This window comes from Dysidea avara, chromosome 1 (assembly GCF_963678975.1).
Source record: "Dysidea avara chromosome 1, odDysAvar1.4, whole genome shotgun sequence".
NCBI lineage: Eukaryota > Metazoa > Porifera > Demospongiae > Dictyoceratida > Dysideidae > Dysidea > Dysidea avara.
In genome coordinates, this window is record NC_089272.1 from 40,875,069 (window position 1) to 40,947,157 (window position 72,089).

Here is a 72,089-nt window from a genome sequence, read left to right on the forward strand (position 1 = left end):
TGTAGCTGATACACAAAAATACAATAGACTAGCTAGTTACCTGTTTATCCGTGTGACTGCAGGAAAGCCATACTTTGGCTTCAGTTTACTTCAACCGAGTGTCTTGTTGGTAGCTAGCTACAGTAAGTGCCTAAGCATGTACCTGTTATCAAAAAAGAAACGTACAATGGCATGCATGCAGCTGCACACTAGCCCTTGCAGAATAAATAATTATGTATAGCTATTAAAGCCATTCATACATGTCTATATATCCTCTCCCTTTCCACATGCCATCTCTGATGCGTAGTTGAGAGCATCCAGTACTATTTGATTATTGTTGTGCAGACCTCAAAAAGAGCCAGTATGATGCACAAAATGGGGTACAATTACTACTGTCAATTACAAAACAAAGAAAAAAACATCTTATGGTAATTATACAATATTTACTATAAAAAAACTATACACTTTGATAAATTAATAAACAGTTACTAGTCCAGCTAGCTAGGCTGTGCTTGAATTGGTAAATCTCTGTAAAATCAATCACATGTTGGGGTACGAAATTCCAAATGATAATTGCAAAGGAAATCAGGTTAAAAATCTTTTGTCATGGCCTCTGGTGTGATGAATGTAATAGCATTATAGCAAGAGTAAATAATTATTTACTCTTGTTTATAAGAATAAGGAAATCATCTGCATTAATATCAATTTGGTGAGATGTAATATTAATGACACTGTTCATTCATGCACCTGGCTAAGGTAGCACTTCAGTGATGTTGATATTTAGAATAGTTGTTAGATACAAACTGTGCGTGAACATTTTTGATGGCATCAATGTCTCTTTATGTGTGGAATAACCACACTGTTCATGGCTGAGTATTCTAAAATCAGAGCTTTGTAACAGTTACTTTTGATTTGGAGAGGACACTTGCTCAAGTTACATTGCAAGAAGCATTTGGTATTGTTGGCCTTTTAGTAATTCGTTTACTGTCTCTAACCAGATAAGTTTTAAGTTACACCTAAATACTTAACATGTAACCTCCTTTATAGTTTTACTTTGCAGTGTATATTGAGCTTAATTGGGTGGTGATTCTAAGACATTCACATTTTTGTTATTAGTTGAACGACAGTTTCCAGTCAGCTGCCCATTACTCCAAAGTATTTAAGGTGCTGTGTAATCTGTGACAGTCATCTTGTGAGCAGATAATATCACATTATCTGCATACAGTTTTATCTTGGATGTAACTCTGTTAGGCAGGTCAGTAAGGAAGCAAAGGAACAGTAGAGGAGAAAGGACTGTCCCTAAGGAACACCAGATGATACCCCAGTCCAATCACTTTGTTGACCATCAACTATTATATATGCACTGAGGTAATATCCATGCAATTTAATATGTGACTGGATTTTGGAAAAACGATCCAAATCGCACATTAGAAGTTTCGAGATAAACGGTTTTAAAGAATTGAAGCCAGCATAACTCTCCAAGGATAGCAAGCACGCATATGAAATTTACACAAAAGATGCATCAATCTGTTACCTTTCAAGCCACTTCCAGTACTTGTAGCTGCTTGTACAGTTTCCCGCCAAATAAGATAGAAAATCTGAGCAGTTGGACGAGCGAAGTAGTATCACGAGTGCTCACAAAGGGGTGGAGGCTGGGGGGTGGCAGGGAGGGCAAGAGATAGACCTCAAAATGGAGGCAGACCATGATTGGAGTCCAGACACGAGATTACAGGGCTGTGCTGGCTCCTTAGTGGCTGATATGTAGCAAAATGAACGGAGAACACGTCTGGCCAACATTATAAGGCTGTCCACCAGTAAACCACTGATTCTTGCCAAGCCAGGTCCTTCACAAGGCCTGAAACCGCCATTTGAGCACTCCACACCACCCAGACAAGACATGTGTAAAAACCAGCCTTGTGTAGTTTGAGTAGTGCTGAGGGTCAAAACTTGTAGTACGATAGTGTAGCTATCCACTAGTGGTGTTAGTTTGATTTTGCCTGATGTGCGATTTAGATCGGTTCTGTAAAATCTGGTCACATATAATCTCCACAAACGCCATAATGATGATGGAGCTTGTGAAATAAATGGTGATGGGACACTTTGTCAAATGCTTTTGAAAAATTATCAAACTGCTCTATATTTTTCAAGTGTTCAGCAAATTTGTTAACAGTTAATATACATATTGGGACTTTAGCAACACAAAAGCCATGTCGTTGGTCACATAGATGTTATGGTGAACAAAATAATACATGTGAATAAACTAATGCATGTTTTCCAGAATTTTTGAACAAATGCAAGTCAAGGAAATGGGTCTGTGACTGTTAGGGATAGCATGGTTGCCCTTCTTAGAAATGGGTACAATTTACATCCTTTATGGTAAGGAGCAATGGTCTAACAATTTTTTTGGAAAATAAGAGTAAGTGAGAGGAAAAGAAGTTCACTGGATTTCTTTAAAAATAGTGCTGGGATTTTGTCAGGTCCAGGTAACCATAATTGTGAGTTTCTAAGGATTTTAATAGTTCAACAACACCATTAGTGCCAATCTGAATAGGTCTGGTATCAGTGGCTCACTTATCGGTAGGGGTGTTTCTGTTGAGAATGGTGTAACACTGAAGTGTAATAATTTTTAAGGATCTCTAGACTGTCGTCGTAGACAACTCCATCTACTTTCAAAGGTGTTATACCACAATGATCCTTTCTTTGGCTCTTTACAGTTTCATTGTAACGGAACTTTTCTCATCAATTCAGTAGTCCTCCTGAATGTAGTATGGCTTTCCGGCATTCAGCTCCTTGAACTAAGCTATCTGCAACAGACACAAAAATCTTTAATAGCTAACCAGTAAAAACTAGAACATATTTGTAGGCCCATAGCTAGCTACAAGCACATTGAACCGTTGAGGGGTGAAGCTAGCAAGCTACCTCACATTGTTGTACATCTTTTCAGTTCTGTTACTTCGTCTTCTTCTCTTCAGACTTGCCATCTCTGGCTTGGCCTTTAACATTTTATCACAAGACACTTGCTTGAATCCGACTGAAGCCAGAGTATGGGTTTCCGAAAAGCACTGTAGTTGTGCAGCCTGATACTTGCGTGTCAGCTACAAATACCGAGTCGATATTTTGGTGTGCTTTTTCTGATACCGAATCATTTTTTTTTTGCATATCTCAAAAAAAACAAAAAACAGAAGTTGATTTTATGCATGTTATAAAAAACCCGAGTAGATTTTTTTCGAATCAACCCATCAAGAGGTATAATTTTGAAACAAACGGCACACTAAGCGAATGGGTTGGTTTTTGCAGAAAATCGACCTATCAAAATAGAGATAATTTTGAAACAAATGGCACACCATACATGCTACTGTCCGTATCTCAGAAATGTCCGTAACTAAGAATAACATGTTAGTATGCTACTTAAATACAAGTAATGTTGTTATTGCTATTGCTATCAGTTAGTGGTATGCAGTTTAATGGGCAGAGGGGGAAGGCACTACAGAGCATTCATGGTCACTACCCTGGGCTGTAAAAATCCATTATCACCTAGCAACCAAGTGGTAGTTATTATTAGTATAAACAAGCCACCAAACAGGTAAACAGTAACCTTTAGGCTCCCTCCTTGTGCTTTCATCTAAACCAAACTTCATTATGGTCAATAAACTACAAGCCACATGACTAATTTGGCTGTCTGGACAATAATGAATGACTTTTCTAGATATTCACTGGTCACAAGTATGATAAAACAACTAGGGTTGCCAATGCTCAAACAACGAAGAAATGAAGCAAGTGATAATGATGTACAAGATACTGAACAATTCTGTACTTATAGACCATAACCTAGAATACAACACTAACCATGCTTGGGGGCACCCGTTACATTGCCAACCAGAATTAATGCTTACCATGATTCCTGTTTTCTTTCAACTCTCATGTTATGGAACAATCTGCTGGCGGAGGTTGTTACTTGTAGTAACTTAGAACATTTTAGAAAGAGTTGTAACTGTTATTTTTATAACTGACTATATTATTTTTTTATCAAATATGTACATTTTTCCTCTTATAGAGGTTGTACATTAATCAAATATAATATATAATAATGGAGGCGCCCGGACAATGGAGGTGCCCGGATAATAGAGGTCCAGATAAGAGAGGTTCCACTGTACTGCTGTGTCAAATGTAGGTGTATCATATCAAAAAGTTGCAAAAAAATCCTGGTCACCTGGTCAATTTTGGGAAATTGGTAGGACCAGAAACATTTGCACGGCCTTAAAGGTGCATTCATAGCACCCTGAAATAGGGTGCTGTAGTAATTACTCCTTTTGAGGTATATTAAAAAAAAACAAAAAAAAAACTGTGTTACAGTGGTAATTTATCATGAGAGGTGTATTCACAACACTAGGACACAAGGTGCTAAAAAACTAAAAGGGATGTTGTAACACATACTTTTAGGGAGTTACAGAATATGAAACACCCTTTAGGTGTAGCTGTAACACATTTCGTTATCAAGGAGTACAGTCACAACGCCCATTTGTTTTTCTGGTTGACTAGGGGTGTTGCAAGTGCTCCCAAATTTCAAGTGTTGACAAAATTAGTGTTATTCACGTAGGTTCCTCTGAAAAAAAAAACATATTTTGTTACTATCTATAGAGGAATCATAATGAAACATATTACTAGGGCCATCTTCAAGACAAAATGTTAATGATGAAGTGATGAGGGCATGAAGTACACCTTAGCTATGTTTGGGACCCACTTGACATGGTCACTATAAAGAAGTGGTCTTATTAATGAGGTCATGAAGTACGCCTTAGGCCACTTCAACTAAATCTGATGTCTCTCGGGCCAAACTCAGCAAAGTACAGGGTCAGTAGATCAATAACTTCGTATAGCTAAGCTACATTATAATTGCTGTTCCACTTATCAGTAACCAGCTATATGGAGAATATTGACTTTGTGATGAGATTAAAATGTAACTTGCTACCCTCTTGTGGTGTTATCTCTACTTGCAAGGTAATCACATGTTGAATGTATTTTGTACTAAAAGATACAGTATGCAGAGTCGGTTAGGCCTGTGAAAAAATTGTTGAAGTGGCCTTAGCTATGATATGGACCTACCCAACATAGTCACTATAATGAGGTAATCTTACTAATGAGGTCATGAAATATAGTACACCTTAGCTATGTTTGGAACAAGGTAACATGGTCACTATACAATGATGGTAGCAAGTATTATCACATAGAACAAGGTAACTAGTGAGCAGTGACCATCCATTATCAAAGTACAATTCAAAGCACAAATACTATACTGCTTTGCACACATTCCTGAAAAAAAGAAAAAGAAAAGCAAACCAATTTATTCATGGGTAAAAACTTACTAAGTATTGGTACACGAAATAAGGACTGGACTACGTTAATCGAATGAATTAATCGAACACCATTTGCTAGCCTCTAGAGTTCTATGTCCCAGTATTAAAGGCACTTATTACTTTAAATAATCATTTACAAATACAGTGACTATTAATTTATTAGACTACAAAGAGTGCTAGGATATAGTCAACACTATAGGAAGGAACTAGACAACTGCTAGTTGTGAAGTTTAATACTTAATACAGGGGCACACCTGACATGGGGTTCCACCATTGGGCTCTGCAAAAGCACTTGGTATAATTGGTATGATAAGCACATGCTCAGCAAGTGGTTATTATCTGATGTCAGTAAAAGCTAGTACTTGTGGCATAAAACTACTTCCCACATCAGACCAGCACCACTGGCCTCCACCTTTCTGAGTGCTAGTTCTCAAGCTGAGTGTGTGCATTTATTGAAAGACTAGCAAAATGATCAGGTATGTAACATGACTACTTGCTATGTGGGACAGCTACATTACTTTATTTACTTATGCACCTATCAATGTCAAGCCCCACCTACCCCAGGTCAGGCAGAGGTGGGGATTGTCGGGGATTTGCAAATGCGAGAATGCAAATTCCCCACCCCTGGGGACAACTTTGAGTTACGAATCCCCTACTAATTATCCCAGGAATCACAACAGTATGGAAAAGTATGGATATTCGTGCCCCTACCCTGGGGACGAGCTTGGGTGACAAGTCCCACCTGTTGCCCAACCTGGTAGGTCGGGTGTGACATTGATAGGTGCATATTACAAAACTGTAATTTATATTTTAACTAATAGTGCCATACCGTCAAACAGTTGCAGGTCATCATCATCAGGTATACAGTGGCCAGCACTGAAGGTCTGACTACAACATGTGCTGCAGCGGAGCCTTTGGAATGGATTATAAACAGGAACTACGTAGATACACTCGTCATTGTAAACACTTCGCCCATACTCTGCATTCACAGTACTGTTAACCAAGCAGACTAAAATCGGTAGAATTTCATACCACCCGTGTGTCAGAATTCTGGTCAATACGCTACATCACGTGGCACAACCCCAATCCTATGTCGCATACCATCTCCGCTTATTTCTGCTTTTTGTATTTTTTTCTACGCAAGTCAAAAGTCCAAAAATAATCATATATAGCTATTCGCTCGCGACGAGTGTTGCAGTGTCTGGCTACGCGAATGGCGGGGTAGCCCCGCCACTCTGCATCCGCCAATTCTAGCAGGTGAGTAGTAATTGAGGTAGAAATAAGAAAGTCGACACACTCTTGAGAAGCTGTGAAAGGAAGACTTACATGTACAGGTGTCCATTATGGAGAAGAGTTGTAGTAAGAAATCTGATGGGGTCACTTTACCTCAGTCTGGACTGGTCCAATCTTTCAACGACCAGAATAGTCCAGTACAACAGACACCATCAGGTTAGTGGAGTGACTTGTAACATACACTAGCTACACACCAATATCATCACAGGTGAACTGGTAGAGGGAGAAGTGTCAACTAGTAAGGTGTTCCAACTCTTCTATGCTAAACTGGTGAAAACTTTACCAATGGATGATGCTGTATTTATTGCAGAATTGTTCTCAGCCAACCTTCTTCCTGGTGATGTTAAAGATTTTGTGGAGTCAAAGCCATCACGAGCAATTAAAGCATCATATTTCTTGGATCACATGATCAAGCTATCAGTGATGACTGGTGCTGGTAGAAGTTTTGATGATCTCATTAAAGTGATGGAGAATAGTGAGTATGATAGTGTGAAGGAGTTGGCCGAACTGATTAGATGTAGACTGAGGAAACGACCAGCAAATAGTCAGACTGGTTAGTTGATGTAATAGTGTTGTAGTTAGGTGTGTACATATGAAGTTATGACCTTTAGGTATTCATACAACTACTAACAAGCATCCTACTATGGAGTACAGCTTAGCAAGTATTAGCAGGTTACAAGCTAGTTATGAGGCACTATTGCGCAGTGACTGGCCACACTATTATGTTCGACTGGCTCTGGTGAAAGGAGAAAGGGTGACAAGAGCAGATAAGAACTTGGAAGAGATAACAAGACTTACTTTACGTGGACAAGTTGATGAAATATTGTTGAAGAAGGAGCGACTTGGTGGGCTGAAGGACATCTTCCACTACCAGAACAAACCTTGTCCTCGACTGATACTAATAATGGGAGGCCCAGGTGAGTACTACAAAGTATTAGTAGTGATGTGATATGAGTTGTGCAGGTATAGGCAAAACAACCCTTGCCAATGAGATCTGTGTGAAGTGGGCTAAGAGGGATGGGTTTTTAGCTGATGACTTCGATATTGTGATCCTGATACCATTAAGGTCAGTCCAGCAAAGGTCAATTGAAGAAATGATGATAGAGCACATTGGAGAGGAGATGTACAAGCAAGTGAATAAGTCAGCAGGTAGCAGATGTCTAGTGATTCTGGAGGGATTGGATGAGATGGCAATTGAACGTCGAGAGAGTGATCCATTTTTAGTACGTGTAATGAAGAAGCCATGTACATTGATGGAAAAAGCCACAATAATGATCACATCAAGACCACATGCTTGTGGGAAGCTTAACGCAGACAGGAGAGTTGAAGTGGTAGGATTTGGTGAAAAGGAAATCCAAGCATTTGTAGAGGAGAAATTGTCTAACGATTTGAAAATTACTAAAGTGTTTTTACAGCATTTGAAGGAGTACCCCCATATAGAGAGTTTGTCATATGTGCCTATGAATTTAGTGATGATAGTTGATATATTTGAGTGCAGTGAAAAGAAGCTTCCATCCACCATTACACAGCTGTACCGACTGTTCATTGTGATGACACTAGAGAGACAAATTACGAAGGAGAATGAGAGGAAGCAAGTGTGTTCAACTGAAGCAGTAGCTAATAGTGCTGAGGAGAAATTGTGTAAAGTGTTAAAAGGTCTCCCTAAAAAAGCAGTGACAACATTATTGTTATTGTGTAGGTTAGCTTTTCGTGGCTTCTTGGACTGCTACTCAGATAAGAAAGACTGGAGGAAGTTGAAGGATCCAAAGATCATCTTTACTGTAGAAGACCTGAAGGAGTGTGGTATAAAGGTGACAGCTGAGTGGGACGGGTATGGCCTTTTGAAAGTTACACATACTCACCAGTTGCCCAAGGACACGATCACATACAATTTTTTGCACTTAACCATCCAGGAGTTTTTGTGTGCTGTTTATATTTCAATATTAACACAAGAAGAACAGCAACATCTACTGAGTAAATACTTCAGGTACTATCCTAATGTTTTCATATTTTTGTGTGGACTAACAGGATTAGTGTCCAGTGAAATGTTCCAGTTTGTGTTCTCCAAGTTGTCAGGACTAGATAGTGATGTTGTAACAGCGGTGAAGTGTTTATATGAGAGTCAACGAAGTAGTCCACCTCAACCAGTTACACCCATCATGTTGGTGATAAGAGACAGTTTACTTCCTTATGATATTTTCTGTATTTCTCATGTGATGTCATGTTATCCAGTTTCAAAGTTGGACATGTTGGGATGTCATATTGGAGATGAAGGAGCTGAATTGTTAGTAAAGCATTACCCCAACAAGAATATTACGGGTGAGCTACTGGAAGTGTTAAACCTTGGGGACAACGATCTCACTATTGATGGGCTGGTACACATAACAAAGATTGTGAAGACAAGTAAGCCCCACTATTAGCTGTTGATACACTGAGTGACCATTGTGTGTTAATGAGTTGACCACACCTCACTGAGTTGTATGAGTTTGTCATGTTTGCTGTAATCATTGCAGGTAGTGCCTCATTAAGAGAGTTAGATATTAGTTATAATTGTATCGGTGATGATGGGATGTCATTGATATCAAGTGAATTGTGTTACAATAACGTCTTGACTGAACTGTGGGTAGGAAAGTGTGGACTAACAGCAAAAGGTAATGTAGACTTGCAGTACTTGTATGGTTTCCTATCATAATTGCAGAGTACCTTAGTGCGAGATAAGGAATCTGGTTCTATTCGATCCCATATATAAACTAGACACATCAAAAAATTGAAATATTTAAGGTTAGGAATAGGGGTCATTACAAAAACCCAGGAAACAAGAGAGTAAGGATGGTGGTTATACCAAGTAAACCCACAAATCCCTATTTAGACTCTACTGGCTTTGACACTAGCGAACAAGTTAAAATTTGACCAGATTTTACAAAACCGATTCAAATCGCACATGAGGCAAAATCAAACTAACACCTCCAGTGGATAGCTACACTATTGTACTAGTAGTTTTGATACTCAGCACCACTCAAACTACTCAAGGCTGGTTTCAACAGACGTCTTTTCTGGGGGTGTGTAGAGCTCGAATGGCGGTTTTAGGCCTTGTGAAGGACCTGGCTTGGCAAGAATCAGTGGTATACTGGTGGACAGCCTGACAATGTTGGCCAGGCGTTTTTCTATAGATTTTGCTACATATCAGCCACTAAGGAGCCAGCACAGCCCTGTAATCTTGTCTCTGGACTCCAGTCATGGTCTGTCTCCATTTTGAGGTCTAACCCCTACCCACCCTGCCACCCCCGTCCCCCACCCCTTTGTGAGCACTCGTGATACTACTTCACTCGTCCAACAGCTCAGATTTTCTATCTTATTTGGCGGGAAACTCTACAAGCAGCTACAAGTACTGGAAATAGTCTGAAAAGTAACAGATTGATGCATCTTTAATGTAAATTTCATACACGTGCTTGCTATCCCTGGAGAGTTATGCTGGCTTGAATTCTTTAAAACCATTTATCTCGAAACTTCTAATGTGCAATTTGGATCGTTTTTCCAAAATCCAGTCACAAATAGAGATTTGTGGGTTTACCACCATGCTTATACCAGCAATCCCTTCTTGTTTCATGAGTTTTTTCAGCAATCCCTAGCTATTCCTAATCTAATCTTACGAATCTCAATTTTTAATATGTCTAGTTTATCTACTTAAAAAAATCAATTTATGGATTAACTTGTTAGGTGCCTAACTTATATAGCAGTTTTCTATAGTATTGAAAACATACACAAGCTTGATCCTACGTATATGATTTGATATGAATGTTTTATGGACTAGCTATTAACTGTGCCAGAATCAGTGTCACTGCAAGTAATAAACTAGTGGAACTAGTATTTTCTTAGAGGCTTTCTTCTCACACAAGCATGATGCGTTTTCAGTAGCCTTGGTAGCTAATATAATGTATGCACACAAGTCAGATAGCTGCAAGTTGTTTATTGTTGCTCTAAGAGGAAGAAGCTACACGGAAACCATGGGATATCAGTAAGTTTTGTAAATGTGGGTAAACAATTATTTGGTAGCCACAAATTGATTTAATTTTATTGCTGCAATAAACACTCCACCAAACTTTGTGTGAAAAGGAAATGGCTTAGCTATAGAATCAAATTCATAGCAATGAATAAACAGGGGTGTAGCCAGCCAATATTTGATGGTTGGGCATGACATCAACTTAACTACACACACAAGAAACACGCTCACTTTCACGTGAGACATTATCAAAGAAAAACATGGAAAGTGTATGCACACAAGGCCTACAGCTACCTGTGCTATAGTGTAAACAAACGCTGCTTGCATGCATGCAAACATTTATGCTATTCTATTAAACTTGTAGGGCAGGCATTAACGATTGTCGTAGCCGAGCATCATGTGACATCAAACTGCTGAACCTACAAGAACAAACAATGTAAACAGTTCATCACATATTTACTACTGCAGTATAGCTTACAGCCCAACCACCACAGCGATATGTAATGCTTTTTCAAGTAAACGCCACATGGCCCCAAATGAGGGCCGGGGCACTAATTTATGAACTATAATGAGTCTTATCACAAATATTAGCATGCCAAGAATGCTTCGTCCCAGACGTATAGCAGCCAATGTATGGCATTTTGTATGATTTTAGTGTAAACCACAACTCAGTTAATCAGTACAAATTGTGTACATGACACTTTGTAATGACTTGACCTTTTCTCCATTTACATATGCCATTGTTGTTATCTAGAAGAGTATGTTTTCCCATTTTCTTTCATCAGCAATAAGTTAGGCTATATGGTACTTTCCTTATCAAAAAAATACACTTGACAAGTCCACTGAAACGGAATATTTTGCTGCCAGCACGATCCACACTGAATCCTACTGACGATCATCACTCACTGTGACTTAAAGATACAGTACCGTGACTATAGTGCACCACCACGCTTCGACTCCATTTTAAATTTCGAATTTAAACTGCGCCAAGGATCGTAGCACGTGTGTCTACATGAAGTGTAATTATAGGGACTTCCCAAGGGATTTTCCACGTAATGGATCACGTGATACACCATCTATCTCGATCCCTTCTCTGTTCGAAGTCATGGTTCAACAAATGAGGTACACGTTTACGCTTTACAGTATTAAACTTTAAAGTAGGGTTGTTTTGTGTGCTGCTGTGAATCCTCGTGTGAATCTTAAGCTACTTGTGATGGTTGGGCAAAAGTTTGTGGTGGTTGAGCAAGAAACTGTGATGGTTGGGCAAATGCCCTCCCATGCCCACCCTTCGCTACGCCCCTGTGAATAAGCTTGTAGATATCAATGCTATCATTTATCTGCACCCCATACTCAGTGTGTTGGGTGCCTAAACGGTGTGTACTTAGATGGCTTCCCATATAGCCTGGTTAACAATCTATGACTGGTTAGTGATCTGTGGAATACAGGTTTATTAATAGGTTGTGGACATTTGGAAGGACTCAGTGAGTATGGCTATATAGTTTTAATGTGAAAAAGTAGATAATTTTGCTGTAGACCTGTGAAACAAGATTATGAATATGAAGATTAACAAAACAGCAAATTCCAGTTTTGTCACCAATACACGTACTGATTTCATTCATTTGATACTCACAAGTGGACCTATAGTCCACCAGAGGGTCGAAGGATGCTTTCCAAGGTAGATTTTTGGTGTGCATTCTATTAGAGTTTTTGTAAAAAACACCTGGGCGATCCCTATTATGGACCCACAATTGTGGTTCATGGTAAATGTATGCCTGCAACAGAAGTGGAAACCTGTACATAAATGATGTCAGCTCTAATTAATGCTAGCTCTTATTTTAATAAAATATTTGGCCGGCATTATTGACATAGATTGTCAGTGGCAATAAGTTAGCCACAAATTTTTATTGACACTGACCAGTGGTAAAAAGAGGCCACGGATTTCTGTTGACATCAACTAGTGGCAATAAGAATTCACAAATTTCTTTGACTCCATAAGAAGCCACACCGATATTATCAGGAGGACATGTGAGTTTGTTATGTACATTGTGTTCATCTTCTAGTGTACTGAAATGTCTTTATTGCAAGAAAGTGAGGATGGTGAAGTGGAAGAAGCAGAACACTACAATGTAATACAGCAAGTGGTGTTAACACTGGCAATAACATGATGGACCAGGTTCAGTTACAAATTGGAAAGAAATTTAATCTGTTTGATGAACTAGACACACTGAAGGCAGCCAATCATCCTATGCATGTATTTGACAGTCAGAGTATGACGACTAGATCAGAAAGCAGTTACAAGGTAAAAAACCCCTGGAGCCAATTGATTAAAAAATGGCAATATGCTTACTAAGCTTACAATATCCTGACAGAAAATTACAATGTCTTATTGCCAGGCGGTGTGAACCGCAACATAACCAACGAGGAAAAGAAAACCAGTCACAGAACACAGGATTATCAGTTCCTGAACCAAGAGAAAATGCCTCAAAACATATTTTCCTGGAACTGCTGCTAGTTGGCTAAGCTAAAGGAAAATTAGAATGAAGTGGCTAAGCCATTTGATAGCTGAGAGGTACGTTACATTGAGTTCTGATGAAGATAAAATGATATCTCAAAGAAGACCACAAGATGCCAGTTGACTATGACATCCTGAAAGTTCATCGGACTTGTTGAATGACAGGTCAATAAATGCAGGACTTGCACTATTCAAAGTGATGTTTCATGCTGTTTTGGGGTTACAGGATGTAGTCAGAGCCCAGACATGTAGCTTTTTCAAAGATGAGGATTATAGTGCAATGGTAAACTTGTGCAAATCTTGAGGACCACTGGGTTTGTGTGACTAAATATCTGCGCAAATCACATGAAAATATGAAGTATGCGTACAGGCAATGTTTGCCACAATTCAAAAGAAGTTATTGCTGTGTTAGCAAAGTCAACATTTTCCTCACCAGTGTAGCCAAGGGTGGTCCTGGGTAGGCACATGCCCACCCAAATTTCCCTTAAAAGAGTGGCACCCACTCGCTATTGCTATCACAAACAAGAACAGAGTAATGCATACCTTGGCAGCACCATATTTGCGTTGTAAATCAGTAGCTTATATTGAGAAATAAGTTCAATAATTATGTCACATAAGCTGATTAGTTTTGATGGTTTCTAATTAATGCACATCATCGTGTGATCCAAATTTAGGCGGGGAAAAGGAAACACGAGGAAGGAGAGGATCTGGTTTATTTTTTCACATCCAGAATACTTACAGCACAGTTTTTGGCTGTTGATGAGGTCATGTACAGGGCCGGAGGAGGGAAAATTGAGTTGGTCAGGCCATTGTATATGTTGAAGTTGCTACTATATACATGGTGCTGCCAATGAGAGGAGTTGCTGCACACTCTGTGAAGTGCGAAGCACGAGCCTTCTAGGGGTCTTGGGGGCATGCCCCCACAGGAAATTTTTTAAATTAGACACTCAGATATGCTATTTTAGTGATATTTCACTGTTAGCTAGCAATATAAATCTCAAGCCTGTAGCTATCTGTTCTTCAGACTTTCTATACTACATTATATGTATAGGTAATTGTAGACCTGACACAGCATGAAACTTGCTAGGCTCATGCAGTGTACAGTTAGTTATAGTGATTAGAAGTTCAAGGGAGGTGCACCCCCAGGAGCTACAGAATTTTTGCAATTAAAGGCTTGAAAATGCCTTAATATTAATGCTAAATTTTAAAGTATAATTAGCAACTTGCAACTTTCCACCAAATTTCACAGGGAACCAATGCATGCAACCGCTTTATAGAACATCCTATAAATAATGTATTTACGAGTAGACAGCTAGCTGGATACAGTGAATAGTTACACAGCTACAAAAATGCAGTATACTATACTGGTTTGTATGCAATATAAGTGAACGGATCATCACGTAAATATACTGGTGGACAGTCACGAGATCAATCACTATTTGAAAATGGTGTGATGTGGAGCGAGATTGAGTTTGCTCAGTCTTTTGACAGGATGAGTGGGTTGTTGAAGAGGAGTGATTTCTACTCAAGATCTCATCCAGATGGCTGCCATGTAGTGTATGGGTGTATAGCTTTTTACTGCGGAATGAGGCGCCTAGTTTGTGACTGCCAGCTCTAGTCTCGTGTAGCCAGACCTTTCTTTTTGTGTGGGCATTTAAATTTTTCCAAATGCCCACACAAAAAAAAGTAGCGGTCTGGCTACGTGAGACTATGCCAGCCTTTTGCCAAGTAAAAGAAGCCAAGCCAAGAAATTCTAATATTGTTTATGACGATTGATGAATGTGATATAAGTGTGCTAGTTTAGAATCAAAGAAGGCACCTGCCGTACACGTGATAAATTAATGCAACTGTCAGCACACGTGATACGTAGAATCCACAATCATTTCTGTACAAAATGATACGAATGCTATGCTGTACTGTGAGGTAATTGGAAGTACTGTATGTGTAGTTTTGTGCTTTAGTTAGGCTGAGAAACTATAGGTAACTGCTTGTGCCATTCATTTTCAATAACATCTGAAATGTGTGTGTAAATATGATCGTCCAGAGATTGCATGAAAGTAATATAGTTCGAGCTGGTCAGCTAGTTGGTCCAGCTCCAGATTATTGGTCCGGCTCAGGCCTGACCAACCGGACCGTCTCCTCCGGCCTTGATGTAACCTAAAGTCACGGTGATAAATGAAATTATATTCTGTAGTGTTAGACAAGTCGGTTGAATATCAGAGGAGGGTGGAAGCAGTTAAAGTGCCATTAAAATGAACTATGTAAAACCTATTGGTTTCTGGATGAAGTAAAATGTGTGGACGATGTAGCAAAGTGTGGCATCATTGCTTGGTTTAGACCATAAATACCTTGCTAGTGCTAGTATTGCTATGCACGAAATATTGTTCCATCAGTTGTGCCTAGAAAACTAAGCGCTTTTACAGTACAAAATACATCATTAATCCTAACATGAAGCACAACCAAATTGTCTAGCAATCATCAGTGATCGCCACCAGTCGCTAGTTTTGTATTGGAGGTTCATGTGATTAAACTATGCAATTGAGGTAATATTTTCAAGTAGCACCTAGAGCACGTCTGCCCTCCTCTGGTTGGATATTGAGTGGTGACTGAATCAAGCCATACGACTATATCTCAGGAGTCAGGCTGGAGCATAACAGTTGTGTACAATACAGTTGAGCTAAAAGAAAAAGACAAGGAGGTGTAATAAGTAGTTTTCAGTTTTAGCTTCTATATCATCCATACAGTAGCAAAAGATCAGTGAAATTAGCTACAGGAACAGCAGCGTAGTGTATTATTAGCTAGCTGCATACGTTTATGCAATTTTGAAACAAATTTTAAACCAAGAGTCCACTTTGTATTTTGTGCTAATTAGTAGAGGTGGACCGATACCACTTTTTACTGATAATTCCAATACAAACATTTGTACTGAAATTATCTGCTGATGCCGATTCTGATACCAATATTAAGCATTGAAAGCCTAGACAAGTTTATTATAGAAATTTCACTGTTGTGATACATAGCTAGCTATTAAAATATGAAGTGTATATTTAGCTGGTCACCGGTCACGGTACAAATATTTATTTAGCTGGTCATTTGTTGTATAAACATTAGGAAGTGTCACCTATAACTTGAGTATCAAACACACTAGTTATATGAAGGTAAGTTTTTTGGGTGAGTAAGAGGCAAGCTAGGGTTGGAGCAAGCGAAGCGAGCATTCCGGGGAAGCCGGGCCAATCCTAGCTCGCCTCAAAATCACCCAAAAACTTACCTTCATACAGACAGTGAAAGTCATCATTATGTTTAACAGGCAAATGTCAGGTTAGCGTTAGGATTAGGGTTGGGTTCAGCTTTGGTTTCTTCTTCACTGGTATGGGTTAGATCATATAGTATTTATATTTGTAACATTTAAATAGTACAAAAACAAGAGGAGTAGCCAGCAAGCACTGGTGGTACAGTGGTAGAATGTGGGTACAGTGGTAGAATGTGGGTACAGTGGTAGAATGTGGGTACTGCAAACCTGGCCGTGTGGGTTTGAGCCTTGGTCACATCACACTTTTTTCTTTGTTTCTTATATATACATTTTTGTGTCACGATTTTTTTCTAAGTTTTTTTTAAATAGTGCCAATGACTGGCTAAATATCAACAGCAATTAAAATATCACAGTAATTGTGGAGAAGTGATGATCTCATCAAGTTTCAAAATATTCATTGTATAAACAGCTAAACATGATAAATATCATTGTGGATTACTATTTTCTTGATTTGAGGTAGTTTTCTTTCAAGCTTATTAATTAGGTAATTAATTGTGTGGGCGGCTGATAATTCTACAAAGTTTTTTACAGCCTTGCAGCCAAACCTTTTCATGAAAAAGCAAGCCAGGTAGTCATAAACTTATTTCTTTGAGGAACAACTGCACTGTCAAAGATTGACGTGCTCTAATATATTAGAATACACATGGAGCAATTGTAGCAATACTTGGAAAGAATAAAAAAGCTTTGTTTTCACTACTTTGTTAGCCCAACTAAGTTATTTGCTACTGGAAACTTAGCTAGAGATGGTTTAATAAAAGTTGTGAGTGTTTACTGGTGGTATCTGTACCTTTGTACGTATTACCAATACCAGATACCACTGGCATCAACATCAAAACCAATACTGGTATCGATATCGGTCCACCTTTACTAATTAGTTGCTTGGGAAACATTGTGTGGCTAGGAGTATAATGGTTTTGATAAGCCACATAAGTTGTGGATTGCCTCGTAAAAAAATCTCATAAAAATGCTAGCTACCTAGCTAGCTATACTGAACCAGCCCAGTGTGGCACCCCTTCATCCACACCTATTTTTACCCTTGTTAGAATATAACTTATGCACAAAGTTCTGGGACTGCTTCTAGCAAATTAAATCCATTTTTAGCCGGACAGCCTCTTTTACACTGTTAGCTTTCCTGTTAATCATCAGCACTACCGTACGACCACAACCACAAACCATCACTGCTGGCTTGGCTACTGGTACTTGGATCTCAGCCAGCCAGCTATGGCCCTGGCATCTTTGTTCCCCAACTAGTAATGATATAACTTTTACCATCCAGTTTACTGCCGGATGACGAAGCTTCTAGACCTGTTCTAGCTCCATGAGAGTCAACCATGGTGAAATCACGGAAATCACGAAATCAAAGTTGAAATCACAATTGAAATCATGAAATCACTAACGAAATCATTGATTTCAGAGAAATCACTGTGATTTTGAAATCTTGTACACCCTTCGAGAAGTAGCGGACCCCCACAAAATATTTTATTCTTGCTGTCTGCTGAACACTGGGGATGCTATGATGCAGTGTTTCAGGTGTGTAGGGTTTCATTGCAGGACAGCATATCAACTGAAGATTGGTACTGTGCATCATGTAGTCAGTCCAGTGTCAACAAAAATTTGTGGCTTCTTATTACAACACTTGGTGTCAATAGAAATTCATGGCTTCTTATTGCCACTGATAGTTGGTGTCAATAGCCATTGCAAAAAAAAACTTCTATACTGAACAAGAAAACAAGCAATGATGCTACACAACGCGTGTCCAGGTATCATGTCATACCCAGGTTGGTTAAGTTGTGTAGCAGTACTGAATCATACATGCATGCACAACACACAGCTAACTATTCTTTATATAGATATCAACACATTATGGTAATAATAGTCGTAAATATATCATGTCTTCTTGACCTTGTTGTTGAGAGTTCTTTTGGCGACATTGTAAACTGCTGTGTGTGTTTTTGTGTTGCTGTTAATATTGATCATATTCTTTGCAATAATTGTTTCCAGTCTCCAGTAGTGAACCTGCTACAACTGGTGGGATACTTAACCAGAGGTGGTACAGTGGTAGAGATTTCTTTCAGATAACGGTACCAGAAAAAGTTAGCCAGCTGGAGGGTGTATCCATTTGTTCTCCTGACGCTGCTAGAGACACCAAAACTCCCAGGCCAGGTCCTGCCCTACAGATGATTACAATTGGTACAAATTGGTGATCACGTGGTCTACCTGTTAACAGAAATGTCTTTACAATACTTAGGATCTGGAAACAACCATGAAGGTACTCATAGTGTTACAATTAATCACCCTATTATAACGTCAGACCCTTACAATAGAGAAACAAGTAGTAAATGGGACCAGTGGATTGCGCACTTTGATAGTGTTGCCCAGATCAATGGATAGGATGACCCAACCTGTCTCTTATGGCTACAAGTTAAGATTGATGTGTAAGGCACAGACAGCTTGGGGATGCCTCAGTCAAGAGGCCAAGTCAACATATGCGAACATCAGAAGTGCATTATGTCAACGTTTTGAGCCAAGTAGCAAGAGGGATTTGTACGAGGTGGAATTCCAGGCTAGAAAACGACAAGAGAAGGAGTCTTGGGGTGGATCTAGCTGATGATCTCTGAACAATGGCCAACTGTGCATTTCCTGATCTGGAAGGAAAGGCTGGAGAACAGCTATCCCTAGACTGCTTCCTGGGACTGATAGAGACACCCGCAATTGCGTGGGCTGTCCATCAAAGGCATCCCAAGAATTCGGATGAGGCTGTGATGTACACACGGGATACAGAAACACATTTTATCACTGATGTCAGGAACAATTAACTCAATAGCAGCAGCCATGACTACAAAAAGTGACCACCATGTAGCAGGGGGAAAGTCTTACTACTGTAGCTGCAGCCCAGGCAAAACAAGAAAGTATGGTGGAGATGATGAAGTCCCTCACAATACAAATGGACCAGATGGAAAACACTCTTTCTCAACTGAGATCTTCTCTACCTAAGCAGGATCAGCCAGTTGGGAACCACAATCAAGGACCAATCATTTGCAGGAAGTGTGGCAAGGAAGGTCATTTTGCAAATGGTTGTGCTGCCACCTATGGTCAACGTAAGTAGGGAAACTAGAAGCCCCCAGTGCCAAGGGTCAGGCACATGGGGGCGACCACTACCAACAGACCCAACTACCGAAAAATGAACTCCCATGTTAATAGCTATGACTAAGAGTGTAATAGTGGGGGGAGCCCTCCCCCATTATTATGACTCAAATAATCAAGTTGCAAACAATATGTCACATAATTGTAATAATGATACTATTGATTTGTTGGCAGTAAATCCTGCCAAAGCATATCATGTGATTGGGACTGTCAGGGGTAACCGTGAAGTTCATGTTAGATACTGGGGCATCAGGAAGTCTACTTAGTGGGGACACATGGGAACAGGTATCTAAGGGTACTAATATAAAGGCTAAAGCCCTTGAAACATGGACATGCCTGTAGTTGACTGGTGTTGAAGGTAGCCCTATTGTAATTCATGGTGTTGCTTCAATAGACATTACACTAGCAGGTGAGATATTCAGCGCAGATAATTTAGTGGCCAGTGGGTTGAGTACTTAAGCCATCCTGGGATTAGACTTTTTACAGAGAATCAAGTGCATGATCAATACAGAGCAGAGAGTTCTACACAAAGCAGGAAAAGCCTTACCACTGCTTGAGGGCACTAATCAGCAACATCGTCCACTTGTGTCTACTGTAAGAACCCAAGAGACCGTTACGATTCCACCATTTAGTGAACTAGAAATACAGGTAGCCACCCCTGATACTATCAATAACTCTATTGATTGGTTACTAGAGGCTCTACCTTACAAGGACACTATCACAGTTGTTACAGCTGTAGTAACACCTCATAATGGTGGCCACAGTACTATAGTCCCAATGAGAATAGCCAATATATCAGGGGAGGCTGTCACTATAATAAGGTTTCCAAAATAGGTCAGGTTACTCACAAAGACGATTCCATTAGGATTGTGAATGTGTCACAGAGTTTAGATGCCCCAACTTTAGTTTCAATACCAGAAACTTCCCCCATACAAGCAAGAACTCTTGTGGAAGATGGTAACTGACAGTGGAGACATGCTTACCAACGTACAAAAGCAAAAATTGTACAGCACTCTACTGGCATTTGCAGATGTGCTCACAGCAGGAGATGATGACTTGGGCCGCTGTGATGTGCTCCTCCATACAATCCCCACAGGGACAGCTCAGCCAGTTCGCCAACCACCAAGAAGGGAACCACTTTGTCATAGAGATACAGTGCGCAAATTGCTTGATGAAATGCTATCCAAGGATGAATTCACCCATCCAAGAGTCTATGGGCTTCACCAGTAGTGTTTGTCTAAAAGAAAGTTGGATCTGTGCGGTTCTGCATAGACTACCGCAAGTTAAACACAATCACACAATGAAATCCCTATCCTTTACCTTGCATAGATGACACGCTGGATACTAGGGCTGAGCGATACTGCCATTTTAGTATCACGGTTGATACTGAAGCCACTATTCACGATACTGAATAGTTCACGATACTTATGAATAAGTCAATCATAGCTGCTGCTACATACTGTTGCTCAGCATTCCTGCTGGAAGCCCTTATGGGTGATAGCAAACTAGCCACTATCATTCTTGTTTACAGTAACAGTTATTGTAACACATGCTTTGAGGTTATCTTGTGGTGTTCACACCTCTCTGCAGGGGAAACCAGGTTGGTGGACTTTATCACTTACAAGGATTCTTAGCCTAGTACTGCATAACAAATGGATTTTTAACGACGGTAATGTGCAGGCATGGTATCAGGATAGTTAATAACAAAATATCACGATATTGATACTTTCAAAATATCGCGATATATTGCTAAAACGGTAGTATCGCTCAGCCCTACTGGATACTCTGAGTGGCTTAAAGTGGTTTAGCAGACTAGACTTTCTCTTTCTGCATACTGGCAAGTTGAGATTTTTTTTATTTTATTTATTAATACTTTACAGCACAAGTGCTGAAGGTCTGTAGGACACCTGGTCCTACAGCCTGCTCAAAGACTTTAGCTACATAAGGTGTGTTTGAAAAGTTGGAGAAGGAGAAAAAAATCCATGACTGGACCTAGGTAGCCTCGAACCTGCAGCCATCCGATTTACGCTCAAACGCTTACAGGAGTCTACCAGGTGGTCAGGATGTTTTCTCCTTGTTATTTTCATGTAATTATATCAATAGGAAAGATGGATCCAAGACACAGAGAAAAAACTGCCATTTCCACTTATGAAGGATTTTTCGAATGTAAGGTAATGCTCTTCCGCCTTTGCAATGCACCAGCCACATTCCAACAACTGATGGACCTAGTCCTTGCAGGTATTCAGTGGTCAAAGTGCCTGGTTTATTTGGACAATATCATAATACTAGGTAGATCATTTGAAGATCACCTCCAACATCTTGTACTGGTCTCGCAGCAACTGCGGGAAGCCAATTTGCATTTTAACCAGCAAAATATGTGATGAAGTTTGTATTTAGGACATGTGATGTCCAGACAAGGTATTGCCACAGATCCAGTTAAAACCAACAAAGTCTCTGGGTGACCAACACCCACCAGAGTAAAGGAAGTGCAGCAGTTCTTAGGATTGGCTTCTTATTACTGCCGTTTTGTTTGTAATTTTGCCACATTAGCCTAACCACTGTATAAGGTAACAGAATGAGGACGAGCATTCCAATGGACCAAAGAATGCGTAGAAGCTTTTACAGTGTTAAAACATCGTCTAACAACTGCTCCTATCCTTTCCTATCGTGACTAAAATAAACAATTTATTTTGGATGCAGATGCCAATCAAGAGAGCATTGGGGCTGTGCTATCTCAGAGACATGAGGACCATGAAGTAGTTATTATTTATGCTGGTTGCTCCCTGTCTAAGAGCAAGCGAACTATTGTGTCACGAGAAAGGAACTACTTTCAGCTGTGACCTTCATACATCACTTTCAACCCTATTTGCTAGGCAACCAGTTTCTACTCCGCACTGACCATGGTCCCATTGATGTGGCTGCAAAATTTTAAGAAACCTGAAGGCCAGCTAGCCAGGTGGGTAGACAATATTATTGTAGGAGTGAAATAGTACATCATCCAGGCAAGTGACATACCAATGCATATGCTATGTCAAACCACCCTTGTGTTCAATGCCAATGGCCAGAGTCACAGTTTACCACTTGTGAGCCTGATATGCAGGTAGCAACAACAGTTCTAGTACCTAAAAGAGAATAGTCCTCTACTGAATTAGGCACAGTACAGCTACAAGATGAAATCATTGGTCCTGCATTACAAGTGAAGGAAAGTGGAGTTAAATTATCTGCTGTTGAACTAAAACAATACCCCACAAAAGTCACATTGCTTGCACAGCAATGGGAGCAGCTTGTTGTCTAACATGGAGTGCTCTATGGAAAATTTTAGAATCCACAGGGGAGCCAGTTACACTTACAGTTGGTAGTTCCTACCAAGCAGTAGAGTTTAACTCTGCATAAGATACATGAAGGAAGGATGGCAGGACACTTGAGTAAGAATAACACTTTTAAGAAACTTCAGGAGCAGTTCTGCTGGCCAAAAAAAAAAGAATGCAAAAATTGTCAAAGAATGGTACCAAAATTGTCAAAGAATGGTACCAAAATTGTCCACACTGTGCAGCTAGGAAAGAACTAAACCAGAGACTAAGAGCTCCACTACAGAATGTAGAGAGAGGTTATCCAATGCAGATGATTGCTGCAGACATTGTCGATTCCCTGCTAAGAAGTAATGTTGGAAACAAATATATTCTAGTTGTGTCTGACTATTTCGCACAATGAGTAGATGCTCATGGAATTCCAAATCAGGAAGCCAAAGTTGTTGTGAACAAACTCATTGGTGATACTTTATGTCACTTTGCAGTACCTGAACAACTGCATACTGATATAGGGTCACAATTTGAGTCTGCATGCTTAGTGAAACTCATATAGGGTCACAATTTGAGTCTGCATGCTTAGTGAAAGAAGTCGGTAAACTGCTAGACATCAAGAAAACCCATACAGCAGCCTATCATCCACAGGGTGTTGCCCTGGTGGAGAGACATCACAGAACCATAATTGCTATGCTGGCTACAATGACTGATGAATACGGAGAAGACTGGGAAACCTATCTTGCAAAGATATGCTTTATGTATAACCCTCTCACCGCCACAATCGCCACATGGCAGTTTCCAATTATAAATGCCTGTAGCATCACATTCTAAACGCTCTGTAACTTCAGTCGAGCGTTTTAGTAGACCCTGTGCTTATTCTGTAGTGGGCATGCCCTTACGTGACGGGAACAGGGATAACCGGTCTCTCATGCACTATTGTGTGGTTAGATGATGCAATCGCGTACTTTCAGAACGTTGATAACAAGCATTGTAGACGATTCTTCGACGTGATAATGGCACTACTAATAAAGAGAAACAGTAAGGAGAGGGATTATATAGGTTGGAGTGGCGCATTGCTACTTTTGTACGCCTTGAAACAGTGACCTCGTGCTTGTATGCGCATGCACACTTGCTCAAATGTTGGAAAACAGACTTAGAGATAATCGCTTCAACTGTAAACTGGTTAGTGATGTTTATTGTGTTATTATAAACAAAGCTAGCCTGTAAAGTAGTGAAATTTCACGTTTGGTTTTGCTTAGATCGATTTTCGTACTTTAAAGGTATATAATGGATTTGTGGTTGCTCTTGTGTAAACAACAACTTCATAATTGAATTCCTTGTTGTATAGCAAGTAAATTGATATATAGTTTATATGGTATGGTGTGCAAGTTATAGTAATCTAATCAAAAACAGCCAAGCTGTAAAAAAAGGTGCGGCCCCTAAAAAGGCCATGGTGAAAAAAGATGTGAAATCCAAGGTAGCGGCCAAGAAATGGCTGTGATGGTAGGTTAATGGTAAAAATTTTAATTACGACGATTCAGGTGAATTTGCGTTGCCTCCTCCACTAGGATTTGGCACCAAATTCACCTGAATTGTCGTAATTAAAATTTTTGCCATTAACCTACCATCACAGCCATTTCTTGGCCGCTACCTTGGATTTCACATCTTTTTTCACCATGGCCTTTTTAGGGGCCGCACCTTTTTTTACAGCTTGGCTGTTTTTGATTAGATATCACTTCTTTTTGTATTTTTATATTGCAAAGCCGGCCTATAGCTGGCTTTGGGGCTTTTTTAACCCATCTGTTTTTTTTTATTTACCACAGGACGAAGAAAAGAACTTAAAGACGATTTTTAATACTTCAACTATTTTTGATCTATTTTATAGTAATTATACAAATTATATACATATATTTATTAAATGTCAATTATTCCCCACAGGATAATTTCTTTGCACCTGATCTCTCTACTGGGTGACTTGAAATGTAGCTGAACTACAGGATGATTTCTTTGTAGCTGACCTCTCTACAAGGTGACTTGTTTCTAGTTCATCTCTCTATAAAGTGGTTTGCTTGTAACTGAACTCTCTGCAAGGTAATTTGATTGTAGCCGAGCTTTCTACAGGCTTCTTTCTAGCTAATCTCTATATAGGGTAACTTGTTTGTACCATGAACTTTCTACAAAGTGGGTTCTTTGGAGCTGAACTCTCTACAAGGTGACTTGTTTTAGCTTATCTCTCTACAAGATGACTTCCTCTAGCTGATCTCTCTACTATGTGACTTGTATCTAGCTGAACTATCTACAGGATGATCTGTTTGTAACTGAAATCTCTACAGGGTGACTTGTTTCTAGCTGAACTCTCTACAGAGTGTGTTCTTTGTAGCTGAACTCTCTACAAGGTGACTTCTTCTAGCTGATCTCTCTATAGGGTGACCTGATCTCTCTGTGTACAGTGACTTTTATCTAGCTGAACACTCTACAGGGTGATTTGTTTGTAGCTGAACTCTCTACAGAATGGTTTCTTTGTAGCTGAACTCTCTACAAGGTGACTTGCTTCTAGCTGATCTCTCTAGACGGTGACTTCTTCTAGCTGATCTCTCTAAAGGGTGACTTGTATAGCTGAACTATCTACAGGTGATCTATTCATAGATGAACTCTCTACAGGGTGATTTGTTTGTAGCTGAACTCTCTACAGGATGGTTTCTTTGTAGCTGGTCTCTACAAGGTGACTTCTGCTACTACAGGGTGACTTGTATCTATAGCTGAACTATCTACAGGATGATCTGTTTGTAGCTGAAATCTCTACAGGATGATTTGTTTGTAGCTGAATTCTCTACAGGATGACTTGTTTCTAGCTGATCTGTCTATAGGGTCACTTGTTTCTAGCTGAACTCTCTGTTTTTTGTAGCTGAACTCTCTACAAGGTGACTTCTTCTAGCTGACCTCTCTATAGGGTGACCTGATCTCTCTGCAGGGTGACTTTTATCTTTCTGAACTCTACAGGGTGATTTGTTTGTATCAAAACTATCTAGAGGGAGACTTTTTTATACCTGAACTTTCAACAGGGTGATTTGTTTGTAGCTGAACTCTCTACAGGGTAATCTGATCTCCCTACAGTGGGTGATTTGTTTGTAACTGATATCTCTACAGGTAGATTTGTTTGTAAGTGAACTCTTTGCAAGGTGATTTGTTTGTAGCTGATTTCTCTACAGGATAATTTGTTTGTATAGCTTAACTTTCTACAAGGTGATTTATTGTAGCTGAACTCTCTACAGGGTGATGCGTTTTTAGCTGATCTCTCTACAGGGTGATTTGTTTGTAGCTGATCTCTCTACAGGGTGATTTGGTTGTAGCCGATCTGGTAATTTGTTTGTAACTGAAATCTCTACAGGTTGATTTGTTTGCAGCTGAAGTCTCTACAAGGTGTTTTGTTTATAGCTGATCTCTCTACAGGATGGTTTCTTTGTCACTGAACTCTCTACAAGGTGACTTCTTCTAGCTGACCTCTCTATAGGGTGACCTGATCTCTCTGCAGGGTGACTTTTATCTTGCTGAACTCTCTACAGGGTGATTTGTTAGTATCAAAACTATCTACAGGGAGACTTTTTTATACCTGAACTTTCAACAGGGTGATTTGTTTGTAGCTGAACTCTCTACAGGGTAATCTGATCTCCCTACAGTGGGTGATTTGTTTGTAACTGATATCTCTACAGGTAGATTTGTTTGTAAGTGAACTCTTTGCAAGGTGATTTCATTGATTTGTTTGTAGCTGATTTCTCTACAGGGTAATTTGTTTGTATAGCTTAACTTTCTACAAGGTGATTTATTGTAGCTGAACTCTCTACAGGATGGTTTCTTTGTAGCTGATCTCTCCACAGGGTGACTTGTTTCTAGCTGATCTCTCTACAGGGTGACTTGTTTCTAGCTGATCTCTCTACAGGATGACTTGTTTCTAGCTGATCTCTCTACACGGTGACTTGATTCTAGCTGAACTCTCTATAGGGTTTTCTATTTGCAATTGAACTCTCTACAGGATGGTTTCTTTGTAGCTGATCTCTCTATAGGGTGACTTGTTTCTAGCTAATCTCTCTACAGGGTGACTTGTTTCTAGCTGATCTCTGGATGACTTGTTTCTAGCTGATCTCTCTACACGGTGACTTGTTTCTAGCTGAACTCTCTGTAGAGTTATCTGTTTGTAATTGAACTCTCTACAGGATGGTTTCTTTGTAGCTGCTCTCTCTACAGGATGACTTGTTTCTAGCTGATCTCTCTACAGGGTGAACTTGTTTCTGGCTGAACTCTCTACAGATGATTTGTTTGCAGCTGAACTCTCTACATGGTGGTTTCTTTGTAACTGAACTCTCTACAAGGTGATTTCTTCTAGCTGATCTCTCTACAGGGTGATCTGTAGCTGAACTTTCTACAGGGTGATTTGTTTGCAGCTGAACTCTTTATATGATGGTTTCTTTGTATGTACAAGGTAACTTCTTCTAGCTGATCTCTCTATAGGGTGACTTGTTTGTAGCTGAACTATCTGCAGGGTGATTTGTTTGTAGTTGAATTCTCTACAAGGTGATCCTTCTAGCTGATCTCTCTACAGGATGACTTTTTCTAGCTGAACTCTCTACAGGGTGATCTGTTCATAGCTGCACTCTCTACAGGGTGATATGTTTGCAGCTGAACTCTCTACATGGTGGTTTCTTTGTAACTAAACTCTCTATAAGGTGATGTCTTGTAGCTGATCTCTCTACTGGATGACTAATTGTTTCTAGCTGATCTCAATATAGAGTTAAAACTTTCTCTATAGAGTTATAACATGTTTGTATAGCTGAACTCTTTACAGAGTGGTTTTTTGATTGGTTGCTGAACTCTCCAGCTACACGGTGACTTGTTTGTACTACAGAATGACTTGTTTGTAGCTGAACTCTCTACAGAGTGAGTTACTTGTAGCTGAACATTGCTTAAAGTGACTTGTTTGTAGCTGATCTAGATGAACTCTCTACTGGGTAGCTTTTTTTGTAGCTGAACCCTTTACGCAGTGATTTGTCTGTAGCTGAATTCTCTACAGAGTGACTTGTTGTAGCTGAACTCTCTACAAGGTGACTTGTTTATCGCTGAATTCTCTTCAGTGTGACTTATAATGTTCTGAATCTCTACAGCAACATATTTGTAGCTGAATTCTCTACAGGGTGACTTGCTTGTAGCTGAATTGTCTATAAGATTAACTGTATGTAGCTGAACTCCCTACAGAATAACTTGCAATGTAATATAATTCTATAATGGAGTAAGTTATAAACGTAGCTGAATGCTTTATTAGGGTGACTGTTCTATTAGAGTATCTCGATCTCGCATATGCTACACGTAGTTGGCTTTGGAATCATAACTCAGTGGTTTGTAATCCGATTCTTCTGTACTACTGCAAGGAGTTTCTATGATAATTATTCCAGCCACACACCGATTTTCAGCTCACTACTCTAAGCGGTTTGCCTGGTAGGCGTGAAAACTATTAGTTTTTTATTCATAAAAATCGATCGCGTAATTGTGACACAGGTTGGGTTTTGTGTTATATCTCGATGGCCTTTAACTGGATTCCTTTCAAACCACAAAAAGGCACTCCTACGATAGTTACTCCATCTACATAGCAATTTTCAGCTCATTCCCTCAAGCGGTTTACCCTGTGGGCTTGACAGACCTTCGACCTTATTTTACGCAAATAATCGGTCATAACTCCGTGAATGTTCATCGGATTCCTACCAAACTTGGTACTGAGATTCGCCTTAATGAGCCCTTTAAGTGTGCCAAATTTCAGCCCGATTGGAACACGCATTCGTGCTTTATTTCGGATTTTGCAAAGTGTGCGAAAAGAAGAAGTAGAAGAAGAAGAAAAAAACGAAGAAAAAAAACCCAAACTTTGGCCGCTCGTATCTCGGAAATGGCTGGAGCGATTTTCTTCAAATTTGGAATGTGGACTCCCCTACCTAGCCGGCACTTCTGTAGCAACTTTGGTGTCAATTGGATGAGGAATCACGGAGCTACAAAGGTGTGAATATCGCGTTTACTTTCTTCCTGTAAATATACTCACGGTGTGGCGCGCCGGCTTCTTGGGCCGCACGACACACTACCGTGTGTCTTGATTTAGAAACAGTAGACTGGAGCCTCTGCAAATGTGACGGTGAAGGGGATAATGCATCTTAGCATGCTTCCACTGGCTGTTCTCCATTTTACTTAATGTTTGGGTGAAAAGCAAAAATATTATTGGACACCATTTATGGCAACCCTACTACATTAGCCACAACACCTCCAGAATATGTACAGAATCTATGTTCTTCATTGGAACATAGCTACAGAAATGCCCAAAAACATTTACTGGGGGCTGCTTGCTGACAAAAAGAATGTTGGCTGGCCCTTTCAAAGTTGTTTAAAAAAATTATCAGAGCTTGTGTACAGAATACAGCACACACAGACCAGGAAATGACAGGTAGTGCACTTTGAGCAAACAACAGTAACAGTGCTCAAGAGGATGATAGCCCATCAGAGGTCACAGCAGGGGAGGAAGTTACTCTGGCACCACCAGAAACTGTACTACTTATTAGTGGATGATCAAGATGAAGATGTACTAGGTCAAAATAATGCTCCTATTGTCTTAAACAACCAGACTGATATTTCACTTCAACAACCAAATGAAGTCAGGCACAGATATCCACAGAGGGAAAACAAACAAAGACCACTCTGGTATTGAGATAATTGACATGAGACATGTCTTTATAAAGAAGGGGCATGTATAGCAGTATTGAGTCATACATGCATGCACAACACACAGCTAACTATTCCTTGTACAGATATCAACACATTATGGTGATGGTAGTTGTAAATATATGTTTTCTTGACCTTTTTGAAGAGAGTTCTTTGGGTGGCATTGTTAACTGTTGTGTGTGCTTTTGTGTTGCCATCAAGTTTGATCATAATCTGTACAATAACCATTGTGAGTCATCAGTAGTAAACCTGCTACAGTTGTAATGCTGATGCACCACAATCACTTAGAAAAAAGTTGTAGTGAACTGACAAGCAGCTGAGGAGCAAATAACATGCTTTTGTGTTCATACCCAGGTGGGTAGTAATGGTACAGCATGCATATGCATGAGTCGCTTCTAGATCAGTAGATACCTTTCGCAGTAAGTACAATTAAATTTTAAGGGTTACTTATGTGTGTTACTTTTGTCAAGATGTCAGACAGTGAAAAAGTGTACTAAACTATCTCTCCTTGCTTGCAATAATTGTTGTCTGGCAAGGATTTACAGAAAGATGAATATTTGTGACCGGATGTGTGAAAAGGGGTCTTGTAGCCTTTCTAAATTTCCAAGTTTGACTTTTTATTACTTCTCAGGTGTACTGTGTTACAATTATACATGTACTGAGTAATAGTGCTATTTTAGTGGTGTACCATGATGAAATATCAGGCTGGTACCTTATTCACAAGTCAAGTTATGGGTTGTCAGGTATATGCAATTGGAAGGCTATAAGACCCCTTTTTGCAGATCCGGTCATGTTTTTGATGACCATCCACCTGTTCACTTTGCGTTATGTAGTCTATGTGAGTGCTGTGGTATATATGACTACATTATTTACAATGTAAACAATCAGGTTGTTGTTGATGTACTGTTTAATGAACTGTTTTATACTGAGGTGTAATGATAATAGTTTGCATGGTATATAGCTACAGTATACAGCAATAAGGACTATCATTAACATGGCTCTACTTATTTGTAGAGCTGTACCGATAATTGGATCGGCCAAAATATCGGCCACCAATATGGCAATTTTTACCAATATCGGCATCGGTACAGAACAGTATGAGGAACGAATCGCTACCGATATTTATACAGCAATAGTTTGTACATAAACAGATTATAATATTGGTTTTCTACGTTATCCATGTGGCTGTTCAGTAGCAGTGGCTTATTGTTCACTGGACAGCAAGCGCTACGCTACAAGAAGCCATACAAATACATACGATTCTAGTGTTTGTTGCTGGAAAGCTTATCAGTCTTAAATAAATGAGGTAGTTATATATAGTACCTTTGTATTAAAAGAACAGTCACAAGAAAACCTACTGTACCAGCCTTCACACGAGCCAATAAAATGCTGAGTAATGCAGAAATATCCATTTAAGGCTCCATAGGAGTATGCATAAAAATGTTTGTGGGTGCCTAATTGTCTGGATTGCACAATAGAAACCCAAGCTGTATACCACAGGCATAGAGTGAGCAATGAATATATCCACATGTTGTTGTAATATAAAAGTAGGTACAGTAACTGTACACTTTTGCATAGATTAACTATGACTTTTGTTTGTAATGCAAATATTGGATCGACTATCGGTTATCGGCTTCTTTTGGTGGTATCCATATCGAATATCGGTACATGCCAAAATCCCATATCGGTACAGCTCTAATTATTTGTTGAAAACATTTATTTTACTCTGAACACATCCTTATTAAATCCTTCTTTTAATTCACCAGGCTTAATTATGCATAAGTGTATCACCTAGTTAACTATTACTGTTATGGTCACTACAGGTGCCATTTGTATCAGTAAAGTGTTTATGGGGAAGCGTTCACTACAAGTCCTTAACATGTCACAGAATGGGATCGATGATGATGGCATCACTGCCATTGCAGGAGCACTTAGTAACAGTCAGATTACTGAATTGGATCTTAGTGCTTGTGGCATTACTGTTACTAAAGCAAGATCACTTGCTGCAGGATTACTAGTGAACAACAGTGTTAGGATGTTAGATGTGTCAGGTAATCCAATTACTGTGGAGGGAGCTCGTCTGATACTACAGTCAGCTGTGGAAAATGGAATCTGTCAAAAAGTGTTGAATGTTTCATATGGTGACCACGAAGTGGAGATGATGATGTCCACATTGAAAAAGAGGAAGGAACAAGTGGTAGGAAGATAATAACTTTGTCATAGTAACATCAGTGTTGTTATGGTTACAGGAGTTACAAGTTGAGTTACAGAACGGAAGCAGATCTACTACAACATCCTAACAAATGACATCATTTTTTTGTCATGGTAGCTATCAACTGATTTGACCACACCCATAAAGGTGGCCTAATAACATATTCTGCTAACTTATATTGCATTTGTAGTCTTTAGTTTAGTGTTTTTTTTTATTAGAATGGTATTATTAACAACAATTTAAACACACAAAACCACTACAATTTTTTTAACATAGAACTATGTGTTCTAAATGATGAGCAGTACCCCCTATAGTATCAGTAGTTCTCAGGTGATCACTTCTTACTGATAGATTGAGCCACGAGACAGGAAAACATGGACATTGCCATATCTTATGCTTGCCTTTCATCAGGTCCTCTGATAGAGTATAAACTCTAGCTTCAATCTTTCATTTTTAGTGCTTATGGTACCAGAGACATAATTTCTACCCAGTAAAAAATGTCTTGCAAAGTTTATGCAAGTTTTACAATATCATAATTCAGTTTTATTTTCGTGCAAAAAAACTTTGTGATGAAAATTTTGGTGTAAAAATATTTTTGTATGATTTACGTGAATGACTGCTCTATTGGAGTCGTTTAATCTTCTGTAAAAATTGTTTTTGTGTAAAAATTTTGTACAAGCTTTGTATATGAAAATTATTTTACAACGAAAAAAAGCTAATTACGGTAACTTCTTGATAGCCAACAGTAAACCTTAACAAAAAGGGAGAGAAAAAAACAAAAAAAAAAACCAAAAACGCAGCTGGGGCTCGAACCCTGGACTACTAAAGCTTTCAGCAAGTGTGCTAACCACTGTGTTACTGCTGCTAGCTATACCCACATCCCTACTTTTCTATCTTATAAGTGTTACTCAAGTGGTAGTCTCAGTATATAGTAAGAAGAGTGTAACCTAAGGTGAAGAAGAAACCAAAGCTGAACCCGACCCTAACCCTAATGCTAATACTACTTTTTGTGGCCCTTACAGTTGAATCCTTGGGGCAACTACTAGACACGTCCCCTAAAGTCAAATGATAACTACTAGACGTGAAAATAAAAACTTTTCAGTTCAGTAACCACTTCCAATTTTTAAAGATGTGCAAGTCTGGCAATAACAATGGTTCTTTTCAGGTACGTACTTATAAAATCTTGCACACTTCTTACAAGACAAATCTTGCAAAAAATTATTTCTCTCGCATGACGATAATCTATTTTCAAGATCTTGCATGCAAGATTTGCTTCTTGCAGAGTTCTTGCAAAATTTCAGATAAAATTCTTGCAAGCAATGTATGCATCTTGCAAGATATAAAATTGAAAGATTTGGATGCAAGATGTTTGGTTAATTAAGAGTGATATGCAATTAATTAAACCTTAATTAATTCTAATTTAGTCTTATAGCTATACATACATCTTGCAAGATTTGACAGACTTCTCTAGTAATATAAGTGTTAATGAATTTCATGCACGTTAGTAAACTGAGGTGGCCAGCACTGCGGTAATACATTTTTATAACTTCCAGATGACATCTCAAGAAAATGTAATGTAAATTCAGTGGCAGATTAGTATTCATTTAACAACCATGCATGTTGTATGTATTAATTAAATTTTGTGTGAAAATTTACCAAATTGCCATATTATCCGCATCTACTTTTTAAAAATCAGCCATAAATGAAAGCAAGATCTAACCCAGATGCTTTTCTAGAAGGATATAATTATATGCTATACATAAACCTTACATAGTGCAATTAAATCAAAATAATTCATGGAGTTATCCAGCCCTATAATAAAGTGACTGTGTAATACTTTTACACAGTTACTGTTCTCTCAGATCTCTTCTGTGGTTGTACAGATCTGTACACTTCTGTGTCATTTTCTGCCATACTAGATGATGTGATCCAGCTGTTTTCTCTCAGTAAGTTAATTATTCTAGAACAAAATATACAAGCAAGTATAAATTTAGATATACAATCATATGTATAGGTTGTAAAAAAGAGGGAAATTAAATAATTATATATATATATATATATATAACTTATATTAATAACAACTCTATTGCATTGGGAAATTATTATTATAGCTAATGAACAAGATTCTTTATTTTTGGATAGCTAGTCCACAGATCCTGCCACATAAATTTCTAAGTACTTGCACAGTTTATAGTAAGTTCATGTTGAGCTAAATCCTGAAAAACAGCTAAAAATTAAAAGTGGATTTTTTTTCTCAACAGAGTTAACATTTCAGTCAACCAGATGATTATTGGTAACAGCAAAGGTTTCAACAAAGGTTTCAACAACACACACGTATGGTTTGACTCCATTACAAGTTTGGGAAAGGGCCGTAAAGGACACTGGCTTCTCCATAGGAAATGTATTGTGAAAATTTTGATTGGTTGTAAATAATTTTTATGTCAAACATTTGGACAACAAGATTTTAAAATATTTTTAGCGGGTCAAGCAGTTACTGTACTACAAATGAGCCAAATTTCAAGATCGTGTGTAATTGCATCCATGAGTTATTAAATGTTTTTGAGGATTCAGCTCAATGTGAACATACTATGGTAGAGGAAAGATTCTTGATAAAGCCATCAAAAAGTTGATAATGTTAAACTACAATGTAAAACTGCACTGGCACACTTTTGAAACCCTACCTATTATTCAAACTGAAAATGAATAGGTTATGAGTATAAGTGATTGGAGTTGTGCTTCTGATTTAGCAAAAGTTTTAAGTTGTCCATATACAAAGATGGTTTATATAGTGACCCCATTCTTAAATCTGTATCCAAGTTGGTCACAATCCAGTAGATAACTTGGTGGAGCTAATGCCACACAAAATAAGAGTAAAGATAGCATCTCCCTGGAAGATCCCACTCTGAATTTGTTTACCACTGCATGAAAAGTTAAATTCCTGCTTGCGTCAGCATGTAGGAAATTTTTCTGATGACTAGTGAAAATGTAGCAGTCAACTAACTGGATACTGCAGGTTTCATACGTACGTGTAATAGCTAAGTGTAATACTGAGCCAACACTTGGTTCTCAACATATATATAGGTTTTCAACATATCATATTTCAGATAAAAATTTTTGGCACTGCCAACCAAGGGTGTCTTTACAACAATATGTAAGACTGTAACCTGTATTATGCTTTTGATTTATACATTGCAATGACTTTTTAGCGGTGTAACATGAATTGTTATAATAAGGAAGCTCCATTTTACTTTTAAAAGTAACTTTACATGATACCAGAATTGTGTTTAAACCAACTACACTGTATCTCTCAGTTGCTGTATACTATGCTACAGAAAAAAAAAGCTATGGCACATAGTAATGATACTAGCTTTCAACTACGTATATAAAAGTCAACACACATATATAGATAGTTACATCCTGCATGGGTACGTAGATCAAAATATTGCAAGCATTATGGTACTGTATACTAGAAGGGCATACCTGGATTTGTTGTAATGATTAAAAACATATCAGTGCAATAATTTTTGTGAATTTTACAATGATTACCATGTAAAGATCAATGGTACTGATTACTGACAATAAAATAACCTGCACTTGGTTGCCAGGAGATAAGAATTAAACACAAAGCAATAATGCAGAAAGTGTAAGTGACTATGAATAGATGTACACCATAAGAATTTCCCCTAGTGTATATAGATATAGGACCATGAAATAAATATATTCCATTAGTTATATAACAGGATTAAAACATACAGTGCAGTGACTAAAGTTGATGTCATCCTAGCATTCCATGGTTATCGCTCAGGTGACATATTGGTTGTAATGTTGGTTTACATTTATTTGAAGCAAGCGACTAAGCAAGCAAACTAAATATAGCTATGATGATATCACATCATTTTAGGCTGTAAAAGCCTCAACTGAGACTAGGGGAGGTCACAATTACAGTATATATGTGTACTTCATCCGTGACTAACCAAAGAGTGGAGATTATTTTCTGGATGTTTGGAGTTTAGGCATGAGGCTATTATGCTCCAAAAATTGAGCATTATGCTTTTGAGTAGTGCTCAAAAAATCACCTTTTATGCTTTTGAGAATTGCTCATTATTCCCAAAATTATGCCACCATAATTGGCTAATAATGCCAGTTCATTGCTGTATCAGACCATTTTCATTGATGTTTAAGCTTCAGATAGTCTTGAATTCTTTAGTATTACAGTATTTCATTTCAATGTGACTGCTTTATTAGAGTAAATAATATTCAGTGACTGTTCTATTAGAGTTACCGACTGCTCTATTAGAGTATCTTGATCTTTTTAACGGGATTGTGCAATCTGCAGATTTTTCTACTGTTAAAACTTTATAATCACCTCAAAATGCTAGCATAATTCTGATTCCCACACATACCTATTATGCCTGAAATTATGCCGGCATAATCGCCACATCCCCATTGGAGTTGCCATAATGTACGTAGACTTGCATATGGAGTTACGTTTTGCATGTGGAGTGAAGCTCCACTGCCATTAAAATATAAGAAAATCACAGGTCCCTAGTGGGATAGCATTCATTCACAGAAAGAATCATTTGCCAATAAAATGCAAAAGCAATGACATCATAGTCATATTCATAGTCTTGAAGAATTGCACATAACTATATTCAAATGCTTTGAAATGCTTTTGGCCAATTATAATAATAATTTCTTTGAAGAATCCAGCTGCTCTGCCTATAATATTGTTCGAACTTTATAGAAATACTGATAACAGTGACTATCAGTCTTTTATACACAGTTGGATTTGAGCAATAAGGCTAATTTTGCTATAAGGTTTCTTATACTGTACCCCTCAAGGTTTGATTGAGTCCTTGAATACTGGCTATATGTACAATTTGAGTAAAACTATTCAAGTTGCAACTTAATGCACTGCATGCATGTATCAGGCAATGTAGACAGTATGATGCAGCTATTGCACACAGAATTACTAGCTAAATGTATAACCCACTGAGGTCCTCCATTTTTGTCTAGGGTATTCATCACCAAATGTATGGTGTCTCTCCCACAATCAGTGGCTAGTGGCTAAAACCAACAGGTGTTAGTCTTTGTGTCACTGCCAATGGGAACTTCCTGACAAGTATACAGGCGTATGTAATGTATATGACAGTAAGATTTCATGTATATAACGGACTCTTGATTGTATGAATAAAAATTTAAGCTATGTATGTATGTGTACTATGTACCAAGAGGTTATGATAGACTACTGTAGAGGTAAAGACAGCCAACACTAGCACTTAGGTGGTTTATTGATTGTAATGTTGTTTTACAGTTAAATGGCTTCCATCCAAGCATATGACAGAGATGTGGAGACCTGTAGGCCTAAATAACATTATGGGACCAACTGTAGACCTAGATGTGACATGTAGCTAGAAGCTGGCAATGTGCATGGACTTGCATGTGGAGTAAAGTTTTTCTGAAGCTAGCTATTTGTTAATAAACTGCGTGAGTAATGACATCAGAGAAGGTTGGTGGTTATGGATTACACATAACTATATTCAAATGTTTTGTAGACCTACTTTTAAATGTTGTTAGTTGAATACTGTACATAAACTACAGCTACCTGCTGTATTTCTTTGTTCTGCCAGGTTGTGTGGTAACAGTGCTAAGTTCAAAATTACCTTATATGGAACACCACTAATAGTGTTGAAACCTCACCAGCCACACAGGCCACCCTACTTGCATGCTTAGTGGGCTTCTCTCATTATTACACTTGTTAATAGTAGCAGAGCAGTGTGAGATGAGCAATACCAATCACAGATCAACAGTTTTAGCCCATTTGCTAGGAGTTGGTTAGCAACACTTCTCCTCTTGTTGCTGTCTCACACACTATGTGCACACCAAACCTCTACTAGTATCTACATGTCAAGAATATGTGTTAAACATGTAGCAAGTTAAGAGTTATTTTTTAATCTCAGAGGCTCCTAAGACAGAATGCAATCTATCTATGCATGCACATGTGTCCTGCTTAATTGTGTTACCTAATCCTGGTGGTAGCTGCAGCTTTAAATGTGTTAACTGTGTTACCTCATCCTGGTGGTAGCTGCAGCTTTATACCCTAATGTGTGCGTTTAAAAAGTGCCAAGTGTTCACAATTGGCACAGTGATGTGTGAAGCATATTGAGTAAAAGCTCTTCAAAGCAAGCACTGATGGTGTTGCAAAGTAACTTACTCTATGAATTTGCATACTGGGTATCCACCACAGCACATTATTTCATTAGTGTTAATGGTTATATCCATTTGGTGGCTTGAAGCAACAGCTGTTAGTCTTTGTGTCGCCATTGCTTGGAAGGACTTTTTTACTTTGCTATTGCTTTTGATCCATGCATGGAAGCATGGCCTATAGATGTTTTGAATCACAAAATACTACTATAGCTACTAACAGTCTGTCAATATCAAATCCATTACCTTTAGTAGGCACAATCAGCACTACATACAGGGAAGAATTTACATAGGCACATTCTAAACTTAGTATCAGATATGGTTTATTTAATGTTGTGTAGAGTGTGTGTGTGTGTGCGTTTGTGTGTGTGTGTGTATGTGTGTGTGTGTGTGTGTGTGTGTGTGTGTGTGTGTGTGTGTGTGTGTGTGTGTGTGTGTGTGCGTGTGTGTGTGTAAGTGTATGAGGCAGCACTGGGCAGACGGCTCTGGTATAGCATAAATATCCATAGCTCTGGTATAGCATAGGTAGTGGGTGAAGGTATAGGTGGGACTTGGGCTGCCCACACCAGTGGTGGATGCAGGGGGGTTGCAATGGTTTCAGCTGAAACCCCTTCTAAAATTAGCGCATGCTCCAAATTTATTGACGAGTCGTCGCGTGGGTGATAAAATCACCACGAGTTATATGGAAGGACTCTCTACTGGCGAAAAAACTTCATACTTTAGTTTTTGAAATCACAATTACGGCGTTCTACAGCAGGTTGTGAACTTTTTTTTTTTTTTGGTCTTCGACTTACAGCTAGGCTGAAGTTGAGTGGAATCTGAAACCCCCTCTGAAAATTTCTAGATCCGCCACTGCACACATTCACATGAGATACTGTAATTATGGTAGCTACACCTTTCTGTGGGTTATACTAGCTAGTCCTGCCCCAGGAGGATTATGCCTGCGATGACTCCTAGCACCTACATGAGGAGCACACTGATGTCCAAGGTCTGGTTCACCAGGTAGAAATGTGGTAGCTGAACGCATTGTCTTTTGTGTGTTTAAAAGGCTGACTAAGAAGTTGATAGGAATGCATTCAAGTACATGAATATTTTACTGATTTGGACAATCTAATTAGCCACGGTGTACCCACTGCTTTCATTGACTATATGGCTGCCGATAGCTAAGATCATTTTATCACGAGGTCATCGCTCTAAAAAATATGCTTTCATGCTCATATATATACCAACTGCATGCATGCACAAGATTGCCCACAATCACATTCGCTGCATATTTCTTTCGATTCTTCGCAGCTAACAACGAGGAATATCAATGGAAGCTGGCTTGCTGTAGCTACGTCATTCAGAACTAGAACAGTGCTTGTGCTCCATGGGAGACTTACCTGCAGGTATAACTATAATAAGACTGTCACAGCATTGTTGTTACTGTCATCTTGATATCGTTCATAGATATTGTCTCTCTCATCGTTTTCAGTTGCCAGTGACGCCATGCCATATTATAGTAGCTACGCTATTTAACCTTTGCTACACTAGTACATAGCTAGCTACAGTGCTACACCTAGCTACAGTGCTATACTCATTTGGCAGCTACAAAATGATAACATGGATCAAGGTCGTTTGCTGGAGAAAGGGATATAGAGCAGTGGCGGATCTAAGAATTTATAAAGGGGATTTCCAGTTTAGAAGGTGGACATATGCACTGCACGCATAGGATGCTAGTCGGGGGTGCCCAAACTTTATGTTGGTAGTACTAGTGGGTGTGCAAAGCATGCTAATTCTAGGGGGTCTGTGAGTATGCCCCCCCAGGAAATTTTTGAAAATTAGGTGTCAGGAAATTGAATTTGGAGGCATTTTATGTGGTTTTAACTGTTACTCAAATACTAGTCTATTAATTTTATTTTAATACATGCTTTAGTTGTATTAGGGTGACTGCTCTATTGGGGTGACTGCTCTATTAGAGTATTTTGATCATGACTGACAAGTTTCTGGAAGTTTAAGTGACAACTATTGCACAATACAACTATGAGTTGGGGTGCTCAGCACCCCATTAAATAGTTGCAGCACCCTCTCTTCGCCGCCTATGCATGAGAAGCATACTCATGGACACCTGTGCTAGGGGGTCTGGGGCATGGTCCCCCCCCCCCCCCCCAAGGAAATTTTAGAAATTGTGATGCTCTGAGACTGCATTTGGCAACCAATTTTAGTGTGAAAAATAAATATTTACTAAATCTATATTTATGGAGTGCTGAGCATGTACATCGCGTTGTCACTTTTTATACGCGCATGCTGCAATAATTAATTAAAGTACTCAACTGTTGCATAATCATTTTTCAAAGGGGGTTCCATGGAAACCTTGAACCCCCCCCCCCCCCCCCCCCCCCCTAAATCCACCACTGTAGAGGATATTACACCCCTGATTGAGAGTCAGCTGGGTGCATACCAAAAGCATTCATCGCCTCTAGTACATTACCTCACAGTGAATTGGTAAAGTCTACTTGATGACTGCAAGTGTGTAAGCTAGCCTAACGTAGGGAACTTTGTAGAAAGACTTAGGAAGAGCTGCATTTGTAGCAACTGTGAGGCAAGCAGATGTGGCTAATTAGTCATGATTCGCTATATTATTATCTATCATGGCATGGCAGTGAGATTCCATTAACACCACTAGTAAAAATTGTCAAAGGAAGTGACAAAAGTAACTACTGATTCTTTAAAAACTTGGACCATTGATGACGTCTTGTGGTAGCAGATGAAATGCTGATTAAATTCTGGTATTGTTCTTGGAAAAATGAGCATTTTGTAGATGTCTATTGAAGTTTGGTAGTGGAAAAACGTGTGATCATGGCTGGATCTTGTGAAAGTTATGAGTGACTAAGGTTTGCTACACTTGCCTTACTTAGCAATATTTTATTGTAATGAAATTTTTACAGATGCTAGCTATAACACACTGTCAAGAACTATGAAGCAGATTATGAGAAGAAAGCTTCACTCAACTGACTCACTGGTAGAACAGCTGTGTTGAGAATGTAACATCTTCAGAATCCTGATGCATGTTTACTGGTCAATTTTGATCAATGAACTGAAACATAGCCAATCATCCTGTTTTATATTTGTTGTACAGATGACGTGCTTTTATTGGTTATTAATGAAGTATGGTATAGCTATACTGTATTATGGGTAGTAAATAAAACACAGAAGCGAGGAATTGCTAGCTATATACAGTAGTGCGCTATAAAGCAGATGCACAATGTAGAAAATGTTGATTTCAGCTACAGGATCTTTTACATGCTGCATGCATTTCACAGTGTTGAAATGTACAATTCTTCACTGCCTCATTTCCAGCACCATTCTAGATGCAGTAAATCTTTCTCTATCCTCTGCAGGAAACTCCACTGAAATCCATGAATTTTCTAAATATGAAATGCTATTGAAATGACACATTTCATACACATTTTATACTCATGTACTACAAGCTTACATGGAAATTTCGCCCAGTGCAAATCACACTTACATTCAATCAAAAGTTTTATATTTTCACTTTGTAGAGCGATTCATCTACTTTCTAAATATCCCCAGTTTATTTAATCAAATTCTTCCACACATGGTGCCTGCCGGCTGGCAAACTCTGCAGAGTCAGCTAAGATCAGGAAGCATTCTTCTTTGACTCCATCTTTTTACTTCTCCCCTCTATGTGTTGAGACCTTGGGTGCTTGGGGATCATGTGCACGTTCATTATTAAGGCAGATAGGTTTCCAGGTAATGGAACAGTCTGGTGATAATAATTTTTGATTCAGAAGATTGCTATTGATGTTCAACATGGTAATTCTGCATCTGTAATGGCAACGATTCCATCAATGCAAGATTGGGCAGAGTTTGCCTCTCTGCCCACAGTTTGATGTGAAGACTTTCTTTTCTTTTATTTATTGTCTATTATTTACAAGTATTGAAAAAAATCAATTTTTTTTAAAATCACGAATTACGAATCAAATAAAATGAGACATCACTAGAGTAATAATCGCACCATAAATTTATGTATAAGGAAACTTGATTAAGTATACATTGTTTTAGATAAGTTTACGGGAAATGTGTACCGTATACTTTACAAACATAGTATACATCCGTACACTTAAAATCATGATGCAATAATTACTCTGATTTTATTTGATTTGTAATTAATGATTTAAAGAATTTGTTAAATACAATGGGGTAGCTATTACGAAAGTAGAAAAGTTGGTCTACAAAGTGAAAGATATAAAACTGTTGATTGGATGTAAGTGTGATTTGTGAACTGTGGGTGTCCCTGAATCGACTTTTTTTCGGGATTAGCTATAGCTACTTATTAATGCATTTATCATTGTAATCCCCGACTACCACTAATACAGGCTGAAGTGGGGGAAGGTAGGGATTTGCATCACTGAAAATTACAATTCCCCACCTACTTGGGAAATACTGGTGAAGCAAACCCCGACCAAGTCCCCTAGGAATACTGGGGCTAGGAGGGGATTGTACAGTCGTGCGCCCTTGATTGTGTGGCATTGGTCTAGTGATGAGTTAGTTCGAGTGGATTCTAGTATGAACGTAATAGCTAGCACCCGAGGCACTCCTTCCTAAACCTGTAAACTGAAAGCACACACTTTTGCTATCTGAGTGAATTTCTTTGGTGAAGACAAATCCCCACTATGTTGGGGAAATGTAGCGATCAATTCCCCCACCATCCCCGACCTTTCCCCACCCTCATCCCATATTAGTGATAGACAGGCTTACATTGATAGGTGCATAATTGGAATAGACTTCACAGGGCTGCTGCCACCTGACAAAGAAGCCAAGAATGCTGATAGCTATTAGTCTTGTGTGGCCAGACCCACCCTTCGCGCGGCGCTTATTGATTGATAATGATGGCTGGCATCCTCACTTTTTCAAGGAAGCAGCTTTGAGTTAACCAAACCTTTGTCGATATTGTTCCAAAAGGCTTTGGACACTAGCTCACTTCCAAGTATGCCAGAAGATAGCAGAAGTGGTACCAGTGCTTAAAAAAGGTGACTGAAAACTTCCATCCAACTATAGACCAATCAGGTTAGCACCTATGGTTTGTAAAATTCTGGAATCAGTGATAAGAGATAAATTGTTTGAGTACTTATTTAGAAAAAATCTGTTAACCAACCAACCAACAAGTGAACATGGTTTTGTGCCAAAACGTTCATGTGTAACACAACTTCTCACAGCTCTGCAATACTGGACAGATTCCTTAGAGAAGGGTATCCCTGTGGATATACGTAGTCCATTTATACTTCAGTAAAGCTTTCGACTCAGTGCCACATGAAAAAAAAAGACTACCTCTAAAACTAAAGAGTTGAGTAGGAACCATCGAGTTGTACACATTGGTATCTATTATAGAGATATGATTTGAATCACCACCACAGGTTGCCAGTAATAATACTATTCCAAGCATTTATTGATCTTATAGAGAAGAAATTACTTGGAACAAATCTTTGTGCATGTGGCTTGAACAATTTGAGATTCAGGGGCTGATCCAGAAATAAATCTAAGGGGGTGGCTGGCTTAGTTTCATACTTTAATTTGCTACGTAGTTTTTTATACAAAGAACACTGCCAAAATGGGGATTATCAGAGTAGCAGCATGCGAATTATGTTCTTACTAGGGGGTCTGGGGACATGTCCCCAGAAAATTTTTGAAAATTGCCCTCCTGAGATTGAATCTGGAAGTGATTTTGATTGAAAATTGTAAATGTAAATTTTGTTCTGCCACTTGTACTGAACCTAACGAAACACTGGTAAGTGACATGCTAGTAGCTATTATGAGTGATGAAAGACTGGGTAACCTCAAAATGTTGGCAATGCAAGGATTTAGTTTCCCACTGAATGTTGAACAAATATGCAAAGAGTTTGTGACTAAACATAACAGAAAAATGTGTACAAGTGATTCATATGATTAGTATGAGTACACAATACATCTTGACATCATCTGCAAACAACTATGCTGTAGATGTTTATCATACTTGGGAAGCCATTAATATAAATTAAAAACAAGAGCGGGTCCATCACTGATCCCGGGGGTATTCCACTAAGAACATTGTTAGTAACTGACTTAACACCATTAACTACTACAGCTTGTTTTCTTTCAGAGAGAAACAATCTTATCCATTCTAGGATATTGCCCTGTATACTTCCAGTTTTATCAGGTGTGCCCCAGGGGAGCATCCTTGGCCCACTTTTGTTTTTAGTTTATATTTATGATTTGTATCTATCCAAGGGTGGCCCCAGGAATTTTGGTGACTGGTTTCCAAACTTTTGCTATATGCAAATTTAAATCTAGGGGGTATGGGGCAAGATTTTTCAGAAAATTGTGTAATTTGAAATTGAATCTGGTAGCAATATTGATCATTTAAAAATATAATTATGTTAGGTATAATGTAGGCTGCTTAATTGTGCTTGCTTCTGGTACAGTATCAGGTGCAGATTAAAGAATTAAGGGACAGAGCAAATTTGACATTAAAGCATGCAACAGACATGGATGTTGTCCTGGGGGCATGCCCCCAGGAAGATTTTCAGATTTTAACACGATTTAAGACTATTTATTACTGTGTTAGTACAGGTAAAGCTACTTAAAGTTCTTAAGAGAAATACAAAATGTGGCTGTTCTATTAGAGTATTTCGATCTGAACTTTTGTACCATTGTAAATCACTGTAAAATATAATTTCAATTACCTGAATACACTTAACTAGTTTCTGTAAACTTCAGAAACCCCCCCCCTAGATCCGCCCCTACTATCCATTCATCACTCCAATGCTTTATCTCCTGCAGATGACACTACTGGACTCTTATCAAATTCCAGGATGACCTCAACTCCTTATTTGACTGGTCGAAATTTATTCACCTCTTCTTTAATACAAAGTTCTATACTTCTTACAACATTGACGATTCCTTGATAATATCTAGCAACACCTATCGTGACCTTGGTATCATTCTATCCACCGACCTGTCCTGGAGAAACCACTATCACCACATTTCATCCAAAGATTATCAAACCCGTGTATTGTTTAAACGTACATTCAGCCATTCTATTAACACTACAACTAAAAGAACTCTGTAAGTAAGGTCCCAGCTACTGTATTGTTCCCCATTATGGCATCCCTACCTCATCCAAGATATCTCTGCTCTTTAAAGAATACAGCACCGAGCTAGCAAATACATCCTCAATGATTATGTTTCTGATTATAAAACTCGCCTTATCAAACTCAACCTACTACTATTAATGTATATTTATGACCAGTGTGACATTCTGTTCTTCATAAAATCAATTCAAAATCCATCCGATCATTTCGACATCTGGACCTTCATCAAATTCTGTCATCATTCTACTAGGTCTTCTTCCAGTAACAAACTTGAACATGTTTTTATGTCATCCAATCAACAAAGAAACTTCTACTTCAACAGACTTCCTTGAACTTCAAAAGCTTACCAGCAATTGACTTAACTCACTGATCCTTTGTTACCATTAAATTTCAACTAACTAAAATCCTATGGCAGCATTTTATGAAAAACTTCGATCCAGACAACCAGCATAGTTTACATTTTGCATGACCTTGTAGCATCTGCTCCAAATATCCCAAGCCACCCAACTTTGATATATACACTTAGCAGCTAATTGTAATTATATAAGTAATGATAAGTACTTTAAATAATTTAAGTTATGGGGTATGGTACTTACCAGATTACCTTAGTGCAACTGTACATGAACTCACTTTTATTGTTGTGCAACCATGTACACCTGTAACATTGCACTATAAAGCTAATAATTAAATTGAATTGAAAAAAAATACCTGTTGTAGCTCAAGTAATCGCGTCTGATTTTGGAGCCCGTCCGATAGCTGTTTGGTGAGTTACAGTCTCACGATCTACAGGAAAAAGAGCAGGCTAACACCAACACCAACATCACAACACACCTCACTCGGTAGACTCACAATCAAGGGTCTGTAACAAAATATTTGGTCCGGGTACATAAACGGTCTGGCCAGACTGCATATGTTCGACATATCAGCTATGACAGCAAAAATGGTCCTACCTGAGCAAAACTGGTCCGGGTTATAAATGTCAATGCTAAAGCTAATTAAGCCACTTGTCACTACTTGCTGTGACTATAACTTTACTAAGTGACAAAAATAATACCTATTATACCTAACTATATACTACCAACTTAACCAGAGTCAAAGTCTGGAGACAGATCATCCTCAGCAGTTAGCGAATATACTGGCGGAGTAGCTACCATCTTTGCATTGTACTTCCACAAAGTTACAGATAGCCGGTTGCTGAAGAAGTTGGCGTCTATACAAACTATAATTGCTATAGCCACGTATAGCTATATATAGCTATTACTGTACATGGTTTCAGTCACATCTCTTTGACGTGCAGAGGCGTAGCCAGAACTGGGTCCCAGGCCCGGTGGCATCAATTATTGCATTATATATATTAAAATCAAGAAAGTAGAGTATCTTGATCTTGGTATACTAAAACCCCTTTGACCCCCTGTATGCCGGCATGCATTTTCAAGAACTACGTCGTGAGCAAGAATTTAATATTTACGTTGTAGTATCAACCATATGTGACCGGATTTCATATAACCAGGCTTCCACACACACAAAATCAAACTTACGTTTTTACCAGAAATGGATTGCTGGTCTAACACACTATCATATTCCACACTGTACTTCCTTCAGGAATGGCAAGTCTGGTTTCTGTAACAGCTTTCTGTCAAAGCCATGAGTGGGAGATTGGCACCATTAAATGGCCATGGCTTTGTGATAATGGTGTGTAGTGAGCTGGGACTTCACAGAGAGCTCGCAAATAGTGTTCTCAGTCAATTTGGAGTGATTTGAGGGCCATGGAGGGCCCAAACTGGGCCTCTGGATTTCATTCGTCTTCTTACTTCATTTTATACCCCTATATTAAGCCCACCCACCCCCCCTCTCTATTACCACCACCTGTGATATTATTACCCGCTCGAAAAAAGCTGCCCAAACAGGGCAAATTTTGGGTATCAGAAATTTATACACCCACTCAGTGATAGCTAGTAAACAGATGAATAATTGGTGCAAATTTTGTTTGCACAGCTGTAGGCACTGGGAAGTTATTACACAATGGTTACTTAAAATTGCCATATCTCCTGACGAAGTTTTGTGCGTCGAAGCCTTGTTTTGTCAAATTCAGTCACATATATTGCTTCTAATATCCGCAACTTATGCTGCAAAATTCACGCCAGCATAATTACCGGGTGCATGCACGGCAGACTGGAGGCGGACCGTTTATGTTCAGCCCGGACCATTTATGCACTGGCATAGGTGGTCCGGGGGGCATATCAAAACTTGTGTAAGATATTCCAGATTTCCGAATGGGTTACGCCCGTTTCGTATAAAATAACACAGTCCTCTAAACAAGGCGCCATAACTTCCGCGTACTTTGGTTGACGGCCACGAAGTTTGGTTTATCAGATTCCTTGATGAAAGGCGATTTGATTCATGTGTAAGTTCTTTGTGTAGTAACGAAGGGGGAGCTAGAAAGGAGCCTTGTACCGCAAAATTTACGGGTCATACATACATTGGCGTATAATGACAAATATTGTCTTTATGCTTAAAGACAAGATTTTACGCCAATCATTTCTTTAACCCTAAAGAAAAGATTTTACGCCAAGCTTGCCATTAAGTACTTAATGACAAGCTTTTACGCCACTGTCACTGGCATAAAATGCATTGTGAAAGTAACTTTACAGGGAAGTGCACTATAAAGGGAAGATTTTACGCCAAGCAATTAAAAACAAAGAATTCATGTGACTATCCTTACTAATCACGTGATGCCTACCTAATATTACATAACTGTACCTGTAAGTATCCGTATTCTACCGTTTCATCATGCTTTCACTGCTCACTACAAATGTGCTGCCCGGGGCGGGCGCCGCCATACATCAATGAATAATGATTTGTATTAGTAGCCTTTCTTTAACTGCTTCCTCCAGATAGCACTTTCGTTCTATTGTAATAAAATGAGTTTAGCAGCTGAGGCGATCTTTAAATAGAACAAATAATTGTGCGCATGCGTCATTTTTGGCGCAATGCTTCACGCTGTGTGCGAAGAAGCTGGAGTCAAAAAAACCCGATATACAAGGTGCTTTTTAGTGATTACACAGTTGTCTAAAGCTAATTTGTATTATAAACTTTGTAGACCTGGATAAAGAAACATTAGCTGTAGCAGAGACAGTGAATTGGTGTACTCCAGTGACTGCTGTGAGACCAGATGCAACCAGTGTAATGTTCTGTGGCATAAACACCCAAAGCGAGTTTCACACAGTTTCAATTTCCAGTTAAGTATTTAGCTCCTTGCTGGTGTGGTGCATCCTTTGGTAATGAACTCCAATAGAAGGCTAATCTTTGCAACGATGAAACATTAGACACCTTTGCAGATTCTAGTGTTTTAATGGTAAGCTACTACTATTACTGTAGCAACTGTTCTTTGCTAGGTCTACGGTTGTAATGATACCACATTTTATGGCCAATTTGATGTGTGATATTTATTGCCGATACTACTGAGCTGTAACTGAAATTTTAACAGCTTGTAAACAATTACGCAGCCACCTTTGGCAGCTGTTGTTTACAAAATATTGTTGGTCTAGACTTCGTGATATTGATACCGACACAGGTTTAGTATGGGTATAGCTCAATTTTTTGGCAAAATATATAAATATATTGCTAGTAAAAAGCTATCACTGTTTACCTACTTGTAACAGGATTGATTTGAGTTATTAGACAAAGGCATGCATAGAATGCTTTGATAATTGCAAAGTATGCAGGGCTTTTATTTAGGTTCTTACTGAATGAACACCTATAGCCACAAACATGACAAACAAATTGCATTCTTTCAGCTATAAACACAGGCCATTGTCTAGTTTACTAAGACATGCATTGTTAAGATTCTTAAGTGGATAGACACCCCTCAGGAATGATGTAATAATTACCTCAGCTCCACCTTGGTGATTATTACATTATTCCTTCAGGTTGTTTATCCACTGAAGAATCCTACAACACATGGCAGGTACAAGTACAAATTCATTTCATTGTCAGTTAGTTATAATCTTATGTAGAAAACTATAGGTTGTTTGTAGATTGTGGTATGTTAAGTATCTACATGGATCAGTCCCATTGTGGTAATGATATACTGCTAATATGGACTGTAGTTGTTTACTGTTACCATCCATAGTGTGGACCATAGAGCAGCATTCAAAAAAACAATATGATGCTTAGTGATGCACTGATAAGAGATTTTGTCAATTAGCCGATATTGAAATTCACATATATAGTGGCCGATACTGATGATCGATCCGATATTTATGTTTACTAAAATTCCATTTATATTAGGTAAAATTGTGATTTTAAAACACATATTGTTAAGAAAACAGTATTATCTGGGTCTGTAAAATTAATTGGCGAAATAGTCAGCTAAAAGTATAATGCAGAAATGTGGCCGATACATGGATGTCTGAGTATTCACCGATTAATCAGTGCATCACTAATGATGCTTCATTCTTTTGCCTGATGCAAAACTCTGCACATGTACCAGCATGTGATAGGACAGGTATGAGACTACATACAATTTGCACCTGTGTGGTAAATTGTCATAGGGATATGTACATTACATGGCTTAGCTATATAGCTACATAGAGTTCTACTGTTCAGTTTACTTAAGTACAGTGAAATCTTGTTAATAGGGCCAGCTTTGGGACCCACAATAAGTGGCCCTATTCATGAGGTGGACTTATTAATGAAAACCTCATTAATCCAGCCATAAACAAGTGGCCTTATTATCAAGGTTTTCAACAAATCAACACCTGGCTATAGTTGCTGTAACAGCTATATACATATACTACAAGTTTCATCATTAGGATTATTCATTACTTGAGGTACAATGGTGGCTAAAAGCATGAAGCACATTTCTAAACTATTGTCATTGATTTGGCAGATACTCAGGAGCAGCAACTTTTGCAGTGAAACGTTGATTGTCTGTTCAGCTGGCCCCTTTATTAAGGGAATATTGTGTTAGCTTTATCAGTTTGATCCTGCAGTACGTATGTGGCCACTGGCCTTATTGATGAGGTGGCCCTCTTAACAAAAATTAAATCAATGGATTTTCTGGACCTGGCCACTATAACAAGTTGGCCTTATAGAGGACAATCCATACTTGACTTCTCGCCAGTTACAATGTGGTCAAGGATTAGGTTATCGTCCTGGTTCAGTTGATATTTCTGGCAGTAGTTATGATCACATTGATCACCAGAGGAAGAAAATTTTATGAGACACATGTGTCTTATCAACTGTTGTTGGTAAAATGGGAAAGATTGCTGACAAAGTGGATCGTAAAGATGCTGCTAGTGAAGGGTCAAGTGCATTGTCAGAGGCATATAAGAAGCTTGGAAGGCCTTATATGAGGGGTTGTGCACCTACCAGTTTATAATGAGCCCATTGATGTGCAAACCATTGGCAGAAGCTGACTTCCTTGAAACTGACACAACGTATAATAAAAACACAGAGCTTACTTCCACTGTGTTTGACTATACAACAATAAAATGGGCAGTTGTGGCCTGCATGAGAGGTAACAAGGAATCATCTGAATTTTATTGTTTAGCTTTCAAGTTAATGTTTGATACATGTCATCAGGAGCATTCCCATTTTAAGGTTGGTGGAACTCTTAAAGGAATCATAGTTGACTGTAGTGATACCGAATCCAAAGGATTGTGGGAAGTGATTGGTGAAGAAACTGCTGAACTGGTACTGAAAGGCTGTAGTGTTCATTGGACAAGATATTACCAGAAAGTAGCAGAAAGGGTGTACTGCAGTGTTTCAAAGGGAAACAGAAGAGCAGCAGTTGAGGCCTTCTGCTTAATTGCAAAGAATATAATGATTGTAGCAGAAAAGCAGCATGTACTACAATTGCTTGATGTGTTGCATGACACAGGAATCATCAAGTGAACAGCTTCGCATACCACTCTCTGAAGAGCAAATCACAATGTTTCTGGCTGTGATTGGTCAGGTGCCAAGCATTGGGTGGAATGGTGGACAAGAGAAAGCCATTTACAAATGTTGAGCAAACCATTTACGAAGATGGCTCCAGGTGTATGGAATAAAGCACCAAGAAGCACCAATGGTGTAGAAAGAGCCAATTCCTTAGCTAAGGATGGTGACAGCAGAAAAAATTGTTTTGTGCAATGCAGTCTTTGTATGAAGAAGATAAGATTTTTTCTCAGTAGTATATTGCAGCTGACGGTGGATCGAAAATAACCTATCGATCAGAAGCATCTGAGGAACAGCGAATGAAGGCTGCAGTCAAAGAAAGGCACAACAATGTGGCAGTAAGGATAGTGCAGCAAGTTTGGGACCACCAGATAAGAAACAGCATTTTGACAACAGCCAGCAGCAGAAAAGAACTAAGAAGGGTCAAAGTAAACCAGGTAGAAAATTTGGTAATTGATAATGGAAGGAGGCATGAAGAGGAAGTTCGATACCATGATGGTGTATGGTACAGAGGATGGCTGTCAACTGTTAACCTTATCACAGGAAAATGGGTAGTCCGATTTTATGATGATGACGAGATGACAGGAGTTAATTTCCCTGACAAAGATGTGTGACTTGTCAATCAGAAGTAACTTGTGATTTTTGAACAGGGCGGTTTACTTCCATCACTTTGTTAATGATTGATTAGTAGTTTATCACCAAAGCAGTATGCTAACATTTGTATGCATTGTTAACCAAAAGTTGCCTCTTTTACTCGAGATACTCTAATAGAGCAGTCAAATCGAGATAGTCTAGTAGAGCAGTCACAGTAGTCTTTTGAGGAGTGGTATAGCAAGCTATGTATCTAGTTATAAATAAGGAAATATAGTTGGTTAGGGCATCTATTGTCAGTAGGTGATGACTTTTTTTTTTGGTATTCAACTTACAGCTAGGCTGAAGTTGCAATTCCAAAGTGGAACCCCCCTTTTTAAAAGTCTGGATCCACCCCTGGTGCATAAAAAATTGTTAGGAAATAGCATTCACTGACTCTTTATTATTGTAAACGTTTCAGCAGATATACATAAATCCATTGTTTCAGCTTGATGTGTCTTATATGTTTTCCACACTATTTATATATCTTTGGCATCATTTTGAAATTATGTAAAAGCAGTTATTATGTTTACTTGTTTTTTATTTGTTTTGTTTGTGTACTATTTCCCTGTTAAACAATTAGCTATGTTTCTGACTTCCTTTTATTTACAGGCCTGCATAATAGCCTTATCACATGTCCCTAGTAGGATAGCACCTACTATGTAATTTACTGTGTTTATATGGCTTTTCAAAATGACAGGATGGAACCAAAAGGCATAGCCTGTACAAGGATGCTTTCCTACATGCGAGTAAAACACAAGGTAGTGTAAGCACTTCTGCAAACACTACCTTTGCTTTAAACATTCCTCAGACACAAATTTTGGCAAACATATTCCACTTGATATTGTACAGGTTTTGCTGTACCCTAAGTTTGATGTCAATAGCTCCCTCCCTTGACCAGTAACAGCTGAAAAGGTGAGGAGGCAAAATAATCAGTTACCATCACCATGACTCAATTGTGACCGGGCCTGCGAAAGCAGGGCATGTGGGTACAAACTACATCCGATCACTGTACCAGTTGACTACTGGAAAGGAATATTCGTATTCTGTAACTTGCATCATAAAACTTATTAAATGCTTACTAAGCGCTAAAAATTGCATTGTCATAGCACAATGGTACAAAGTTATGAGTGATCAAAGTTTGAAAAAGTAGGCAAAAATCATGTGCTCACATGCCCTATTTTCGCAGGCCCAGTAACAATTATCGGAGCTCACATATATTTGTGTTTCACATATCAGAAGATTATCTGACCACTGGCTAAAATTCTGAAGCCATCAAAAATTTGATAAAATTCCCATGTAACTATGAGTTCCTTTAATTTTCAGCTTGTAAACTTGTGTAACACAAGAGTTATGAACTATTTTTGTAAAAATGCACGCAAATTGTTTGATAGTTCAATACACAATGGTCATTTAATAGTTTTACAGCAACTAACAGTGAAACCAGTTCCCTGCCAATGCTAAATCCTCTGCTTTATTCTTGATATCCTGGATGCTTTTATAGATAATGCTACATAGTGTGATGAAAGGCTTGCTCAAAGTCCAATGTAGCACACTATTCATCTTATCAATTTACTAAGTAGTAGTACATTATTCTGGTCTATATTCTCACTTACCTCTGCTTTCAGTACAACTGCTATATCCACTTAAATCACAAGTTAGTCTCAACAGTTCAACCATCATGTTCGACAGTAGCTGTGCTGTGTTTTATTTTGGTATTTTCAGTGAATGCTGGAGTTAATGTTTGCCTAATTGGCTTGTTTCCTTTATTGTGTGGTGATCAACATTGAAGCAGAAACAGATATTAGACTGCCACAGACTTTAAAGTGACAGGCACCAAGTACCATTGAAGGTGCAAGGTTCCAAATCCATAATAACGAAAATACATTAACTGTCAATTTTCTTTATCATGAAACGTAAGTAGTATAAGGGTCATTCCATACCAAATCAACAAAAAAAAATCCGGACCCCTTTCGATTTTCATGAAATTTGGCACAAACATGGACCCTATCAAGAAACTTTCTCACACCAAAATTTGGCTCATTGCATTGGTCTCCCTTTAAGTTATGACCACTCAGAGTTTCTGTTGAAAATTTCATTTTACTTACATGTCTTCAATAAAATGACCATAACTTTGCTTGTGATTGATGTAGACACTTCTGGTTTAGATTTTTGAAATGCTTATTAAATGCTCTTTCAGGTGATATATAAAGTTTTATAATTGCTCAAAAGAAAAGGTCAAATCACAAAAATGTAGTTTTTTCCTTTGATCTTAATTTTCAAAAATATATATTCTTTAATTAAATTTATTTTTGGTTTACATGTTACTCTAATACCCATCATTCACCACTGTGAGTTTAAAGTTGGGATCAATAGTAGATCATGAGTTATAACTGTTAATGTGTAGCCTTGTAATCATTGCTGTTTGTATGGTTCAAGTATGCAAAGATGCAATACCAATTGCAAGTAACTTTATATAATACTATGTCACAATCATTTTATACATTGTTGGTTTGTAAGTAAAGTTAATTTGTTTATGCTTTGTAAGAAAACCCAGACTTAAATATGTAATTTACCCCTAATCAAGCTTGTATATACGGTTTCTGATTATGACGCCAAGTCTATTATATAGTAGCCTTGATGACATTTTCACTAGTTACAGCAACTGCTACTACTACTAATAGCGTTTAATGCTGATTATTGATATGCAAGCACGTATTTTGATACACAAATGTAGCTATAGTGGAATCTGTCTAAGCCAGTCAGGACCAAACTTTTTGGCCTTAATATGCAGGTGGCTATTTATATAGTTCGATGTGTATAGATGCCTTACTAGAACAATGTAAAGTTGGCCCTTAACAGATATTGTAATCTACTAGAGCTTTTCTTAACAAGTAGTAATGAATGACTGATGCAGTAGAATGGCTTTAAAGTCTTTTCAACTTGCACCTTCAAAGATTCAATTGTGTACTGATATCAATGCATCAGATTTCGTTGCATGTCAAAGTAACATGTGAATAATTGTAGAGACCAACATGCAATATGCACCACTTTCAGTCTCAACTTTAACTACGATACTCTTCTATATTACATGATTTAGTGTGCAATTGCTGTAGTGAATCTTTTGTACAATGTAACACATAGCAATTTCTATGGAACATTTCTATGATATTATGATTCTCAATTATAGAATCAAATTATGAGCTACATTGCTATAATAAATAGTTTCATCATGATACAGTTGATGTATGGAGTTACCTTAGGGCCAAAATTATTGGGCCTTAATATGCAGGTAGCTGCTTAATACAGTTGCATAAGTGTACCGTATAGCCTAAATATTTTGAGGGGCAAATTTTTCAAGGTTGAGCAATGTTGCTAAAAATAAAAATTTCGCGGATTTGCAAACACTCCTAAAATATATGGAGGTTTAAATATTTCAAGCATAAAATTTTTACTGGTAACACCCAAAACTGCAAAATCAGCAAAAAAATTTCTCTTCGAAATATTTAAGCTGTACGGTATATATAGGTAACTGCAATTTAAAATTGGTCCTTATGGAGTGGTGGCCTTTCTATACAGGTGGCCACTAAGACAGGTCATGGGTTCCACTCTATTCCATCAAATTTTTGATGAGTAGGACAATGCGTAGTGGTTTTAGAAGTGTACATTTTTCCAGCAAAGACATTGTCTATAGGTACAAACATATAAAGATGGCCTTTAAGTGGTCAGTAGTATGCATGCTCATTCAAAGTCTGCATGATTCAAAGTGATATATAGTAGAACATATCTTAGTGGCCACTTCTTAATAATTATATATACAAGGGCCAACTTTAAATAGGATATTTCTGAAATTGTTTAATCAAAATGCCATGTCTTAATGGTATCCAAAACTTCTTGGTTTTAATGCCTAGGTGGTTGCTTCATATAGTTGCATTAGAGTAACACATTACATGTATATACATACAAATGTATAAACAACTGTATCGTTTGCATCCTGCAGTTACTATAACTTATACACAATTATAAGTTGGAAACTATCATCATAATCTGTGGTGGCATAATACAGTAAGATTGAAAGAATAGATAGGAATATCATTAGTTGTACAGTAAGTCCCCTATAAATGTAGCTACCTCTATAATAAGACCACCTTCTTATAGTGGCCACCTCTTATATAGGACACTGAATTTACAGCAAAAATATAATTATTGACTCCTTTATTTATAGGCAGCCTTATTACTGCACAAACTTTCTTAGATTTAAAAGTGGCTTTGTTAGTATAGTTTCACTGTAGTGAGCCTTTGACAATACAAACCCTAACTAATTCGTTGCATAAAATGATTTTTGACATACTTTACTTGCAATTGGTATTGGAAATTACTATACACATAATTATTTATACCATACAAACAGCAATGATTACAAGGCTACACATTAACAGTTATAACTCATGATCTACTATTGGTCCCAACTTTAAACTCACAGTGGTGAATGATGGGTATTAGAGTAACATGCAAACCAAAAATAAATTTAATTAAAGAATATATATTTTTGAAAATTAAGATCAAAGGAAAAAGCTACATTTTTGTGATTTGACCTTTTCCTTTGAGCAATTATAAAACTTTATAAATCACCTGAAAGAGAATTTAACACGCATTTCAAAAATCTAAACCAGAAGTGTCTACGTCAATCACAAGCAAAGTTATGGTCATTTTATTGAAGACATGTAAATAAAATGACATTTTCAACAGAAACTTTGAGTGGTCATAACTTCAAGGGAGACCAATGAAATGAGCCAAATTTTGGTGTGAGAAAGTTTCTTGATAGGGTCCATGTTTGTGCCAAATTTCATGAAAATCAAAAGGGGTCCGGATTTTTTTTGTTGATTTGGTATGGAATGACCCATAATAGCCTTTAACACACTCTAATTTCTAATTGGGTCAGTTATAGCAAAGATATTCATTTAGAAATGTAAACATGGATCAAAACTCTGTGTGGTAACCATCACTTTTGGAGGGGGGGGGGGAGGTTGATACAAATTGCTAAAATGTGACGGATTTGCGAAAGGGAGTCTTCCATACACATCCAATTTACGAACTTTGGCAATTCATAACTACAGATTGGCACTTGGACAGCAGTGAGCACCAACATAGGTTGATGGATGAAAAAAAATTCAGGTTTGTATTTGTCTTGAACACTAAGCTAAGATCATATAATCAGATGTGTGTGAAAGACCCCTTTTTGCAAATCTGGTCATAAATATTGTCAATCATGCCACTATTTTATACCATGGAATTTTGCCATTTCCCATTCAATAATTGAAATGTGCATTCCAGTAATTGAGTCAATCCAATAATTGACTACTTATCCTACAAGGATGAAAGATACAGAAAAGAATCCTAGACCCAGTGGTGACTTGCTAAGCAACATGCAACTCTAGGCATGTGCCAAGGGAGCCACAAAAGCTGGGATCCGAGATCTTGTCTGCATTCAACCACTACTTAACTTCTCACTAATTGAATAGGAATTTCAGTGTTGGAAACTCTAATAAAAGTACACCTTTGTATTCCTAGAGCTATGGTCTTGATCACAATCATTGTAGAACTGTGTTTTCAAGACAACTATTCAGTACACACTCTTTCCATGCACTAAAATTATCTCCAATCTATGGCATGATAGTTGCAATGATCACATGATCTGCTGCAAAAATTATTCTAATAAAAGCACATGCATTCCTATTCTACACACTGTTACCATCCACTGATTTATCTCCTGTGGCATAAGAAAGCAAGGAAAGAGACATAAAGCATATAATGAAACCGCAGTGAAAGCATGATGAAACAGTAGAATACGGATACCTACAGGTACAGCTATGTAATATTAGGCAGGCATCATGTGATTAGTAAGGATAGTCATGTGAATTCTTTGTTTTAAACTGCTTGGCGTAAAATCTTCCCTTTATAGTATACTTCCCTGTAAAGGTACTTTCACAATGCATTTTATGCCAATGACAGTGGCGTAAAAGCTTGTCATTAAGTACTTAATGACAAGCTTGGCGTAAAATCCGGCCTTTAGGGTTAAAGAAATGATTGGCATAAAATCTTGTCTTTAGGCTTAAAGACAATTTTGTCATTATACGCCAACGTCTGCACAACCAAATTTACGTGTTCAGAATGCCCGTAAAAACACGTGTTTTTAAACATATTTCTATAAACTAACCCGTTTAACAATTTGTACGGTCGGAGTCTTATTAAGCATCCTTTGCTGCGTAGAATGATACCAAATTTAGCGAATTTGGTTGAGGATAACAACTTGTAAATTGGGATTTTCCCGGCAAGATAATTAAATTTTCCAATAGGTTAATGTATGGAGCGCGTATTATGTCATCATCAGCAGTAAATAACTGTCGCTATGGCAACATTTTCCCATTTGTACAGTCGGAATTGGATAGAGAAATTCAAGGGCTTTCTTTTATTGTATGGTGTGCTGTAGAAATTTTGTGAGTTAAAGGTTGTAAATTAGTGTTTTTGCGTGTAGTGTAAAATACATGTATTTTGTATTGGACAAAAAATGACAGGGAATGATGAGATTTTATGATCAGCCTGTTTTACCAAGTTGAGGTTTCAAAAGGATATTAAACAGATATTAGATTTATTTAATGCATAATTCTTAATTTTTAAAGGTTTAACCCAGACCACCTGAAAATGCTTGATTTGACAAATCCCATACATACGTTTTGATATTGACCAGTTACATGTATGTAAACACAAGTGGTCCGCCGGACCATTTGTGACAGCATAGTAAATGGTCCGCCTGGACCTTATATCAGTGCCCGGATCATTGGTGCGTTGATAGGTCCCTCATGGTTAAAATCGCGTACGAATTTAAAATCATATCAAGAAGTTTGCGGAGATTTGGTCCAACTGCACCAATTTGTTCACTATAAGTCACATAGTTTCTATTGTACTGACACTTTGTACTCACATATCTTTTCACTCAAAAGATGAATTTCAGATTTGCAAGCACCATAAGAAAGAGCAACTCTTGGTGAACAGGATGGTACCAAATGAAGCTCAGTACACAAAAACTCTGCTTGACGCGATTTTTCTTTAACCCGCAAAGAAAATTTCTGCTCTTGCTATGCTTTTGGAGAGGTCTAGGCCATAAACTCTTGCATTCAAAATTTCAGACCTGCAGCTTTCTTCGTCTGGCTGCAGGAGCTGCAAAAGTGACCTGTCCAACTGAATTACAAAGCTCCAAAGTCACCTCTGTCGAACAATCTTTAATTCGGCCACATGTGGAGCTCGTGCAAATCAAATAGTCACCTATATTGAATTCAAAGCTATTTTTATGAATATTGAGAGCATCAGCTACCATTCAATAGTAAATAGATACATGCACGATGACCGTACCTTGATTTTTGCCCGAATAGCTACATTGCATTTAGGCTTCTCTGACAGCAGCAGCCTAGCTACTGCACCCAGCACACACATACACAATCCAAATCCACTGAAATGGGGTTTTGGCTATCCCCAAGACTTAAAAATGTTAAAGCCACTGCCTACCTTACTATAGTTCGTCCTGTTGTGCCCATACCAACAAAATTACATCTTATCCCTAGAAAAGGTCCAACGTAGAGCTGCTCAGTGGGCACTGTCTGACTATAATAGACTTAGCAGTGTAACTGATATGCTAGAGATTTTGGATTGGCCGTCACTTGAATCTAGACGAAGAATTGGTCGACTACAAACATTTTATAAAGGAATCAACAACTTATCAGGATTATCCATTCCACCATATTTCTTGCCAACTCAACGATCCACCAGACACCACCACACTCACCACTTTATCCAACCCAGTACACGGTCCAGTTATTATCAACATGCTTTTTTTTTCCAAGAACAATCAAAGATTGGACAGCTTGCCAGTATCTGTCATAGAATCAGAAAACATAGATACATTTACTAATTACTTATTGTTTATCTAATTGTTTGCTGTATATCTTATGTGTATGTGTGATTTCTTTGGGGTGTTGATTGCCCCCTGGGCGCATCGGCAATTGCTGTCTGCCCAGTAACAATAAATAAAAATAAAGTCAAAAGTTTCTCTTAAAAATGTCCGGGATATAAGCCAGATCGAAATACTCTAATAGAGCAGTCACTTACTATTCTAATAATGTAATGATCAGCCAATGTATTATCACGTGTAATCAGTATTTAAGCATTGTAATCAATGAAATTCACACATTAATAGTTTTATTGAAGTGAATATGCCTCAGCGTGGCCCTCAGGTTTTCTGACTGCTCCAATTGTATAATAGGTGACTGTTCTATTAGAGTGTTTCGATTTGGCTAATGTCCTTGACATTTTGGAGAGAAACTTTTGACATTTTTAAGACAGGGGTTAGTCAAAACTCCATTTAAGTGGATTTAGATTGTGTATAATTATGTGTACTGGGTGCAGAAGCTAGTCTAGGCTACTACTGTCAGAGAAGCCTAAATGCAATATAGCTATTCAGGCAAAAATCAAGGTACGGTCATCGTGCATGTATCTATTCAGTGGCGTAGCGAGAAAACAATTTTTACCGAGGCAAAGTAAGTTATACATTGACATAATTGAGAGGGTCTGCTTGTGACTCGACTGATTCACAAACACTTTCAAGCATGGGTGGTACAGCATTGCAGGTTGATTCTCTGGTTGGATGGAAGAAACTGTTTCAGAAGACTCTAAGTATTTTTCTACATGTCATGCTCCAGTTTAGTTAATGCAACAGTATACCATGCTTCAATTATTAGGCTAGTTTAATTGTACTCAACACAAAAAAACTGACTTACTCTGGAAATATTTTGAGTGGTCAGGCCATCCATGGACTGCAACAGAGGTCATAGTCATGCACACTATACTTTTTATTGATCCAATATGATATTTAAGTCAGAGATATCTCTTTCATGAAATAATCAACTACATGTGCTAAGTATGTCAAGCTAGGGAGTCTGGAGGCATGCTCCCTCAAGGAAACTTTTGAAAATATATGCTTTGAAATGGCATGTGGAGGCTATTTTCATGATATACATGCATGATCAATGATATATTCATTGATATATTCATGATATACAATGGGCTCTATGCAATGCCATGCAGTTGATTCATTGGAACACTCTTGAAAAGTAATTTAAAGACAATTAACAATGTGAATGATTTAGACCAAGCAGTGTAAGAGTACTGGCAATAATTTACACTGAATGCTCTATTAAAGTATATTACGATGACTGCTCTATTAGAGTATCTCGATCTATTTCCGCATATAAATCCAAGTAGCTGACAAGTGGTCCAGGGCTGTGTCACCATGGGCTCCGGCCTACTTAGTACTACAGCCATAGATTCTATTGTGTGTGGTACAGTAATGCTGTATAGTAACATTTGAGTAGAATATTCAAGGTGCCAAAACTCAGGCCTGCTCAGTGCTCAGCCTGAATTGTTGAGCTTTTTTTACCGAGGCAGCTGCCTCGGTTGCCTCAATGGTAGCTACACCACTGCTATTTACTATTGAATGGTAGCTGATACTCTCAATGTTCATAAAAATAGCTTTGAATTCGATATAGATAACTATTTGATTTGTGCGAGCTTCACATGTGGCTGAATTTAAGATTGCTCGACAGAGGTAACTTTGGAGCTTTGTAATTCACAGCCAATAAGGACTAAGCCAAATATCTGCATATATTTGGAGAGTATAAGCGTTGCTCTTTCATATCAAGCACAGAAAGACTTGATCAGCTTCAAGCATTACAACTAATGCCACTCGACTGATAATACATATTTTTGTCCGAGAATTGGGAACATTCGGACAGGTCACTTTTGCAGCTCCTGCAGCCAGACAAAGAAAGATACAGGTCTGAAATTTTTGCATGCAAGAGTTTATGGCCTATAGTATAGACCTCTCCAAAGGCATAGCAAGAGTAGAAATTTTCTCCGCGGGTTTAAAGAAAAGAGTTTCGTTACTTTCACATCGTTTGATGCCCTACGTAAAATTACGTAACAACACTGCGCTATAGGCGCTTTTATAAAATAATAATTATTAAGCACACTGACACGCTTTATCAAACCTCAATTCTGGGGAGAGGTGACAGCAGCTAGTGGCCTGTGATGATGTGCTACTAAGGGGTCTGCCAGGATAACAGAAGTGAGTTATGTATGCATGAGTATGTATCACATCACCACCAAGATCATGTCACCACTGTTTGCCTGGTTGTAATGTTTTATGCTACAATGCTATGAACAGAATTCTTAACATAGACATGGTGATAATTCCTTTAGTCCAGATATATTTCAACTTGCCTTGGTCAATTATAGTAGAGGGGCAGAGGCTTAGATTGTCCCATGCAGTTGCAGTGGTGTTGATGGTTTTGCAGTGTTGGTAGTTGAACTAGACCTACAGAATCGCCCCCCCCCCCCCCTTCCCCTTAGAATTACCTGTGAGCATAACTACGTAACTAATGGATAATACTATAGTACAATTTCTGAAACAATATTAACTGTAAATTTACAAGAAAATTTTTACAAAAGTAAAATTTGACAAATTGGTTAATTTGTCCAATAAGCACCTCAAAAGTCAGTGTTTAGACCTGTTATTTTTTTGCTTTTCGTCAAATTTTATTTCGTCAAAGCTGATTAATAATATTGTGAATTCTTCAAAGTTTTCTTTCGTCAGTATTTCCTGTTGTATCTGTAAAACTTTGTTAAATATCTGCATACCTAATCATCTGTGCAGCACTGTCTGCCTTTCATTTGTGACAGTTAGCTATAGTGTGTGGGTCATGCCATTCTACAAGTGTATGTTATATATTACTCCACCATTACTGAAGCTCAAAGCAGCCACTGAAATCAATTTATTGTCATGCACAGTGCTGTATAGGTTGAGTAGCTGTATTGCTTGATTAAACACCTTAAATTAATTTTTAATATTTCATTGAATTACTTAATACAGAAATATTGGCACATTTGCAATCTTTGCTGATAGTACAGTCTCGTGCAAGGTTTTGTATCCTGCCCCATGTTATGCGTGCAGATAACCGTTGTTATTTTATACAATTAGGCATGAGTAGCTGTTACTTCATAACATAAACACAATGGACTGCTTATGTTGGGACTGGTGGGATACAGGGAATTGGGAGATTCACCCATTCACCATAGGGATCTGCAATATATTAGTACAGACTGTCCCAATATTAAGTAAACTCAAGAGGGTTATCATTTCTGCCATTTGTTATCCAGCGTGTGCAAGTTCAACTCTTGCTCGTGATTAGATATAATTGAATCAATCCAGTCTAACAGTTAAATTTCAAGTACATTTACTGCAAAATGGTGTTACACTGCACACAATCAGTAGAGTCTGAGTTAAAAGACAAACCAAGTGAATCGCCTCAATTGGTAGGCATCAAATCATCCTCCATAATCAGTAGCAAACAAATTAAGGTACAGCAACATGTGTGCGCCTTCAAAATACCAACTATACTGTTACAGTATGCACTAAATTGAAATTGTTTACAAGAACTTTGTCCTGTACACTGTCATTGTAAGGCATACCTACAGAATGTGGACCATGTCAGCGTGTCCAAGTGTGAAATAATTTATTTAGCTGGTCTGCACTATATTGAACAGTGACAATTCAGCACGTGCACTATTCTCTTTCCCTACATCAGGACCCTTTCCCCCTTCACTAAGGCTTGAAACATGCTATTACTATGTAAAGCTGCTCCTGTACAACTGTAACTACTGTATTTATTAGACTGAAATGTTGTTTAAAAATCCATTGCTTTCGTATCATGTACAGCACAACGTGTTTTGCACTGCTAGGGACATTAAGTACATATAGGCTTCAGATGAAGTGATCCAATTCATGTATGGTAACCCAGGGGTTTAAATCAAAGGTAAAGTGCAGTTGTGATTCTGTGTACAGTGAATATGTATGGGGTTTGTTGGAGAGTCAACTACGGAAAGGTTGTGAATAATACCGCTTAATGGTGAAATCGTACTTAGAACAAGTAATGTCCCCTCTGTTGGAGAAGTGACAAGTTCCTGGTGATAACAATCTGACTGAGTGTACAAATGATAATTACAAAGTTGTAGATAATGACACTCTTGAACTGTCTAAACTTTAGAGGTGTACCGATAATCGGATCGGCTACAATATCGGCCACCGATATGGCATTTTTTACCAATATCCGTATCGGTACAGAACAGCAGGAGGACCGATATCGCTACCGATATTTATACAGTAGCAATGGTTTGTACATAAACGGATTGTGCATTGGTTTTCTACATTACTCATGTGGTTCATTAGTGCCAGTGGCTTATTGTTCACTCTGCAACAAGCGCTACGCTACGAGAAGCCATATAAATGCACGCGATTCTAGTGTTCAGTCTTTACAAATGAAGCAGTTATAGAGTACCTTTGTAATAAAAGAAGGGTCACAGGATAACCAAGGAAACTTGCTGTATCAGCTTCCTCACAAGCCATTAGAATGCGGAGTAATGCAGAAATATCCGTTTTAGGCTTCATGGGAGTATACATAAAAATATTTGTGGGTGCCTAATTGTCTGGATTGCACAACAGAAACTCAAGCTGTATACCACCACAGGTACAGTATAGCAATGAATACATGCACATGTTGTACATAGGGTAGGTAATTGTACATTTTCGAGTACTTAAAATATTAATGCAAATATCGGATCGACTATCGGTTATCGGCTTCTTTGGTTGCATCAATATCGGATATCGGTACATGCCAAAAACCCATATCGGTACACCTCTACTAAACTTACATGAACATTATTGTTAGTGTCTCTACTGATTATGCATTCCCCCTCCCCCCACTGGATGCATCAATAATTACAGACTGTCCAGTATAATAAATAAAGAAATAATGGTTTGGTTCCAAATTCAGAAAAGATCAAATGGTGTGTTTCCTAGTACATATAAAACAGTGAAATTGTCAGACCACATAGGACATTTGAAATAAATGCTTCAGGGTGTTTTAGCAGGTCAAGCATTACTACGAATAAGCCACATTCCATTCATAAATTATTAGGGCTACCATCTGAATGTAATAGAGGTAACATACTGTACATGTTCTGTTACAGAAAGAAGTTACGATAATATTGGATCTACTATAAAGATGTGATAACAAAGGGTTAGTTATTTGTAAATAAAAAGATGTGATATTTAAACAACAATAATATGATCAGTTACAGCATGTACATAAAACTTGGAACAAAAAGTTATTGAGCGATGTACCACAGTCTAGCATCACACTATTGCAAATGCTGCAGCTCTTCAGCAAAAATGTCACCCTTGATGATAGAGTTCTATGTACAATATGAGGAGATACTGGCCAATTTCACCTGCTGTGCGAGTAGTCAAGACTGACCCACAATTAGACGATGACATCATTGCTACCTGCATTAACAAAAACAAACAAAACAATTACTATTGTATTTCATTTTACAGAGTATGTCTAAAAAAACTTTGCAAAATGACATTTGTATTAGGAGAACGGCAGAATTCTACATGAAAAGTCACTACTGTCATCAAAATGAAGAAGTGAACACATACATAGCTACAGAAAGAAACTCAGTCATTACTGATGTGCGTAACATGCGTATGTGGGTAAAACCCAGTGGGTTTTTCCCTGAATCATCTTGGTACTGGATGGTTCACAATTTTTACGTTTTGATTTCTTGTTGCTAGCCCTCACTCTCCATTGTTGTATTTAGTCTTTCATTATATTCTATTCACTTATGAATGTAAGTTTTCAGGTAGTCGTGCTCCTGGACTTACGTATGGTTATTGTCTTGTATCTATGGTTACTAAGTATGTTGTTGGTTGTTTGGTAACAATGATAGATAGCCTGCTACAGTTGCTAGTGGTGCAAAACCCAGATGTTATAGATTACAATGGGCAAACAGGGTGTGGGTTACTTGGAGTATGGTGGAGGGGGTTAGACTGTGACTTCAGAAGCACCTGTTTAATTGTAGTGCTAGGCTTATAAAACAAAACACTAGGGGTATCACGTATCACTTACTAAGTCAATCTCAATCTGTGATTGTGGTCAAACTCACAGTCAACAGTCAAGACTACAAAATATCACTACAGTGGGAGATGGGAAGAAGTGTTAAAACTCAGAGTTACCTATAAATAAATATTAAAACTTACGAGATACAAAAACTTAAAATGTTTCAAAGCTCTGTAACAATTTCACTGTGATTTCAATGATGTATCTTTCACAGTTGTACATGTAGATCAGAGGGGTAAGACAAGATCACGTGCACTACAAAGCACTAACAAAAATATTTTATTAAACCATAGTGACTGTCATACTACCTGTTGAAAGTAATAGATCATACAACAACGATTGTATTGTAATCACTGATGCCTACTGTTACTGTTGATGTGAAAGTCATGAGACAAAGTGGCAGTAAAGAGGGATTTCTAGGGGTCTGGGCATACTCCCCAAGAATTTTGAAACATAAGTGTGCCATGATTGAACCTGGAAATGATTTTAGAGAATGAGTGAGATCTGGAAATAATTAGCAAGCTGAAGGGACAAAATAACTATGTATATAATTATGTGCATGAAAGCATTGATTTGATGAATGTGTTGATTTTCAGTTTACAGTGAACTGTAAGAAAGAAATTAAAACTAGTAAGGTAATTTTTAATCAGAGTAGTCGACCATGAAATAGAAATTTTTTGAAAATGGCTATCTCAAGATGTATCTTTAGACTTTTAGTCAAATCCCTGTGGTAAATTGTAAAAGAGTTAAGAGGTACAATACGTAAGTATACTTTCCTGTAGTAAACCTGGCTATTTTGTCTAAATTTTAGAACTAGCCCAATCACCATTTGCAACTAGCCAAAAGTCATTCACAACTAGCTTTTTGGCCACAACTAGCCCCCCTTTTTAGCCCTTGCCATAACAGCAGCATCTTTCCAATCATGAATCACACCATTGCAAGCAACAAACTAAATAGAGCAAAATATGTATCAAGCCCCTTCCCATACTTTTTGTACAGGGTTTATTCAGTTCACATGAAATACTTTAAGTACTAGTGCAACATTATTATGCATTCACGTGGTCTTGTCCTACTCCCCTGGTTATTATATAGGTAGCATGTATTAAGAAATTTTAAAGCACAAGACTGGTGTGTTTGGTAAATGGATATAATAAACCTAAATAGCTTCAACACTTAAAGTAACAATGAAGGTGTACGGGTTTATATCTAGCTGGCTCACATGGCCCAGACAGCAGCTTTCTTGGTTTACTATAGCTAGTTATACTAACTTTTAAAAATGCTAAATGGCCACATTGGATGTGGCCAGGGATGAAAACCTAACAATTAAGCCTAAAACAGCAGACAAAATTTAAGGAAGATGCATTCAAGTCAGGTCAAAAGCTGTAAGCCAAAGGCTAAGGTAAAATTTGTCTTTGACGCAGATCATCCAATAGTGAGTGCTTGTGTGACACCCCAGTGAAACAAACGTACACTAGGTCCCTATTAAAAGATGGTCACCAGTAGGTTGAAATATCCCTGAAGTAAATTATCACCATGCTTGTGCTAAGAATTCTGTCCATGGCATTTTTAAAACAGTACACTCAAGGATAATGGAAGGTAACAGAGGTGATGTGATACATAATGCATACATACCTCTGTTATCCTGGCAGACCAATTAGTCGCACATCATCTTCAGTCATCACAAGACTGGCTGCTGTCACCTATTGAGTTTGACGTGTCTCAGTGCTTTATCAATGTGCCTATAATGTAGTGTTGTTGCATAATGGTATGTAGAGGTGCATCAAACAATGTGAAAGTAACAAAAACTGTTTCAGAAATTGTAAGATTATGTGAGTTTCAGACCCTTGGGAAAGAGGCTACAGTATTATCCATTAGCGTAACTCATCGGTTATCGACCACTACCTATTATCGACCAGGATACCACACCTATTATCGACCAGTCAGTATACGAATAAATACGCAATTATACGGGAAGGTTATCTAGAGACCAACTTTGAGACCTTTGTTACTGTCTGGTCTGGCGTAATCCAATGCCTAAACGGAAGCGAACATCTACCGCTAAGAAAGGATGGAAGACAAGAAATAAAATATCGGAAGTACAGCATCTTGGCGCTGTTAAACGCCGCAAACTGTGGGACCCTGAATCTATGACTAGAGCAATGAACGCGGTTATTTCAAAGGAGATGGGGGTGAATAAAGCTGCAGAACAATTTGACGTGCCACGAACTACACTAAAGGACAGAATTTCCGGACGAGTGAAGCATGGAGCGAAGCCTGGTCCACCAGGCTTCCTAACACCAGAGGAAGACCAAGAATTGGTTGATTTCCTAGTAGAGTGCTGCAAAATGGGGAATGGAAAAACAAAGAGGGAAGTAATAGACTGTGTGAAGAGGTTGATGGAGAAGAAAAGAGCAAAAGAGGGTTTGCAAATGATAAAATTTAATGGAGAAGGATGGTGGTATAAATTTATGAAAAGACATTCCGAATTGTCCCTACGAACCTCAGATCCACTATCACATTGCAGGTTCAATGCAGTAAGCCAGTCAGCGCTAGATAACTATTTTGTATTGCTAAGGAATACCTTGGAGGTGAATGGCTTGATGGATAAACCCAGTTACATTTATAATATGGATGAGTCGGGCATGCCACTTGACCATAAGCAGCTGAAACGTGTAGCACTTAAAGGAATCAAAAAAGTTCATGGACCATCTTCGGGGAACAAGGCACAAATAACAATCTTAGCCTGTGCTAATGCTGTAGGCACTATGATACCACCAATGGTGATTTTTAAGGGGGAACGCTTGAACTATGAATGGACTAGAGGTGAGGTACCAGATACAAAATACGCAATGTCACCCCAAGGGTGGACAGACCACGAGCTGTTTTTTGAGTGGCTGAGTAAACAGTTCACAAAAAGTATTCCACCTTCTCGACCTGTGTTGTTACTTTTAGATGGTCATTCCTCCCATTTTACTTTGGAGGCTATAAAGTTTGCAGCTGAAAATGAAATTATTCTTTTTTGCTTGCCACCCCATACCACTCATGTCCCTCAGCCTCTTGATGTGAGCTTTTTTGGCCCTTTAAAAAAGCATTGGTCTAGAGTTTGTCATGAGTACATGGCCGACAACCCTGGTAAAGTGGTCACCAGATCTCAGTTCTCATCACTTTTCAACAAGGCTTGGTTTTTGTCTATACAACCACATACAATTGTATCCGGATTTCGAAAGGTGGGTGTTTATCCATTCAATTCCACTGCCATCAAGCCATATGATAATTCTTCAATATCTAATAAGATACCAGAAGCAACGCCAGTAATGATGACACAGCCCAATGAACGTTCAAGTGTTTCACAAGATGGGTTTAGTGAACACAATCTAGAAGAAAGTGGTCCGGGACTATCACCTGTTTCATATAGTGAGGAGCAAATTGAATTGTTTCAAAGAAGGTATGATAATGGCTACAACATTTATGACGATCAAATGTATGTGTCATGGCTACAGCAACAACATCCAGATGACCTTCCAGAGAATTTGTCATCAAGCACCACCATAGAGACACAGGTAAATGGGGAGCAAGTTGAACCACTGAACTGTAATACTAGTACCGAAGATGACAGTACTGTAGACAAGGAAAATGTAGTGCCATCACCAGAACAGCCTATGGACAGTACAGTAGACAAGGAAAATGTAGTGCCATCACCAGAACAGCCTACGTACAGTCTTTCAGCTAGTCTAGCAAATACCAGAGTGTTTGTGTCAGAGCTTCGGGAAATTTTGGGTGAAAGAAGAGTAGTATCGAAAGCATCCACCAAATCTAAATCAACTGCTAGAGTGCTCACAAGTGCTGAGTCTTTAGCACTTCTAATTGAAAAGGAAAAGAAGAAACAGGAAGAAGAGGAACAGAAAGCAAAGAGAAAAGAGGAGCGAGATAGAAAACGACAAGAGAAAGAAGAAGAAAAGAAAAGTTGAATTGAGAAGAAAGAAGGATGAAGAGAGAGCAAAGCAAAGAGGACAGAAACACAAGAGGTCTGCAAACAAGACACAGAAGGCACCAGTGGTAGCTGAGCTATCTTCTGACTCAGAAGTAGAAGACGAAGATCAATATGGTGTACAAGACAAAGAAATTTCTAGTAATGAATGTGCCGTATGTTTTGGGTTATACCAGGATGATTTGTCAAGTGCTGGGAAGCTGATGAGGGAGTGGGTTGAGTGTACTAATGAACGGTGCAAGAAGTGGATGCACAGCCAGTGCTTACAAGTTAACAATGACTTGTATATGTGTGGAATCTGTAAATATAAATTTAGCTAATTTGTGTGTGCATAACTCTTGAACTATAGGTTCAAATGGATTCATTTTTTAGGTGTAGACCCTTCTCGTAATAGTGGTTAGACTGTTTGCATAGTTGTATTGCTTCATGAAATTCATAGCGATCTATTACCAGTTTCTTGGAAAAAGTCGATAATAGCTAATTGGAATATACACGTAAGTCGATAATAGATAGAGACGGTCGATAATAGATGAACGTACGCCCTTAGCTATAATCACCACTGTATTTGCGTAGTTTTAATTGTGGGAATGATATTTAGCAGATGTATTAGGCGTTACTTTATCTAGTTGTGTTGAAATTTTCACTGTTCTACGACGTTGTATGGCTGATTTATGACGCGAGAAACGTTAACTGGTCGATAACCGGTGAGTTACGCTAGCTACAGTTTTGCTATTCCTCTAGTAAAGAATACTTCAACTACGAACACTGCTGCAAAACCATCAACACCACTGCAACTGCATGGGACAATCTGAGCCTCTGGCCTTACTATAATTGACCAAGGCAGGTTGAAATATATCTGGAGTGAAGGAAATTGTTACCATGCCTGTGTTAAGAGCAACCAGGCATATTAAAGTGATCTTGGTGGTGATGTGATACATACTGCTGCATACATTACTTACCTCTGTTATTCTGGCAGACCCCTTAGTCACAGAACACTAGCTGGCAGCTGTTACCTCTCCCCATTAGATTCTACGTATCTGGTTTGATAAAGCGTGTCCTCGCGTGTCTCAGTCAGTGCTTAGTAATTATTTTATTAAAGCGCCTCTAACGCAATGTTGTTACGTAATTTTACCTGGGGCATCAAACGATGTGAAAGTAACGAAACCCTTAAAGTAAAATCGTGTCCGAACCGATGGTTGAACATTGGTGGTGGCTTACTCTATTGATAAAGTACGACTGCGCAGAATACTTCGAAAAACGTCCCCTTGCAATGATTTTCCCTCGGATTTTCCTGGTCTTTTTGCCCTACATAAATTTGTATTGCGTAATGTAAAAATGATGTGATAAGGTAAATCATAGATACTACACCCCCCGGTGGGTGTAGTATCTATGGGTAAATGAGGGTAATTCCGGATAGCTACTCTTTGATAAAATCACTCTAAAACTGCACTCACAACCAGTTAGCACAAACTCTAGGAATCCTTGTAAAGTCTATCTTATGGCCACGGTACATCTGCAGTACAAATTTTGTTTGGATAGAACCAACTGCTGAGGAGTTACAGGGTATGAGCGGAAATTTAACAGCGTGTAAAAATACAACATGCGGCTAATTTCGGACACTTCGAATAACAAAGAAGTAGCGCTTCTATACAGGTTACCAATCCTCTTAAAAGTTTAGAGACTAAACTAGTACCACTCATCTGGAGCTTATAAATCAAGTAGAAAGTTCATGTCCAGGAAGCAGCAGTGCGTATTTATGTAATTCGCGAATATTTTCTTTGTATTTTAATAGAACAGCTACTGAGCTTATAAATCAAGTAGAAAGTTCATATCCTTTGGGAGGAAGCAGCAGTGCGTATTTTAAAAAGTTTATGTGATTCGCGAATATTTTCTATGTATTTTAATAGAACAGCTGCTGAAAAATCAACTGCCACTCAGCGTGTGCTGCATGGATTCTTATGATTTTTGCTATGCCATTACCCGAGGGTATGGTCTTCTTATAAATCTTTGAAAATGGAAAGTATGAGCTCGAGCTGCCTAACATTTTCAAAGTTTTTGAACAAAAATAACCGGTGATCACGCTACAAATTCGTGTCAAACTTCGCTATGGAAAAACGGATTCGCTTCAATTTTTGGTTTGTGGATAGGCCATAGGACACTGCATTAGCATACCAAATTATAGGCCCAGGGATTCTACCATTGTTGAGAACGATATAAGTCTCCGGAATTATCTGCTGTCCGGAATTATCCACACTTACCTTATAGTGCCACG

At 38.3% G+C, this 72,089-nt stretch overlaps 1 protein-coding gene and 1 long non-coding RNA gene across 4 annotated transcripts; one reads left to right on the top strand and one right to left on the bottom strand.

Moving 5' to 3' along the window:
• Positions 1 to 6,520: 6,520 nt before the first annotated feature.
• LOC136250265 (NACHT, LRR and PYD domains-containing protein 3-like) lies at positions 6,521 to 32,107 on the top strand. Of its 3 annotated transcripts, none has more exons than XM_066042457.1 (8): positions 6,521 to 6,782; positions 6,835 to 7,179; positions 7,238 to 7,543; positions 7,590 to 8,600; positions 8,655 to 9,029; positions 9,140 to 9,277; positions 31,468 to 31,841; positions 31,894 to 32,107. In XM_066042457.1, exons 1-8 carry the CDS (start codon positions 6,677 to 6,679, stop codon positions 31,942 to 31,944), a joined length of 2,706 nt encoding a protein of 901 aa, XP_065898529.1. In that variant the 5' UTR covers positions 6,521 to 6,676; the 3' UTR covers positions 31,945 to 32,107. The 3 variants fall into 3 exon arrangements, with proteins under 3 accessions (XP_065898529.1, XP_065898536.1, XP_065898521.1); XM_066042449.1 differs by having other exon boundaries at positions 6,522 to 6,590; positions 6,668 to 6,782; positions 7,590 to 9,029; XM_066042464.1 differs by lacking the exons at positions 31,468 to 31,841; positions 31,894 to 32,107 and adding an exon at positions 10,991 to 11,128 and having other exon boundaries at positions 7,590 to 9,029.
• Positions 32,108 to 64,808: 32,701 nt separating this feature from the next.
• Positions 64,809 to 70,823, bottom strand: LOC136264537 (uncharacterized). The gene is made up of 3 exons (XR_010705165.1): positions 70,777 to 70,823; positions 67,462 to 67,568; positions 64,809 to 65,213 (listed from the first exon to the last, which is right to left on the bottom strand). It is a non-coding gene; the product is annotated as an uncharacterized lncRNA (long non-coding RNA).
• Positions 70,824 to 72,089: the final 1,266 nt, after the last annotated feature.

Coding starts and splice junctions, on each gene's coding strand:
- LOC136250265 (XM_066042449.1), top strand. CDS start 6,677: ATGGAGAAGAGTTGTAGTAAGAAATCTGATGGGGTCACTTTACCTCAG. Junction 9,278..31,467: donor GTGTGGACTAACAGCAAAAG/GTAATGTAGACT, acceptor TGGTCACTACAG/GTGCCATTTGTATCAGTAAA. Junction 31,842..31,893: donor AAAAGAGGAAGGAACAAGTG/GTAGGAAGATAA, acceptor TTATGGTTACAG/GAGTTACAAGTTGAGTTACA.